This window comes from Salvelinus fontinalis, chromosome 5 (genome assembly GCF_029448725.1).
Source record: "Salvelinus fontinalis isolate EN_2023a chromosome 5, ASM2944872v1, whole genome shotgun sequence".
NCBI lineage: Eukaryota > Metazoa > Chordata > Actinopteri > Salmoniformes > Salmonidae > Salvelinus > Salvelinus fontinalis.
In genome coordinates, this window is record NC_074669.1 from 55421225 (window position 1) to 55493313 (window position 72089).

A 72089-nucleotide genomic window follows, 5' to 3' on the forward strand; every position below is an offset into this window, starting at 1 on the left:
GGCCAGTTTTATTGCTTCTTTAATCAGAATAAAATTATAAACCTGGATTAGCTAGCAACGTGCCAGCAATGTGCCATTGGAAAACAGGAGTGATGGTTGCTGATAATGGGCCTCCGTACGCCTATGTAGATATTCCATTAAAAAGAAATCTGCCGTTTCCAGCTACAATGGTCATTTACAACATTAACAATGTCTACACTGTATTTCTGATCAATTTGATGTTAATTTAAGGGACAAAAAATCATTTTCTTTCAAAAACAAGGGCATTTCTAAGTGACCCCAAACTTTTGAATTGTAGTGTGTATATACACTGCTCAAAAAAATTAAGGGAACACTTAAACAACACAATGTAACTCCAAGTCAATCACACTTCTGTGAAATCAAACTGTCCACTTAGGAAGCAACACTGATTGACAATAAATGTCACATGCTCTTGTGCAAATGGAATAGACAAAAGGTGGAAATTATAGGCAATTAGCAAGACACCCCCAATATAGGAGTGATTCTGCAGGTGGTGACCACAGACCACTTCTCTTCCTATGCTTCCTGGCTGATGTTTTGGTCACTTTTGAATGCTGGCGGTGCTCTCACTCAAGTGGTAGCAGGAGACGGAGTCTACAACCCACACAAGTAGCTCAGGTAGTGCAGCTCATCCAGGATGGCACATCAATGCGAGCTGTGGCAAGAAGGTTTACCAGGAGACAGGCCAGTACATCAGGAGACGTGGAGGAGGCCGTAGGAGGGCAACAACCCAGCAGCAGGACCGCTACCTCCGCCTTTGAGCAGGAGGAGCACTGCCAGAGCCCTGCAAAATGACCTCCAGCAGGCCACAAATGTGCTAAAGATCAGGAATCAAAGTTAAAATGTAAAAGGTACTCACTTCCTTGTCCATGCTGCTGCAGACTGAAAAAGTGTATGGCTAATCTGTGTTTTATACAGGAATATTACAAATTTCCTGTAACAAAAGAGTCACAACATTGCAAAATCGGAACGTGGAAAAATACACAGAATGATAAATGAGGCAATCATGTTCTGATATATTTGGCATGGCATAATTTAGAAGACATGTTTTTATATAAAATGGCACAATGCATGAGCACAGTCCAATTGTAAAAGCATAGAAATGTTTGAGAACATTTTGCTGACACATTTTAGTTACACTTACAATATACAGTGCACTGGCTCAGACAAAATGGTGTAGTATGTAAGTCTACTGAAATATATAAACATTCAACCACTAGATGAGAAAAATACATTACAAGAAAAACTGTTTCCTTGAAAGCAATGCTTGAAATGTAATATGATTAGTCATCATTATTTTCAAATTAGAAATGTACAGCTGCCTGGCATTAAAAGTAACAGGTCAGAATGTCCCAAATACACTTAAACTCAATAAATCAAGAAACACAAACAATTAGTGGTCTCTCCTAGACCCCAGAAGTAGGCTACATTTGGCATTTTGTTAGGATGTTGCAAAAGCAGCAGCTACTCTTCCTGGGGTCTACACATAACATAATACAGAGCATTAGACGAGAACAGCTCAAGGACAGAACTAAAAATAAAAAAAATTAAAAAAGGCACACAGCCTACATGTCAATACATACACAAATCATCTAGGTCAGACATTAAAACCAGAATCTGGAGAAATGATGCCGATCTCACCTCTTGAACGTATCTATAGCTGCAAAGACTGACAGTTCTCACAGGTTGTATTGTTGCAATACATTTTTGGTTTACAAAAACTTAAATGAAAAAAATAAACAATGGAGTAAACTTAAATCATAATGTGGGTTGTGATAAGGTAGGTATACGTTTCAAGTATACAGTTGAAGTCGGAAGTTTACATTCACTTGGAGTCATTAAAACTCCTTTTCAACCACTCCAAATATCTTGTTAACCTGTTTGGGCTGCAGGGGCAGTATTGAGTAGCCAGATAAAAGGTGCCCATTTCAAACGGCCTCGTACTCAATTCTTGCTCGTACAATATGCATATTATTATTACTATTGGATAGAAAACACTCTCTAGTTTCTAAAACCGTTTGAATTATATCTGTGAGTGAAACAGAACTGGACTTAGAGCAATTTTCCCATGTGTATGTGAGAATGCCAAATTTTGCAAGCTGCTCTGAGACCTGTGTATAAATCTGCCTGTCTTCTATTGGTTGAGATGCACTGCATACGCCTTCCCCTGGATGTTAGCGAATAGGGAGACTTGAAATGGAGTCTCTACGTAGATCTCAAAGGTTATAAATCACTTGGCAAAGACGTGTCTGTTCTTTTCCCTCTTCGCTCTGACGCACTGAGGACCTTGGCATATTGTACTAGAACCATCGGTTATAGATCTCAGAAATTTCCGGCTGTGTTTTTATTCGATATAGGCTTTAAAGACATCATAATCTTGTTATTTTAAACCAAATTATATCAGTTTATGTCAGTATATTGCGATTTTCGGGTATTTCATTTCCTGGCGTTCTAGGGGGTTGGGTATCTCTCTCTCACATGCTAATGTTTACTGCTAATTGCAACGTTGAAGAGGACGTTATACAACCTAGCAACGATTCTTTTGGACAAAGGACACAAGATTCAGATGAGAGTTCATCAAAAAGTAAGAACTATTTATGCTGATAATTCATTGTTCTGTTGAAAAATGTGAAATGCATAATCCGCCAATAATTGCAGTGCAGCCTCGCTTTATCGCACGCTGTATTTTGAAGTAAAGTTAATTTTAAAAATGTAACCCAGCAATTGCATTAAGAACTAATTTGTCTTTAAATTGCTGTCCAACCTTTATTTTTTAGTCAAGTTTTGGAATAGTTACTTATTAGAATAGGTGCCTCTCCAAAGATTTCTCTTGACATTTTCTGGGCAGCTTTGCTACTTTTCTCATTGTATAACCACGATTTGTGATGCTAAATATGCAAATTTTCGAACAAACTCTATATGCATTGTGTAATATGATGTTATAGGACTGTCATCTGAAGAATTCTGAGAAGGTTAGTGAAAAAAGTTATATATTTTGGTGGTTTATACGTTATCGCTATTTTGGCTTGAATCAATGCTGTTGTGATGTTTGCTATTGTGGTAAGCTAATATAACGCTATATTGTGTTTTCGCTGTAATACACTTAGAAAATCTGAAATATTGGCTGGATTCACAAGATCTGTGTCTTTCATTTGCTGTACGCTGTGTATTTTTAAGAAATGTTTTATGATGAGTAATTAGCTTATACACGATGGTCTCTGTAGTTATTCTAGTTGCTTTGGTGAGAGTTGTGATGGTGGCTGCAATGGTAAACTATGATTTATACCTGAAATATGCACATTTTTCTAACAAAAGATATTTATTGTATAGCATATGTTATCAGACTGTCATCTGATGAAAGTGTTTCTTGGTTAGTCGCTATTTATATCTTTATTTGGTCGAATTTGTGATAGCTACTGATGCAGTAAGAAAAGAGTGGAGTAAAAAAAAGTGGTGTCTTTTGCTAACGTGGTTAGCTAATAGATTTACATAGTTTCTTCCCTGTAAAACATTTTTAAAATCAGAAATGAAGGCTGGATTCACAAGATGTGTATCTTTCATCTGGTGTCTTGGACTTGTGATTTAATGATATTTAGATGCTACTATTTACTTGTGACGCTATGCTAGCCAGCTTTTTTTACTGATGGGGGTGCTCCCGGACCCGGGTTTGTGAGGAAGTAGAGGTTAACATTAGGAAATATCAAAGATTGTATAACTTTAAATGAAATGAATAGGTAAGACTGCCTTAATATATTGAAGGTCAGTAAAAAAAAAGCTCAGTAACAAATCTATCAGTTTGAATAAGTCATAAGCTTATTTTATAATAGTGAAATGTTAATTATATTATCTTAATATTCAGTCTCGATAACTACTATAAAAATGAAAGCCTCCAGTGCAACAACTCACTATGGTATCAGTAGATTTGTTTTTTTTCAGTTATATACTGTATGTTGGCTAACGTAGGTGGAGCACAAAATGCTCTAGAAGGTGTGCAGGATTGTAACCATCCCCTAACACTGGGCCAATTGTGCACCTCCCCATGGGTCTCGACAGAGACTGGACTCGAACCAGGATCTCTAGTGGGATGCAGTGCCTTAGACCACCTCCCCACTGATTGTATTCTTAAGAGATTAGCTACATACTGTGTAGATAAAGACAAGCAATAAATGGTCCATCATAATAAACTAAACTGTTGATTTTGTACATTCAAACTGCATGAACACACTTGTTGTCAAAGCAAGATCTGAACTACACTTAATCACGTCTGCATTTTTTGAAAAGCAATAAGAGTAAAATGTCACCAAAGATCACTTGAGTCAAAATGCAAATCAAGATCAACCACTTAAAAATGTTTCAATAGAATCTACATGGTAAAAATATAAACTTGTGGACTTTGTTTCCAACGTAGCCTAACACCCTCTTTATATACACCGCTGCTGTCCACTGGCAAGCTAAACAATGACCAGCTATAACAACATACAGGGGAGGCACCTACATGTTAAAAAGAACAGACAATACTGAAAAGAAGCTTTGGCCCAGCAATAGCATAGCAAACACACTAGTGAATTGTATTTAAAAAGGTTCCATTTGTTTTAACCTATATATTGGGACAATGGGCACGTGAATAAAGGGATCATCCTACTAATAACCCTAGGCATAGCTATTGAATTTGTCTTTATAAGTTAATCTCATCGAGGCCCCAATTCAACAAAAGACAGAATGACCAACACAGGAAGTCTGAAATGATGGTTAAATGGGAATTTTCTCCAATAACAACTGTGACTCCATTAGGTTTCCTAAACTAATATTTACTATAATTCTGTCTCAACGTCCACTTTAGGATGTAACGCCTTCTCTTGGATGTGAATGATCATGTCACCCTCTCAGAACCTTCCTGTTTTGCTCCTTCATGCAGTGTCAACATCCTCGCTGACAGCCATGTGATGTAACTGGAATGTATCAAACTTCTGTCAGTTCAGGGTTGTCTCTAAGTGACTCCAGTCCTTGTATACCTGTTCGCTCCTCCTAGACAGGGAGGGAAGAAAGGATTGAGAGGGACAAGGAAAGAGGGGGGTGTAGGAAAGCAACAAAAAGTAAAACTGATCATATGTTACGTTATTAGATACTTTGCACCAGAGGAAGGTAACAAGACAAGTCTGACGCTCTCGTCTACTCTCATTGTTCTGCAGTAAGTAACTCAGTCAACACATATAGAACCATTCCTAAATCTAGTGGGGGGAACCATGAAGCCACGCTTAAGTCTACTGACTTGGCAAATACTGTAAAAGACACGGGCAGATCAAAGGCATTGCTATACAGAACAAAAATATAAATGCTACAACTTCAAAGATTTTACTGAATTACAGTTCATTAAAGGACAGTCAATTTAAATGAATTCATTATACTCTAATCTATGGATTTCACATGACTGGGCAAGGGTGCAGCAATTGGTGGGCAAGGGAGGGCATAGGTCCACCCACGCGGGAGCCAGGCCCAGACAATCAGAATGAATCTCCCACAAATGGGATTTTTTACAGACAGAAAAATCCCCCCCCCCCCCCCCGACAACCCACAGGTGAAGCCGATGTGGAGGTCCTGGTTGGTATGGGTACATGTGGTCTGCAGTTGAGGCCAGTTGAATGGGTAGGTGTCCAAACGTTTGACTGGTACTGTATGTACAATATGAAGTGTGGCTTCTCATTGTGCAAACCAACCATATCATATGGGCAAAACTGGTTGCAGTGACATCAGGTCTGGTATCAAACTCAAGAGGTCTGTGAAACTCAAGACCACATTAACTGGCACAGAGCAAAAGCCTACAGTTGTAGACATGAGGGCTGCAAAACCTGCTGTATTACATCTCTTATGTTTATCAGCCTGTAGCATTATTACTAACCTGGTTATCTGCTGGTTTACCGTGAGTTATCGCTGCATAGTGAATGTCACCTGGCTCTCTTTCAGGTGAATCTATAAAGGCAAATAAAGTAAATGAAACATACAGTGTGGGTGGGAGTAACTGACAGATATGCACAAATGCTCACCCCCAAGACAGGTTCTACAAACACTAAGGACTCATGTTACTATGGGTGCCTGTGTCTGTACTAGCAGTGGTTTTGGCACCAGAGAACATATAAAGTAATGATTGTCAGAGTGTGCTTGTGTGTATGTGCCTTCTACTTTTTTCAACATTTAGAGAAGGGGTCTGAGACAATGCAATTGTCTGACCAAGCAGAGGAAGTGTGGAAGATACACCTCTTCATTTGACCTGCATCCGTTGTTCAGGCAAACATTTCCAAAACACTATCCATGGGAATTAATAAAGGTTGTGCACAAGATGTTTTGACTTTGACAAGGAGAATGACCTCACCCCATTAAAAGATGAATACCTACATTTGAGTGTCCGTTTCTCCTCCTCTTAAGATATATTGCACGTCCAACAAGTCCTGAAGCAACCAAAACGCAGATTACAGCAATAATAAGAGAACCTCGAGTCCTCTCATCACCATCTAAAGAAAAAAGAGAGCAAACAATATTTTAATTTAAACGTTGGGATTCAAAAAATGAGCTCTACCATACTTATTGTTTCATATAGAAGTTGGTATTGTCTGGATATCTGCAATGTAACATTGCAACTGTACATGTATTTACCTGTCACCTTGGAGGGATCACTCTATACAGGGATTTGGAACAACAACTGTCTCCTTGCTGACTGGGTTGGCAGCAACACATCTGTAAGAGTCTCTGTTCTGTACATCCACCTTGAGAGGTAGAGAGAGGGTGATGTTGAGGTCAGGGCTGCTGGTCTGGTTGAGTATCTCCCCTCCTCTGTACCAGGACAGGGTCACCTCTCTCCCGTTCTCCACAGAACACACCACGCTACAGATGTTATCATGGACCGTCACTTGAGGTTTGGACAGAACATCTGGAAGGCAAAATGAAATGTGAATTAGTGAAATGGAATTTCTTTAAAAAGTGGCAAAGAGCAGTTACATCATTTTTGGACTTATAAAGTCTTGATGAACACAACTTAACGCCACAGCTTGATTTACGCCAGTGTTTTTAAACAAAGAAATTGTAAACAATCTATATGGTCTCATAACATGGTTAACACTATACTTGTTATATGGCTGATCAGGCCTTGCATCCATAGCTCTATGAATTTGGGAGTGGTTAAATTTCTCCAGGCCCTCAGCTTTTTAACCAAACCAATAAAGCGACCGCTTTAGTATTGTTTCTACTACTGATTGCAGCCTTAATGATTTTGTAATTTACAGCACACACTTACAGTACACAGTCAGCTGAAATGTATGTGTCATCTTCTCTTCAGCATCTGCATTCTCCACAGTGTAAACCCCAGAATCGTCTATTTGTAGATATGACAAAGTGAAGACTCCAGTAACATTGTTCCAGTGAAGGCGGTTTTTATATCTCTTCTCAAGGTTTGTATTACTTTGTTTACCAGGGTACACCTGTGCAATATTGCCAAGGTCTCCATAAAGTAAATTGCCAGATGTCAACACCCTCTCTGGAAAAGAGAGAAAAGTTCCCACGATGCCTTTCACCTGCCGAGTCTTTGGCTGTTCTGAACGCTGGGCTGAGCAGAGTACTGTGGAGAGAAAGAGACACCCAACATCAAAGCATTGACTTAAATATCATAGTTCGCTAACATACTGTAGCAACTTAGTTTCTCGATTGCTTGAGAATGTCCAAACAGAAGTCACTTTTCCTAAAGAAAATGTACATGCAGCCCCAAGCTGAAACACATTTGTAACGTAGACACAGGGAGTCCGGAAGCAAGTGCAGTTAGTTTAACAAAGCACATGGAACAATACAAAAAGAGAAGCTTAAAAATATGGAAACATGAACAATATTGCCTGGTGAGTGATGACAATGGAGGGCTATATACAGGGGAAGTAGTCAGGGAGGTGATGAAGTCCAGGTGTGCCTAATGAGGCACAGGTGTGCATAATGAGTTGCCAGGAACGGTGATTAGTATTCCAGCGCAGGAGTAGACATGACAACGCTGGCCAAAATGTAATTTGCAATAATGCATTAAGACCAGCGGCAGTATTAGCATGTAAATCTTGGTGGGGCAAAAAATGTGATGAATGCCAGCAAAGACACTACTGTACACAACACATTAATGGCAACAAGTGGTGCCCACAAACTATTAGGGCCTACATAAAGCTGTCCCAACAGCAGAGCTCTCTTTTCAGCACTATGGATTGAATCTTTACCATTGTTACACCTGGCTATCAGCGAAACAATTCAGCCTGGTTTACTGCGTTTTTTTTAAACATAGCTGGTGTGGCTAACTTCCTTAAACAAATGTGGTTTCTATTGACAATTGAGATGTACAAACTACGACATAAGGGAACGATAATGGATAAGAGGCATTCCATAATTTCAATAGACAAAGAGCGAGCGACAACGGACTTTGTCAATATAACTGTTTATCACTTTTGAAATGTACAGCAACAATTCCTAACAATGGGCTGCTCTTACAGTATTTTCCCTGTACACCAAGTAAGAACTGTAGGATAAATAAAGGGGCATATAAAGACAATGAGACATCCTACAATATTAGATTGACATCTCAAAAACAGGTTACAGGCTACATGTGTAACACCACCGGGTCAGAACAGTAACATTAGGCGAAAATAAGAGGTGAAAATAGACCAAATTATTAGGGTGAGGCACATGGGCTACTAACACCTTACTACACTTAGTATTACTTTATGTATACTCTAGCCATCTCCCTTGCATATTACAATTTATGCAGCAGCATACAAGACATTTTTGGACTCCTTGGCTTGTGATGTGCTCACTGAAACATGAATGTGGCACGGTGGTTTCGTCATCAGTCTGGCATTCTCTGGATTTATGGTGGGAACTCAGGAAAAAAAAAAAAACAGCCACTCCATTGAATAGCAGGCTAATGTTACCGGTTGCTTTGCACTGCACCACTGATTCCTTCCAAACGACTCATTGTATAAGAGCACAGTGTGAAACCGATGCAGACACGGGAGGCAGATGGTTCGAGTTTGATATTTACTATAATCCAAGGGGCAGGCCAGAGAATGGTCACGGACAGGCAAAATATCATAACGAGGTACAGAGTGGCAGGCAGGCTCAGAGTCAAGGCAGGCAGGCTCAGAGTCAAGGCAGGCAGGCTCAGAGTCAAGGCAGGCAGGCTCAGAGTCAAGGCAGGCAGGCTCAGAGTCAAGGCAGGCAGGCTCAGAGTCAAGGCAGGCAGGCTCAGAGTCAAGGGTTAAAACCGGGAGGACTAGCAAAAGAGCGATAAGAAAAAAAGCAGGCGCAAAGAAAAACACGCTGGTTGAAAGACAAACTGGCAACAGACAATCAGGGAACATCGGAATAAATACCCAGGGACTAATGGGGAAAATGGGTGACACCTTGAGGTGTAGGAGACAATCACAAAAACAGGTGAACCAGATCAGGGCGTGACACATTGTTGAATTTGCGATTTCCAAGTTGTTGTGTAATCTTTATGTCCAATGGCCGATGAGCACCGATACATTTTATCTATAATTTATCTTCATTATTTTTCTTCATATGACAATATTTAAAAAGGATTTGCCAGTAGATTGTCTACTTGATTTATGATTATGACTGCTAGCTAAGATTTTGAAAGTAAGATGTTGACATGATCAGTCCAATCCAAGCTACTGTAGATATAACTTGATTTGACGTCATTTTATCTGTGACCAATGACCTTGAGCCTTCTGGAAGGGCACTTCTAATCTAAGTCTATGGCAGGACCCAAATGGCTCACATTCTTGATGTCTACCCTTACTAAAGGCGGGTGACGTAGTGTCCCCATGAGTGACAGAACACTGAGCCAATCGCGGTGCAATTCTGAGCCAATCATGGTCAAATGCTCCTATTTTCTGCTGGCCTGCCCCACCACCAAAGAAAGCACTGAACTAGGCTGAAACACATGCATTTTGGAGATTCCTATTTGTACGTGGCTTTATTAACTCAAATATATACATTTTTTACACTGTTTGCAAACTGATGTGACACGTATTAATTAATACAAAACTAATATGCAAAACAGGCAAGCCCCCCCCCCCCAAAAAAAATATAATTTATTTTTAAAATCGGTATATATCTATATTATTTTTTTTTGCAAAAAATATGGGTCTCCCGAATGACGGGTCGCTACTGATTGAGACTCAAAACATGAACTACTTGAAATCAACAACCTCAACATCAAAAGGTATTACTTATCTAATGAAAAGTTTACTCGTTACACAATGGCGCAATACATACTAACTACAACTATCAATATACCCTAACGTGGTTAACCCTCTTTTATATTTCTGTGCCATTTGTTGATACTATAATTATACTATGCACCATAAAATACAACCAAACACATAACAGCATGGGCTGTATTCTTTTTTCCTAAAATAATTTTACCAAAAATGACCAAAGCAGAAAGAATGTCACTCAAGAATATGAATATCCAGACTCAAATACTTTATTTTACTTTTTTCCATGTTGTCCTTTACAAATTCAATGATGCTGTACAGTATATACAGAGAATAAAAATAAAATAAACCAAGCAAACAAATCGCTGCAAAAACAAAGAAATTTAAAAAAAAAAGCAACATAAATAGAGTATATACCACATTCATCTCCATTCGTTCTTGTCGATCAGGTCACATGTTTTCATCAACATCACCCTGGATGTTTTCCCTTGCAATGCAGAGAAGAAAAAAATATCCTTGTATCCTTATACCTCTCCTCTTCCTCTTACTTGGTCCATTCTTGCAAACAGCAATTCAGAGGTGAGTGACCTCTTTAACACATGAATAACTACTGATTGGTGATTGAACAATTGTGCAAAGAAGCTTTGCACGCGTGTAGACGAAGTTCACATTAATTGGAGTAATTTGTATCAGCTGTGACCAAATGTTTTAATTTTGTTTGACCTGATTTACTCAACTGAATTTTGCCCTTTTTTGTTGAGATTTGTGTTTACTGTTTTGCAAAAAATTGCTTAGCATTTGCATTTAGTGAGAAAGCCTTTACAGTTTTGCAAAGAATAATACTGTTTTGCTCATTAGGTTATGATGTAGATAATTGTCATTAAAAGTGTCTTAGCAATCGAGAAAAACTGTAAAGGACTGATGTGATATTGACGGATAGGAAAGAAATGACTCTCATAGGAGAACCATTTTGGGTTCCATGTAGAGCCTCCTGGGGTAAGGGTTCCACATGGAACCCAGAAGGGTTCTACCTGAAACCAAAAACGGTTCTTCTAGACAGCACCTTTTTTTCTAAGAGTGTACACACTGAAATTAAGTTCAAATGGAAATAAAGACTATCTCAGCAGAATCTTCTTCTGCTGTTAATGGCACAATCACTGAAATGCCATCATTGTAAAATAAATCACAATCCTTTATTACTTTCTTTTTTCGTAGCTACATTTTTACAGGGAAATCCCATTGAAACCAAAACCCATTTTGCAAGAGAGCCCTGCATGTACACAAATTATACAAAATGTACAACCTGAAGGCACAAAAGTGCCTTTTCAACCTCAGGAGGCTGAAAGAATTTGGCTTATCACCGAAAACCCTCACTAACTTTTACAGGTTCCCAATTGAGAGCATCCTGTTGCGCTGTATCACCGCCTGGTACGGCAACTGCACCGCCCACAACCGCAGGGCTCTCCAGAGGGTGGTGCGGTCTGCACAACGCATCACTGGGGGCAAACTACTTGCCCTCCAGGACACCTGATGTCACAGGAAGGCAAAATAGATCATCAAGGACAATAACCAACCGAGCCACTGCCTGTTCACCCTGCTTCCATACAGAAGGTGAGGTCAGTACAGGTGCATCAAAGCTGGGACAGACAAACTTGATGATTGAGTTGGAGGTGTGCATGGAGTACAGGAGAGGGCTCAGAACGCACCCTTGTGGAGCCCCAGTGTTGAGGATCAGCGGGATGCAGATGTTGCTACCTACTCTCACCACCTGGGGGTGGCCCGTCAGGAAGTCCAGTACCCAGTTGCACAGGGCGGGGTCGAGACCCAGGGTCTCGAGCTTGATGACGAGTTTGGAGGGTACTATGGTGTTAAATGCTGAGCTGTAGTCGATGAACAGCATTCTCACGTAGGTATTCCTCTTGTCCAGATGGGTTAGGGCAGTGTGCAGTGTGGTTGCAATTGCGTCGTCTGTGGACCTATTGGGGCGGTAAGCTAATTGGAGTGGGTCCAAGGTGTCAGGTAGGGTGGAGTTGATATGGTCCTTGACTAGTCTCTCAAAGCACTTCATGATGACGGAAGTGAGTGCTACAGGGCGGTAGTCGTTTAGCTCAGTTACCTTAGCTTTCCTGGGAACAGGAACAGTGGTGGCCCTCTTGAAGCATGAGGGGACAGCAAACTGGGATAAGGATCAGCCAGCTGGTCTGTGCATGCTCTGAGGACACGGCTGGGGATGCCATCTGGGCCTGCAGCCTTGAGAGGGTTAACACATTTAAATGTTTTACTCACATCGGCTGCAGTGAAGGAGAGTCTGCAGGTTTTGGTAGCGGGCCGTGTCAGTGGCACTGTATTGCCACTTTAATAAATGGAACACTAGTTCCATTACTTTAGATATTACCTGTTAGATACTGCTGCAGTGTCAAATCTAGAAGCATAAGCATTTTGCTACACTCACAATAACATCTGCTAACCATGTGTATGTGACCAACACAATTTGATTTTAATTAAAGGTATACAAAGGCACCAGAGAATCATGGCGCAAATTTATTTTATGCAGATTTACCTAATTCTGTAGTGATCAATGGGACATTAGAATACGTAACGTATAGATAAGGGCAGGAAAGGCTGCTCTCGAGCGGCTAGATGTTCTTCTGCTTCTTGTGATGTATTGTTGTCTCTACCTTCTTGCCCTTTGTGCTGTTGTCTGCGCCCAATAATGTTTGTACCATGTTTTGTGCTGCTACCAAGTTGTGTTGCTATCATGTTGTTGTCATGTTGTGTTGCTACTATGCTATGTGGTTGTCTTAGGTCTCTCTTTATTTAGTGTTGTGGTATCTCTTGTCATGATGTGTGTTTTGTCCTATATTTGTATTTTTGTAAAAAAAAAAAATATCCCAGTCCCAGTCCTGGCAAGAGGCCTTTTGCCTTCTAGTACTGTAGGCCGTCATTGTAAATAAGAATTTCTTCTTAACTGACTTGCCTAGTTAAATAAAGGTTAAATAAAAATTGCATCGAGAGTTAGCCATCCCGGTGATCGGGTCTGGTAACTCGTATGTCTGTAATTGAACAAGGAGGTAAGGTATGACAGAAGTTTGCACAAGAGGGCTTTATAAACAAAAAGAGAGCAGTGTATTGATCTACAAGAGTTAGGAGAGGGTCAGCCTACTTTCTGATATGGAATGCAATGATTTGTAATGAACCCGTCACCCGTAATAAAGCGAAGTGTGCTATTCTAAACTGCATCGAATGGTTTCAGTGTAGTGGTAGATGCATTCATATAAACGTTGTCACCGTAGTCTAGTACTCGCAGGAAAGTTGACTGAATTATCTGCTTTCTGCGGTTCAAGGAGAGGCATGATCTATTACAAAAAAGAAGTCCATTTTTATTCTCAACTTCTTAAAGACAGAGTTAATGAGGACTTGAGGTCACCGAGAAAGTCTGGACATGGCCTGCTCTCCCTTATGTAAGTATTTAGGCACTTTACCATGTTTACTACAGTATGTACAGTAGGCTAGATTTACTTGTCAGACTGCAAAGTAGCCTAATAAACAAATGCAGGGGGCATCTATCTTCAAAATGCTTTATTATCCAAACGTTTAAAGTGCGTGTGGGGGCGACCTCATGCAACCGCAAAATGTCGGATAAAGCTTAAGCTGTACAGTACTGTATTTCTTCATCAGCATCTTTATGCTTTCGTTCATAAAATAATGACGAAAATACTCTTTCAAAATGCAGGTGTTTTTTTCCTTATGGATCCATAACGAATTACTATGGGAATAAATATCACTGAATGCCAGAAATAATGGAACAAAGTAGGCTAATGAAGGTAAACAAATAGTTGCTTACCAGAAGATACTCTTTCAAAATTCATGGAAGAGACAGCATTCAGAGGCCAAGACAGCGCTGCTCTGAGACAAGCATAGGTACTGGTCTTGATACATCAATGCAATTTTTATTTTCACTGAAACTCCGTTTGGTTATTGGTTAGACTACAATTAGGGTGTGGAAATGTTAGGATTTTTTTGCTCTTACTGTAGTACTGTAGACTACTCCCGACCGGTCACGTTGTAAAGTGTCATTATGGGCTATTAATAGGACAGTAGCTTCTTGCCAAGAAGGAGGGTAGGGGGAGAATTGTATCGTCAAATATATTTCTTAGTTAGGTTGGCTGTATCACAAACGGCCGTGATTGGTTGGAATTTCAGTTTTATCCACCAGAAAATACAGAACAAATAATACAACAAATATTGTGGTTAAACTCAAATATACTCATTAATAAAAATACTTTAGCAATTGGAACCTTTAACATGTGGAAGGGGGAAAAGATATTATTATTATTAACCCTGTTTTTCACAAACGTAGCAGACTGTGAATTCTGCAAACAACGTTTCTAGGATGGGCTATTAACAGGACAAACTACACTGCTCAAAAAAATAAAGGGAACACTTAAACAACACAATGTAACTCCAAGTCAATCACACTTCTGTGAAATCAAACTGTCCACTTAGGAAGCAACACTGATTGACAATAAATCTCACATGCTGTTGTGCAAATGGAATAGACAAAATGTGGAAATTATAGGCCATTAGCAAGACAACCCCAATAAAAGAGTGATTCTGCAGGTGGTGACCACACACCACTTCTCAGTTCCTATGCTTCCTGGCTGATGTTTTGGTCACTTTTGAATGCTGGCGGTGCTCTCACTCTAGTGGTAGCATGAGACGGAGTCTACAACCCACACAAGTGGCTCAGGTAGTGCAGCTCATCCAGGATGGCACATCAATGTGAGCTGTGGCAAGAAGGTTTGCTGTGTCTGTCAGCGTAGTGTCCAGAGCATGGATGCGCTACCAGGAGACAGGCCAGTACATCAGGAGACGTGGAGGAGGCCGTAGGAGGGCAACAACCCAGCAGCAGGACCGCTACCTCCGCCTTTGTGCAAGGAGTAGCACTGCCAGATCCCTGCAAAATGACCTCCAGCAGGCCACAAATGTGCATGTGTCTGCTCAAACGGTCAGAAACAGACTCCATGAGGTTGGTATGAGGGCCCGACGTCCACAGGTGGGGGTTGTGCTTACAGCCCAACACCGTGCAGGACGTTTGGCATTTGCCAACAATACATTTGTGGAGAGGTTGAAAAACGAGTTTTAATGACTCCAACCAATGTAAACTTCCAATTTCAATTGTAGTTCTCTAGTTGCCTCTGATCACGTCCTGTACATTTCAGATTTTTCAGATATATACTCAGCCATTTGTAGGTGTTTAGTTCTTTATCTTTCTTGTATTGCCTGAATTGTAAAGTTGTTAAACTTGGGTATTTGAATTGGGTAGCTGGAATTTAACCAGTCACTGATATTGGGTAAATGAGGGACGTCTGTTGAAATCAGAAGAAGGGTTGCATACAAAATGCTGTGCAGGCCTGGCTGGCTGGCTGCCTAAACACTGAGTACACCAAGCATTGCACCCCCCCACCCTTTTTCCCCTAGAACAGCCTCAATTTGTTGGGCATGATCTCTACAAGTTTCAAAAACTTTCCACAGGGATGCTGGCCCATGTTGACTCCAATGCGTCCCACAGTTGTGTCAAGTTGGTTGGATGTACTGTCGGTGGTGGACCATTCTTTATGTGCACGGAAAACTTCCAGGCCCACCCACGGCCCAGCCAATCAGAATGAGTTTTTCCCCACAAAAGAGCTTTATTACAAGACAGAAATGGCGCCGGAGAAAAAGGATAACGTTTTACGTGTCCCAAACCGATTGTGTTTTTTTGTTTGTTTATTTGCGTTGTTTGTAACTTATTTTTTTACCTTATTTTGTACATAATGTTGCCTTCTGGACATCAGGACTGCGATTACTCACCACGGACTGGCAGAATCCTTTTTTTTCTTTAACGAGTCTGACGAGCCTTGATATTCTGCTTTCTCGGGAACAGGCCCAGATCCCCGTGATTTGTGTGAAGAGGAAAGGGGGCCAGAGGGCAGCCTGCTTTCTGAGAATTTGTAGGCGATCAAATAAACCCCCAATTCCTTCCATTTTGCTCACAAACATGCAATCTTTGGAGAATAAAATCAATGACCTACGCAGAAGATGAAACTACCAATGGGACATTCAAAACTGTAATATCTTACGCTTCATGGAGTCATGGCTGAACGACGACACCGTCAACATACAACTGGCTGGTTACACGCCGTACTGGAAAGATAGGACAGCAACGTCTGGTAAGACAAGGGGCGACAGACTATGTATTTTTGTAAATAACAGCTGGTGCTCACCTGAGGTAGAGTATCTCATGATAAGTTGTAGACCACACTATCTACCTAGAGAGTTCATCTGTATTTTTTGCAGCTGTTCACAGACTGAGGCTGGCACTAAGGCAGCAATGAATGAGCTGTATTCCGCCATAAGCAAACAAGAAAACGCTCACCAAGAGGCGGCGCTCCTAATATCCGGGGACTTTAATTCAGGGAAACTTAAATCCGTTTTACAAAATTTCTATCATCATGTTAAATGTGCAACCAGAGGGAAAAAAACTCTGGACCACCTTTACTCCACACACAGAGACACATACAAAGCTCTCTCTCGCCCTCCATTTGGCAAATCTGACATAATTCTATCCTCCTGATTCCTGCTTACAAGCAAAAATTTAAGCAGGAAGCACCAGTGACTAGATCAATAAAAAAGTGGTCAGATGAAGCAGATGCTAAGCTACAGGACTCTTTTGCTAGCACAGACTGGGAATATGTTACAGGATTCCTCCGACAGCATTGAGGAGAACACCACATAAGTCATTGGCTTCATCAAAAAGTGCATTGATGACGTCGTCCCCACAGTAACCGTATGTACATTCCCCAACCATGGATACAGACAACATCCGTACTGAGCTAAAGGAGCTGCCACTTTCAAGGAGCGGGACTCTAACTCGGAAGCTTATAAGATATCCCGCTATGCTCTCCGACAAACCAAAACACAGGCAAAGGGTCAATACAAGACTAAGATCAAATCGTACCACACCGGCTCTGACGCTCGTCGGATGTGGCACGGCTTGCAAAACATTACGGGCTACAAAGGGAAGCACAGCCGAGAGCTGCCCAGTGACACGAGCCTAACAGACGAGCTAAATTACTTCAATGCTCACTTCCAGGTAAATAACACTGAAATATGCATGAGAGCACCAGCTGTTCCGGAAGACTGTGTGATCACGCATTCCGCAGTCGATGTGAGTAAGACCTTTAAAAAGGTCAACATTCACAAGGCCGCAGGGCCAGTCGGATTACCAGGACGTGTACTGTGAGCAAGCGCTGACCAACTGGCAAGTGTCTTCACTGACATGTCCAACCTCTCCCTGTCCGAGTCTGCAATACCAACATAATTTAACCACAGTGCCTGTGCCCAAGAACACTAAGGTAACCTGCCTAAATAACTACCGACCCGTAGCACTCACGTCTGTAGCCATGAAGTGCTTTGAAAGGCTGGTCATTGCTCACATCAACACCATTATCCCAAAAACTCTAGACCCACTCCAATTTGCATACTGCCCCAACATATCCACAGATGATGCAATCTCTATTGCACTCCACACTGCCCTTTCCCGCCTGGACAAAAGGAACACATATGTGAGAATGCTATTCATTGACCACAGCTCAGTGTTCAACGCCATAGTGCCCTCAAAGCTCATTAATAAGCTAAGGACCTTGGGACTAAACACCTCCCTCTGCAACTGGATCCTGGACTTCCTGGCAGGCCACCCCGCAGGTGGTAAGGGTATGTAACAACACATAGCATGCTCAGTCCCCTCCTGTACTCCCTGTTCACTCATGACTGCACGGCCAGGCACGACTCCAACACCATCATTAAGTTTGCAGATGACACAACAGTCACCGACAACAACGAGACAGCCTATAGGAGGAGGTCAGAGACCTGGCCGTGTGGTGCCAGGATATACACCTCTCGCTCAACGTAATCAAGACAAAGGAGATGATTGTGGACTACAGGAAAAAGAGGACTGAGCACGCCCCCATTCTAATTGATGGGCTGCAGTGGAGCAGGTTGAGAGCTTCAAGTTCCTTGGTGTCCACATCATCAACAAACGAACATGGTCCAAGCACACCAAGACAGTCGTGAAGAGGGCATGACAAAACCTATTCCCCCTCAGGAGACTGAAAAGATTTGGCATGGATCCTCAGATCCTCAAAAGGTTCTACAGCTGCACCATCGAGAGCATCCTAACTGGTTGCATCACTGCCTGGTATGGCAACTGCTCGGCCTCCCACCGCAAGGCTGTATATAGCCTCGCTATTGTTATTTTAATATTATTTTTACTTTTATTTCTTTTTTTTAAAAGTATTTTTCTCAAAACTACATTGTTGGTTTGGGGTTTGTAAGTAAGCATTTCACTGTAAGGTCTACACCTGTTGTACTAGGCGCATGTGACAAATAGAATTTGATGTTGTAGAACTATCTCAAAGATGATCAATAGAAACAGGATGCACTTGAGCTCAATTTTGAGTCTCGTAGCAAAGGGTCTGCATACTTATGTAAATCATTGTAAATCAAAGGTAAGATACATTTACTCTAACACAGTTCACTTATCCTGTACGTGTCCTTCAAAAAGAGCTGTTTCTGTCTAACTTATTCTGTGTGCATTCATCCTCTCACTTCATATTCTCCAGAGAATCTTTGAATGTTGATGGAGCAGAGGTCAATGTTAGTGAGAGAAACTAGGTTGGTTGAAATTGAAACCAAATGGGCTTGTAACACAACGCTGCTTGGAAGCCTTTGGAATCTCCCTGATATGAATCTTGTCTGCGGGTGACTGAGCTCATGAATATGTTTGGGAGGAGCAGCCAGATTGTGGGAGGGTTTGGGGCCAGTATGGGGTAACCAGAGATCTGTGTGGGTATGTTGTTCCAGCTAACTCAGCCAGGTGAAACCTTGACGATTATACTTGTTAGGGGTGCGTGGGATAAACAAGCTGTGTGGGTGGATAAAATTTGCCTTGGCAAAGATCTCATCAACTGATTTAACGTTTAAATGAATAATTTACCCTGGCCACAATAAGACATACTGGGGGCCCCAGGACAAAGTTTGGGAAACCCTCCTCTAGATGACAGATTGATATTGATATTGCAGCTTATCTATTGATCATATTTTCAAACCGCGTATGAAATATGATGCAATAGACAGAATGGAAAAATGCCTGAAGGCCAGGGTATCAGGCCGGGGTATTATGTACATACAATGAAGGTTACTGAGTGTTAATGTCCGTTAGAGAGAATGGTAAATGATAGTTCATGTTTCAAGACAAATAAATGCAGTTCAAAAGAAAATGCTATAAAAAGGTGCAGCTGCTACATCTTTTCAATACTGTATTTGAAAGTTGTTACACATGTTGCCTCTTTCATATCAGAGTAGCATGTCTCTTTCTATGAGCATGGTGTGGTCCTGATAGAAATGTGCTGTATAGAACATACTGTACAGACACCTCTTCTGTTCATCACTCTGCAAGAATCTTTGAATAAGGTCCTGATGTTAGTCTCAAAACAACACCCACAAACGGAGAGAGAGTGGGAGCCTTGTGGTTGCTTTAGCTCAAGTAAAACTACACAAATACATGTATCAAAATGAACGTGTCAACATGGATTCCATCAACCCCCACAACACCCCCATAGTGTCTGTTTGTGTGTGTGTGCGTGTGCATGTACGCTTCTCCATCGTCATCTATGTCAGCGTATGGTTCACTTATTTGTTCTCTCTGAGGTCAGTAACCTATATGTGTCAGTCGCTGTCATTCTCACTTGCTTATATAGGAGATGTGGTACCTCCCTCTATCTCAGCAAACTGGATGCAGTCTATTGGAGTGCCATCCGTTTTGTCACCAAGCCCCATATACCACTCACCACTGCGACCTGTATGCTCTAATCGGCTGGACCTCGCTACATATTCGTCACCAGACCCACTGGGTCCAGGTCATCTTTAAGTCTTTGCTAGGTAAAGCTCTGCCTTATCTCAGCTCACTGGTCACGATAACACCCACCCGTAGCACACGCTCCAGCAGGTATATCTCACTGGTCATCCCCAAAGCCAACACCTTCTTTAGCCACCTTTCCTTCCAGTTCTCTGCTGCCAATGACTGGAACAAATTACAAAAATCGCTGACGCTGGAGACTTATAGTTCCCTCACTAACTTTAAAAGTCAGCTATCTGAGCAGCTAACCGATCGCTGCAGCTGTACATAGCCCATATGCCTCATATTGTTTTTATTTACTTTTTTGCATACCAGTATTTCTACTTGCACATCATCATCTGCACATCTATCCCTCCAGTGTTCATTTGCTAAATTGTAATTACTTCGCTACTATGGCCTATTTATTGCCTTACCTCCTAGACTTTCTTTTTTTCTATTGTGTTATTGACTCTACGCTTGTTTATTCCATGTGTAACTCTGTGTTGTTGTTTGTGTCGCACTGCTTTGCTTTATCTTGGCCAGGTTGTAGTTGTAAATGAGAACTTGTTCTCAACTAGCCTACCTTGTTAAATAATGGTTAAATAAAAAATCTCTGCACAGCTTCTCTCAAGCAAGAGAGCTGACACCACAAACCATGCTCTCAGTCCCCTGCACCTACATTTAGCAGACACTCTTACTCACAGTAAGTGCCTACAACTAAAGTACAGTAGGTATGACAACATACAGTATCACAATCATTCCAAAATAACCACCATCAGCAAGTTATGTGCTAGTGAAATCTGTGCTAGTAAGCTAGTCAAATTATGTGCCTAACTTTCAAGCTTAGTTTCCCCTGCTTCGAAAGGAAAATGAACATAACTAAATGGCGGCCAATGTTCTGTGGTCAGAGGCAATAGAACGGCCACCCGCTACATATAACCAGAATTCGCTTGAATCGTGTGGTAATAATGGTTTGCCAGGCTTAGCCCGAAACTGGAAAGTGTGTGGTTGCCATGCACATGCAGTAGGGCAGACGGATGAGGTCTTAGTGTTTGAAATGTGTGAATGCTTCAAACTATCTTCCACTTGCTGTGAAATACATAATGACAAGCTCTCCAATAGCATCTTAATTGAAACCTGTACTGCAAGATCATTCTCTCATAAGCCCATTTAAAAAAAAGGGGTATGATGAGTGATGTTTATAGAGATGTGTAGTGAGGGTCTCTGTCTCTAAGCGAGACAGGATGTGGAGGAGCTACAGAGAGTATAGATGGAGGCATAGAGAAATATACACCATCTCTGACTAATAGCATCAACCACACGACCAAGGTGACAAACACCAAAAACCTGTTCAAACTAGATCCATTGAAAGTGTTAAAATGTGGGGTTCTCAGTAGACCTAGTGCCAAATGAAGTAGTGTTGAATTATATAGAATTTGAACTTTTGAGGAAGTGCTTTATTTGTCTCTTTCCCATGGTGGAGTCTGTGGAGGGGGGGAGGGGATAAACCCTGCGAACGGGGAACAAAATAAGAGGAACAACTGAAAAGTGGAAATAAGAAACCAGGAAAAAGGAATACACATGCAAGGCGCACAAAAGCCCTTTTCACACTGAACTGGAGGAAAGAATGCGGCAGTGTTGAATATTATCGTCTAAGGGGTTGGACTTTTAACGAAATCCACAAAGAAGGAAGTGGTACAGTGATCGTCTGGTGGTCAGTGAGCGTGAGCAAAACAGATGACTAAAAAGTTGTGGGAAGCAGACATTACACGCTACGTGTTGCTGTATAGTGCTCCCAAAAGTCCCTCAGAGCACAGCTCATGCTCTCTCTCGTAGTCCATAAAGTGCTTTAGGCTTACCTTTGATGATATTCATCAGAATGCATTCCCAGGAATCCCAGGTCCACAATACATGCTTGATTTGTTCGATACTGTCCGTTATTTATGTCAAATTAGCTACTTTGGTTAGCGCGTTTGGTAAAAAATTCCAAAGTCACAAAGCGCGTCCACTATAACTTGACGAAATGTCCAAAAGTATTGGAGTGAGGTATTGGAGTGGCCATCACAAAGCCCTGACCTCAATCCCATAGAAAATGTGTGGTCAGAACTGAAAAAGCGTGTGCGAGCAAGGAGGCCTACAAACCTGACTCAGTTACACCAGCTCTGCCAGTAGGAATGGGCCAAAATTCACCCAACGTATTGTGGGAAGCTTGTGGAAGGCTACCCGAAATGTTTGACCGAAGTTAAACAATTTAAAGGAAATGCTACCAAATACATATTGAGTGTATGTTAACTTCTGACCCACTGGGAATGTGATGAAAGAAATCAAAGCTCAAATAAATAATTCGCTCTACTATTACTCTGACATTTCACATTCTTAAAAAAAAGTAGTGATCCTAACTGACCTAAGACAGGGAATTTTTACTATGATTAAATGTCAGGAATTGTGAAAAATAGAGTTTAAATGTATTTGGTTAAGGTGTATGTAAACTTCCGACTTCAACTGTACCTTGCACACAAACCGCCGCCCGTTTGGAAAAAGGAAATAATGAATGTATTTTACGCGTTGAATGCCATTTGTTTGTCGTTTATCTCAGTGAGCCTTTCCCGTGGGCCACTTGTACATGCTTTGACTGTTCACCAGAGTTCACAATGTCCTTCTTCTTAGTTGTCCGGTCTCCAATTGGCTGTTTCCTAAGAACAGCTACTTAGCCGTACCAGTGATATTCTGAGGGGGGAGTTTTCTTCTCCTCTTCCTCGGTAAGATAGTCAAAATTCCAAACCCCTTTACATGCACAGCTGCAGACTGGCAGTGTCCTGGTCTGGTAAGTTAATTTTCTTCACCTTGCGTTGAGAGTTTCAGAGTTTCTAACCATTTGGACATGTGGACCACGGTTTCACGTCTTTCTGGTCTGATATGTTAATTATTAGCCAGTCGATTTCAGCACTCTGGCCAAAGGCGACGGCTCCGTCCGTCTGACATGCTCTTCTGACCTCACTCGGGGTGTTGATACGTAATGTGCAAAGGATATGATTAGAAGGTGTCTTCTGACTCCTAAAATCACATTCCTAACTTAACAAAAATTGTTTAATCCATTTTCATATCACATAGACAACGTATTGGATGGAAACTTGACAGATAAAGAGGGTATCCTTTCTAAGTTATAGTATTTGGTTCATACAGTTTTTAATAAGATCAAAAAATAAAAAGCAATATGACATTAGTTTATACATCAATGCACTGACCATTTCCCACATTCGGATGTTAGAAATATTGTTCCAAAGTTCACTTTTTGGACGTTAAGAGTTTTTGAACAAAGACATTCCTTTGGTTCATACTAGAGTGTCAGAGAGTCCTCTGCTGCATAAAATGTATGACCCCCCACTCTTCTGTGGGTGAGAGAGGCCCTGATTATTTGTCAACCATTGCCAAGCTGATCTGAGCCACTGGATCCTCACGTGTAGTCATGACAATGTAAAGCTTTTTGTTTTCATTAAGATTTTTTTTTAAATTTTTTATTAAAGGTGTTCTTCAGAAAGTTGTTGTGGTGCATCAAATGTGTTTTACAATTGGAACAGGTTATTCCAGCAAATCTCTAATGATAGACTGATTCTGGAGGAGCAGGTGATGGCTTTATCAAACAGCCTATGAAATATGATGCAATACATAAACAGAATGGAAAACTGCCTGAAGGCCCATAATAAAGAATAAGGTCAGGGGATTGTATACATTCAAAATGAAGGTTACTGAATGTTAATATCCATGGAGAGAGAATGGTAAACGGTAGTTGTGTCGAGACGAATGCTGTGAAAACACCAGGCAGGATGGGGCCATGGGCTCACGCTGCTTACGCCAAATCCATACTCTGCCATCAGCATGTCGCAACACGAACTGGGATTCGTCAGACCAGGTGCTGTTTTTCAACTCTTCAGTTATCCAGTGTTGGTGATTGTGTGCCCACTTTAGCCGCTTCTTGTTTTTAGCTGACAGGAGTGGAACCTAGTGTGGTCATCTGCTGCAATAGTCCATCCGTGACCAGGACCGACGAGTTCCGAGATGCCATTCTGCACACCACTGTTGTCCTGCGCTGTTACTTGCCTGTTTGTGGCCCGCCTGTTAGCTTGCACGATTCTTGTTCTTCTCATTTGACCTCTCATCAACGAGCTGTTTTCGCACACAGGACTGCCGCTGATTGATGTTTTTTTGTTTGTCTCACCATTTTTGGTAAAGTCTAGACACTGTCATGCATGAAAAGCCAAGGAGCCAGGCCGTTTCAGAGATACTGGGAGCAGCGAGCTGGCACCGATGATCATACCACACTCAAAGTCGCTATGTCACTCGTGTTGCCCATTCTTCTAATTGTCGATCAAACACTAACTGAGTCCCTCGATGTCTGTCTGCCTGCTTTATATAGCAAGCCATGTGACTGTAGGAGCAAACCATTGTCATGAACAGGATGGTGTACCAAATAAACTGGCCACTGAGTGTACATGTATCTAAATGAACACGTGTCAACATACATGCATTCCATCAACCTCCACAACACCCCCATATTATTGTGCGCATGCGTGTCTGTGTGTACGCACGTGTGCATGTGCGCTTCTCTATCGCCATCTATGACCGCGTGTGGTTATCGCTTCTCTACTCCACTGTGAACAATTCAAAATCAAATCAATTTCAGTATATGTTTTCACTCTTATTCTTATTTGTTTATAGGGGAGATGTGGTACCAACCTCCACATCTCTGTATAGTTATTTTCCCACAAGATAGCTCACCCCACAAACCATGCTCTCCATTACCTGCACCCATATGTAATCTACATTTGACATTTTAGTCATTTAACCAGCGATGTAATACAACCAACCACACAGTATCACAATCATTTTAAAATAACCAAGTTCTGTGTTAGTAAAATATGTGATAGCAAGCTAGTGAAATTAAATACTTGTACGCCTAACCTTTAACCTTAACTTAGTTTAGCCTGTACAGAAAGGGAAATGAACAGAACAAAAACAATGGCCAATGTTCTGCGGTTAGAGGCAATAGGACGGCCACCTGTAGCACACAGCCAGCATTCGCTAACACGGAACCCAAACCGGCTGCGCGCGTGCGCCATCGTGCATAAATGTATTTTGTCCCCCTACACCAAAAGCGATCATGACACGCAAATTAAAATATCAAATCAAACTCTGAACCAATGACATTAATTTGGGGACAGGTCGAAAAGCTTTAAAAATGTATGGCAATTTAGCTAGTTAGCTTGCAATTGCTAGCAAATTTGTCCTATTTAGCTAGCTTGCTGTTGCTAGCTAATTTGTCCTTGGATATAAACATTGAGTTGTTATTTTACCTGAAATGCACAAGGACCTCTACTCTGACAATTAATCCACACATAAAATGGCCAACTGAATCGTTTCTAGTCATCTCTCCTCCTTCCAGGCTTTTTCATCTTTGAACTTATATGGTGATCGCATCTAAACTTTCATAGTATTACCATGACCACCGGCAAAACAATTTGTCTTTCAATCACCCACGTGGGTATAACCAATGAGGAGATAGCACATGGGTACCTGCTTCTATAAACCAATGAGGAGATGGGAGAGGCAGGACTTTCAGCGCGATCTGCGTCAGAAATAGAAAGGAGTTCTATTTTAGCCATTGGCTTCGCAGACGCTCGTTGGGCGCGCGAGCAGTGTGGGTGCAATAATTGAATAACATGGATTTCTACATTTATTTTGTGACGCTCACGCACGTGACGTGTCCGGTCTGGTCAGCATTTTAGATGTCACTGCATTTGACTCACACAGCCTCAGTCACTTAATCACCTTGTCCACTGTGTGTGTGCCTCTCAGTGACATAAGCTAAACATCTAGCTGGCTAGCTCATCATGTCTCAATCTAAACTGTACACTCAAAAATACAGAAAGGAGTGGGAATCAAACCCTGAATTCAAAGGCTGGTTGAAGTCGTTTATTGGAGATGATACACGGGCATACTGCCTGTATTGTAAGGCTGATTTCTACGCCAAACTTAGTGATGTAAAAAAACACATGACAACTCAAAAACATACTCAAAAGGCAAAGCCTCATAACTGTTCCACCCAAAACAAGCTGCCATTTATGGTTAAAAAGAATTTACTCTGCAAAAAATGCTGAGGCCACCATGGCATTAGCTATCGCTGAACACTGTTCCATGCTGGCATGTGATCACAATGGAGAATAATGTAGAGCTGCTTTATCAGACTCCACTACTGCTACCCACTTCAAAATGCACAGGACAAAGTGCAGAGAAATAGTGAACTTCTTCAGGATTGGTGGATCCCCTGTGGAACAGTTGAGCTAACGTAGGCTAATGTGATTAGCATGAGGTTGTAAGTAACAAGAAGATTTCCCAGGACATAGACATATCTGATATTGGCAGAAAGCTTAACTTCTTGTTAATCTAACTGCACTGTCCAATTTGCAGTAGCTAATACAGTAAAATAATACCATGATATTGGTTGAGGAGAGTGCACAGTTTTGAACATAAAGTTATTAATAAACAAATTAGGCACATTTGGGCAGTCTTGACACAGAATTTTGAACAGAAATACAATGGCTCCTTGGATCAGTCTAAAACTTTGCACATACACTGCTGCCTTCTAGTGGCCAATATCTAAATTGCACCTGGGCTGGAATAATAAATTTGGGCCTTTCTCTTGCATTTCAAAGATGATGGTACAAAAAAAGGTTGTCTTTTTCTTTGTACTATCTTTTAACAGATCTAATGTGTTATATTATTGTACATTCCTTTTACATTTTCACAAACTTCAGTGTCTCCTTTCAAATGGTACAAAGAAAATACATACCCTTGCTTCAGGGCCTGAGCTACAGGCAGTTAGATTTGTATATGTCATTGGGGGGCAAAAATTGAAAAAAAGGGTCCGATCCTTAATGCAATGCAATGCGCAATACAGATTATATGAAAGATTCAAACATGATTAAATGTTTCTTTATACACAAATACCCCAGCTTAGTTCATAACATACAGCTCATGAGAAAGTGCAGACATACAACTTTTTCATTCAGCTGCTGTGTTTGTAAGGCAGGGAAAGACACTGATCTTACTTCAGGTCTGTTTGGTGTTTTCTCCTACTAATGGGGAAGATTTATTTTTTTCAGGAATATCAACAGATCATAGAGTGATTTAGTGTTGTTAGATACAATGATTTTGTCAGTGTCTGAGGTTGAACTGCCACATTGGTAAGCAGCTGCTCTTGTGATCTTGTAATGAGGCCACACCTGTCCAACTCGTGTAAGAAGTTCAGAACGAGAAAGTGTAGGCTATATATAAAAAATCATGGCGCTCAAATTGAAAATTATCAAATTAAATAATGAGATTTCTATCAGCCTTATGGAGATGTAGATTACATCTCACATTCTAGCTTTCGAAATTGTAAACACGGTTGCATGGGATTTCTCTTAAAGTATCAATGCAGCCGTTTTTATCCCAATATCAAATCATTGGTTTAAAATTTAAAATGTTAAAAAATTACAAAAATAGATAATTTGAGAGCCTTTCAACAGGCACAACCAACGGACAGAGTGTGTGTGTGGGGGGGGGGGGGGGGGGGGGGGGCAAACTTGACGACGACTTGCGGGCAGTGAGGTCCAAACAACAATGACAAAAAATATAGACAAAAACTTATTTTGGGTGGAAATTATACCACCTACAAGGGCACTTTGAAAACTGGAAGGGCACCTGCCTGTTGGAACTTATCACTCCTCTCATCTCCTGTTGTCTGTTTTTCCCAAGAGGACAAAAGTTCACCAAACCCACATCCTCACACAATGACTGCTGAGTGCTATGTGTTAGTATAAAGCAGGTCACCCATGATACAAATCAGTATTTGAAGTCCATCCATCACTAGGTCTAATTTCCAAGTATAATGACATCCTGTCCAGTCCAGTATGTGGTACAAAATAGAAACACTGCTGTATTAACAAAGCTTTCTCTCAAGCTTTTAGTAGCCAGTTATCAGACTGTGTCAGTAAGATTTTCAGAGGATTGGGGAAACAAATCAACAAGTCCAAACCTGTTCATAAGATGAACAGGTTCAGGCAGTCAGTTGATGGCTGCTGTCTTTTGAAAGTACACGTATTACCGTTTTGTGTACATACTGTAAATTGCAAGGCACATGCAAAACATTTTCAAATATTGGTACAATCAAATGCAGTATGTGCATAATGGGTGGTAGGTATTTTGACTTGAGATCTACAGTGCCTTCAGAAAGTATTGACACCTCTTGCCTTTTTCCCCATTTTGATGTTTTACAGCCTGAATTTATAATGGATTTAATTGAGATTGTGTGTCACTCACCTAAACACAATACCCCATAATGTCATAGTGGCATTATGTTTTTAGAAATATCCCTTTGAGCATGGTGAAGTTATTAATTAGACGTCGAATGGTGTATCAATACACACAGTCACTATAAAGATACAGGCGACCTTCCTAACTCAGTTACCGGAGAGGAAGGAAACCACTCAGGGATTTCACCATGAGGCCAATGGTGACTTTAAAACAGTGACAGTTTAATGGATGTGATAGGAGACAATTGAGGATAGGTCCACAACATTGTAGTTACTCTACAATGCTCATCTAAATGAGCACTAATAGCCTGTACAGAATAAAAAATATTCCAAAACATGCATCCTGTTTTCAATAAGGCATTAAAGACAAACTGCAAAAAATGTGGCAAATAAACTAAATTCATGTCCTGAATGCAAAGTTTTACGATTGGGGCAAATCCAGCACAACACATAACTCAGTACCACTCTTCATATTTTCAAGCATGGTGGTGGCTTCAATATGTTATGGGTATGTTTGTCATCGGCAAGGACTAGATCAATTTTTGGGGGATAAAAATAAATGGAATAGAGCTAAGCACAGGAAAAATCCTAGAGGAAAACCTGGTTGACTCAGGGGTGTGAATACTAATATAAATGAGATATTTCTGCATTTACTTTCAGTACATTTTTTTAGATCTAAAAATATGTTTTCACTTTATCATTATGGGGTTTTGTGTGTAGCTGGATGAGAGGAAAATAAATGTAATCCATTTTGAATTCAGGCTTTAATACAACAAAATGTGGAATAAATCAACGGGTCAAGGGGCGGCATGTAGCCTAGTGTTTAGAGGATTGGGCCAGTAACCGGAAGGTTGCTGGATCGAATCCCTGAGCTGACAAGGTAAACATATGTCATTATGCCCCTGAACAAGGCAGTTAACCCACTGTTCCCCGGGAAGGTCGTCATTGTAAATAAGAATTTATTCTTAACTGACTTGCCTAGTTAAATTTAAAAAAGTATGAACTTACATTTCCATGAAAATCTCTTTTTCATCAATTAATGGTTTACACAAAAGTAAGAGTTCCATGTGCAGATCTCAAGTCAGAACACCGCCATGTGTATAATCCAACAAGCAAGGTCAGGTTTTTAAAGGTAAACTATCTAAGTAAATACTAGACATAGGACAGATTGTAATTAGTGTCTAATTATTAAAAAGTGTCAGATGTGTGCAGTACATTTTAAGCCTAGCGTCACTCCTCTCATCCACAAAAAGGTATAACATTGGGAAATGGCTCATTCTCAGTTGGCCAAAACATTGTTAATACGTTGAATGAGCCTGATTACACGATAACGTGCAAGTCTCTACAAGTTCATTTTGTGGGTGTAGTCTTTGATATCACAGATGAAGGTGATGACATGCCAGCATAAAAAATGCACTGCTTATAATATGGGTGGCCAAACCTAGTCCAGAGAGCAGCATCCGGCAGGCTTTGTTCCAGTGAAGCACTAACAAACTGATTCAAATAATTAACTTATATTGGTCTTCATTCAAAAGAACCATGATTCATTCATTCAGTTGAGCTGGAACAAAAACATGCATGAACTTCAGCCCTAGAAGACCGTGGATTGGCCACCTTTGGTGATGTACTCTCACCATGGGTTCTATAATCAACTTTATTTTCTAAGATGTCAAACACATTCGTGTTCTTTCACTTGCAAGAGTGCATATGTGTAAACTGCAGTACGAGTTAAACAACTATTGTAGAACAACCAATGAAGTTGTGAAATCTAGTTCAGTTGGGAAGAACGTCAACCCAGTAAGCCTGCTTTGCCAACCCACACCACTTGTAAGCTAATACCAGACATTAGAATTCATAATGTGAAGAAGCAGGCCTACACTAACCTCATATAACCATCCTGATCTTACAATGTGTTTTGCTACAAAGATAGTGAAACACATTGTGAAGCTTGCGAGATCAGGATGGTTATACCAGGCTAGGCCTATACCCCAAGCAACTACCGAGTTGTTCTGAAAAGCCGGAAAATTATAAAAATAAATGGAAGCTTACATAATACGGCTTGCAGCTTCAGTTACAGTAATGTAGCAATGTGATTGACTTCTGTCAGTTGCTAAGCATTCAGGACCGTAATGGCCAGTTCTGAGTAATGAAATGGCTTAGACTTAACAAGGCAGTATTATGAACAATGACTATGGTCATCTTCAGTGGATTGTCTAATGCGAACACCCGAGTAAACCGTTTCTTCAACCCTCTCTGAGGCATCTGCACTATCATGTCCTCCCTGCAAAGAATTACAAAGTAGTTCATTACTTTAACACTTAAAGCACAGAGACAGAGAAAAAAACATCTACGTATAATACTAACTGGCACTACACATTTCTGTGAGTGTTCCGTTTTTCCTTGTGTCAGCTGTGGTCTTTTCTGGACAATGTGGTTCCTAATTTTACCAAGCGCGCGCGCGTGTGTGTGTGCGTGTGCGTGTGCGTGTGTGTGTGTGTCTATAGAGTCTGAGAGAAGATAAAAAAGAAGGGACATACTGAACTCCTACAAGCATGCATTCTTCGATTTACTTAGTGTAGGCTACATACACTAAACATAAATACATACAGTTGAAGTCGGAAGTTTACATACACTTATGTTGGAGTCATTAAAACTCGTTTTTCAACCACTCCACAAATTTCTTGTTAACAAACTGTAGTATTGGCAAGTCGGTTAGGACCACAATCTACTTTGTGCATGACACAAGTCATTTTTCCAACAATTGTTTACAGACAGATTATTTCACTAAATCACAATTCCAGTGGGTCAGAAGTTTACATACACTAGTACGCAAGTATTAACACCATGGGACCACGCAGCCGTCATACCGCTCAGGAAGGAGACGTGTTCTGTCTCCTAGAGATGAACGTACTTTGGTGCAAAAAGTGCAAATCAATCCCAGAACAACAGCAAAGGACCTTGTGAAGATGCTGGAGGAAACAGGTACAAACATATCTATATCCACAGTAAAACAAGTCCTATATCGACATAACCTGAAAGGTCGCTCAGCAAGGAAGAAGCCACTGCTCCAAAACCGCCATAAAAAAGCCAGACTATGGTTTGCAACTGCACATGGGGACAAAGGTCGTACTTTTTGGACAAAATGTCCTCTGGTCTGATGAAACAAAAATAGAACGGTTTGGCCATAACGATTATCGTTATGTTTGGAAGAAAAAGGGGGACGCTTGCAAGCTGTAGAACACCATCCCAACCGTGAAGCACGGGGGGTGGCAGCATCATGTTGTGGGGGTGCTTTGCTGCAGGAGGGACTGGTACACTTCACAAAATAGATGGCATCATGAGGTATGAAAATGATTGGTTACAAATGGGTCTTCCAAATGAACAATGACCCCTAGCATACTTCCAAAGTTGTGGCAAAATGGCTTAAGGACAACAAAGTCCAGGTATTGGAGTGGCCATCACAAAGCCTTGCCCTCAATCCTATAGAAAATGTGTGGGCAGAACTGAAAAAGCGTGTGCGAGCAAGGAGGCCTCCAAACCTGACTCAGTTACACCAGCTCTGTCAGGAGGAATGGGCCAAAATTCACCCAACTTATTGTGGGAAGCTTGTGGAAGGCTACCCGAAACATTTGACCCAAGTTAAACAATTTAAAGGCAAAGCTACCAAATACTAATTGAATGTATGTAAACTTCTGACCCACTGGGAATGTGATGAACGAAATAAAAGCTGAAATTAATCATTCTCTCTACTATTATTCTGACCTTTCACATTCTTAAAATAAAGTGGTGATCCTAACTGACCTAAAACAGGGAATTTTTACTAGGATTAAATGTCAGGAATTGTGAAAAAATGAGTTTAAATGTATTTGGCTAAGGTGTATGTAAACTTCCGACTTCAACTGTATACCAAGACCTCGATGTCACCGATTGTGATGTAGGTCTATTCTGTGATAGTTGGACAACACCGGCGTAGATTATATCAGTACCATTTGCATGAGAACATAGAATAAAGACACAATGTTACCCTTCTATCGATAATATTAACAGTTACTTGCATGGAAGCCTGTATTTTCGCATCAACTCAGTCTCAAAAAAATCTTGTGTTACTTAATCATATAAACTCAGAGAAGGCATCATACTAACCTTTGTGTTTTAGTTCTTTTTTTCCATTATATCCAAACTTTTAGCCCGAGTGTCATCAAGCCAACAGCTATCAGGACACCAGACAGTATACATTTCCGTTTAGTGATAGAAGGAGGTACAGTGGGACCTAACAAAACAAAACACACATTAATCTCTGTGTCAGGGTAATTTCATCTCTCACACACTGTGCTCAAACCTTACAATGTTTAACAAAAGGGGTGAAAATGTTTAAAGTAAACATTTTGAAAATATGCAACTAAACTGACACTATTTTTACGGTATTGGAAAACTCCCTTAGGTGGTTCATTTTCTGCATAATGTTTGACAATATTTTATGACGCATTGCAAAGAATGTACAGTGCATTTGGAACCCTTCATTTTTTCCATATTTTGTTACTTTACAGCCTTATAATAAAATGGATGAATACCCCATAATGACAAAGCCAAAAACTGTTTTTTATACATTTTTGCACTTATTAAAAAAAAAAAAAATACAGAAATTCCTTATTTACATAAGTATTCAGACCATTTGCTGAGACACGAAATTGAGCTCAGGTGCATCCTGTTTCTATTGATCATCCTTGAGATGTGTCTACAAATTGATTGGACCCCACCCGTGGTCAATTTAATTGATAGGACATGATTTCGAAAGGCACACACCTGTCTACAGTCGTGGCCAAAAGTTTTGAGAATGACACAAATGTTAAATTTCAAAGTTTGCTGCTTCAGTGTCTTTAGATATTTTTGTCAGATGTTACTATGGAATACTGAACTATAATTACAAGCATTTCATAAGTGTCAAAGGCTTTTATTGACAATTACATGAAGTTGATGCAGAGTCAGTATTTGCAGTGTTGACCCTTCTTTTTCAAGACCGCTGCAATCCGCCCTGGCATGCTGTCAATTAACTTCTGGGCCACATCCTGACTGATGGCAGCCCATCCTTGCATAATCAATGCTTGGAGTTTGTGGGTTTTTCTTTGTCTACCCGCCTCTTGAGGACAAGTTATCAATGGGATTAAGGTCTGAGGAGTTTCCTGGCCATGGACCCAAAATATTAATGTTTTGTTCCCCGAGCCACTTAGTTATCACTTTTTCCTTATGACAAGGTGCTCCATCATGCTGGAAAAGGCATTGTTCGTCACCAAACTGTTGCTGGATGGTTGAATGGTCTCAGGATGAACGGTCTCAGGGTGCTTTACTGTTGGCATGACACAGGACTGATGGTAGCGCTCACCTTGTCTTCTCCGGACAAACTTTTTTCCGGATGCCCCAAACAATCGGAAAGGGGATTCAGAGAAAATGACTTTACCCCAGTCCTCAGCAGTCCAATCCCTGTACCTTTTGCAGAATATCAGTCTGTCCCTGATGTTTTTCCTGGAGAGAAGTGGCTTCTTTGCTGCCCTTCTTGACACCAGGCCATCCTCCAAAAGTATTCGTCTCACTGTGCGTGCAGATGCACTCACACCTGCCTGCTGCCATTCCTGAGCAAGCTCTGTACTGGTGGTGCCCCGATCCCACAGCTGAATCAACTGTAGGAGACGGTCCTGGCGCTTGCTGGACTTTCTTGGGCTCCCTGAAGCCTTTTTCACAACAATTGAACCGCTCTCCTTGAAGTTCTTGATGATCTGATAAATGGTTGATTTAGGTGCAATCTTACTAGCAGCAATATCCTTGCCTGTGAAGCCCTTTTTGTGCAAAGCAATGATGATGGCACGTGTTTCCTTGCAGGGAACCATGATTGACAGAGGAAGAACAATGATTCCAAGCACCACCCTCCCTTTGAAGCTTCCAGTCCGTTATTCAAACTCAATCAGCATGACAGAGGGATCTCCAGCCTTGTCCTCATCAACACTCACACCTGTGTTAACGAGAGAATCACTGACATGATGTCAGCTGGTCCTTTTGGGTCAGGGCTGAAATGCAGTGGAAATGTTTTTGGGGGATTCAGTTCATTTGCATAGCAAAGAGGGACTTTGCAATTAAATTAATATTTGTGTCATTCTCAAAACTTTTCACCATGACTGTATATAAGGTCCCACAGTTGACAATGAATGTCAGAGCAAGAACCAAGCCATGAGGTCGAAGGAATTGTCCGTAGAGCTCCCAGACAGGATTGTCACGAGGCACAGATCTGGGGAACGTTACCAAACAAATTCTGCACCATTGAAGGTCCCCAAGGACACAGTGGCCTCCATCATTCTTAAATGGAGGAAGTTTGGAACCAAGCACCAAGACTCTTCCTAGAGCTGGCTGCCTGGCCAAACTGAGCAATTGGGGGCGAAGGGACTTGCTCAGGGAGGTGACCAAGAGCCTGATGGTCACTCTGACAGAGCTCTGGAGAGACCTGAAAATAGCTGTGCAGTGACGCTCCCCATCCATCCTGACAGAGCTTAAGAGGATCTGCAGAAAAAAATGGGAGAAACTCCCCAAATACAGGTGTGCCAAGCTTGTAGTGTCATACCCAAGAAGACTCGAGGCTGTAATCACTGTCAAAGGTGCTTCAACCGAGTAAAGGGTGTGAATACTTGTTTTAAATAATGTTTTAAATAATAATATTTCAGTTTAAATTTGAGGAGAAAAATTTCAAACCTGTTTTTGCTTTGTCATTACGGGGTGTGTAGATTGACAAGGAACCAAAGAGAATCAAACAGAAGCACACGGAACGAAACGGGAGGGACCTACCTGAATTTCTCCAATAAAAACGGTTGTTTTCATTGCAAAAGGTAACTGTTTGCAACGGTGTGGACTAGTGATTAAGCTTCTGGATGTCTGTGATAGAAATCACTCTTTGGTTAAAAAGCAAAGACGGAAGTCAGCAGTAAATATATCAATTACCACAAAACATTTTCTGATAGTGATTTATTAATACAAATGGTGCGTGCAGGCAGTCAATCACATAACCTCTCACTCCCACTCTGAGCCATTCATTGTTGTTGTTTATGTATGTAGCTAGTGAGCTAAGCTGTTGAATTAGCAATGTCTTTCAAAAGGAGACAACTCACAAATTCAGAAATAAAAATTTCTGACATTGAGTCTGAAAGTCAGGAATCAGATTCTGACAGTGACAGTGAGGAGCTTCCCCCCAGCCATTGAGAACCCTGAATCTGAGGACCCCTTGTCCACTGACAAAGTCCCAGTTCCCTTTGAAGATGCTGGTGGTGATGGAGGCAGACCGACAGTGGATGAAGTACAGGAGTTCTGTGGTAGCTGGAAGGCTGCCAGCCATTTCACCAATCCTGACCCTGCTGTTTGCTTTGACGAGTCCCAGTCTGGAGTGCAACGCCCCTTGCCATTTCCATCTAAGGCAGAGTGCTTCAAGTTGTTTCTGACAGAGGAGCAGGTGGGAGACATAGCAGAGACCAATCGCTATGCCTTGGAGATACAGGAGAAGAGAGAGGGACAACCACAATTTGTGAAATGTATACCTTCCTGGTGACAGTCCTTCTCATGGGGATAGTAAAGAAGAACTCCCTAAGAGAATACTAGAGCACAGATCCTATGTTTGCACCTCCCTTCTTTGCCACCCACTTTTCCCTAGAATGCTTCCTAGTTCTGCTATGCTTCCTAGTTCTGCTATGAGCAAATGTCTGCAGACTTGAACTGCACAAACAATTGGGAAGTGTTCAGGGAATTTTGTCCGGGTCAGAAATGTAAAAAAAAAAAAGTTTATTGGTCCGCAAAAGTAAAAATGACTACTTTTATGTGAATGAATTAGGCCGAACACACCTTAATTCAAACTGTTCTTAGAAAATACGAAGCTTGTTAGAAAATAATTTGAAATTGACAAGTTGAAAACAGCCTATAAATAAAAACAGGCTGCATGCTTTGGTTTGAGGGCAAAGTGGATTAAATGTACTGTTGCGTAACAATCACATTCTGGAATGGAGAGAATATACATACATCACGTGCATAAAAAAAAAACTCACGCTGGGGCAACCGTTAGAGATATTTGGAGCTCACGCATGAAAGGGTTAAAGCAAGGCCCCTGAACTCTCGTGTATTTTCTGCACTATGCAATGATATGGGCAGCGAGCATGTAATGCTTTTACAACATACAGAAGTACACTAGTTATGAAGTGCACCATAATGAGATCCTGAGGCCCATTGTGAGGCCCATTTTTTTAAGGTATCTGTGACCAACAGATGCATATCTGTATTCCTAGTGATGTGAAATCCATAGATTACGGTCAAATACATTTATTTCAATTGACTGATTTCCTTATATGAACTGTAACTAAGTGTCACGCCCTGACCTTAGATATCTCTGTTTTTGGTATATATTTTGGTTAGGTCAGGGTGTGACTAGGGTGGGTATTCCACGCTGCACCTTGGTCTCCTTCATACAATGAACGTGACGGAAGATCCCACAACCAAAGGACCAAGCAGCGTGGTCAGGAGGAATGGACCTGGGAGGAGATTTGATGGAGCAGGACCCTGGATGCAGGCTGGGGAGTATCGCCATCCGAGGGAGGAAATTGAGGCAGCGAAAGAGGAACGGCGACGTTACGAGGAGTATTACCAACGAGGCAAGCACGAGAGTCAGCCCCAAAATATTTTTTGGGGGGGACACACGGGGAGATTGGCAGAGTCTGGGTTTAGACCTGAGCCAACTCCTCGTGCTTACCGTGGGGAGCGTGTGACTGGTCAGGCTCCGTGTTATGCAGTGATGCGCACGGTGTCTCCAGTTCGCATTCATAGCCCGGTGCGCTCTATTCCAGCATCGGCCGGGCTAGAATGGGCATCCAGCCAGGACGGAGGGAGCCGGCTCATCGCTCCTGGTCTCCAGTACACCTCCTTGGACCAGGATATCCTGCGCCGGCTCTGCGCATTGTGTCTCCGGTGCGTCTGCACAGCCCAGTGCGTCCTGTGCCAGCTCCCCGCACTTGTCGGGCTCAAGTGAGCATCCAGCCAGGACGCGTTGTGCCAGCTCTACACTCCAGATCTCCAGTGCACCTCCACAGTCCAGTACGTCCTGTGCCTCTCCCCCGCACTCGCTCTGAGGTGCGTGTCCCCAGCCTGGTACCACCAGTGCCGGCACCACGCATCAGACCTCCAGTGCGCCTCCACAGTCCAGTACGTCCTGTGCCTCCTCCCCGCACTCGCCCTGAGGTGCGTGTAATCAGCCCGGTGCCACCTGTACCAGTCCCACTCACCAGGCCTCCAGTGCACCTCCACAGTCCAATACGTTCTGTTCCTGCTCCTCGCACTCGCCTTGAGGTGCGTGTCATCAGCCCGGTACCACCAGTACCGGTCCCACGCATCAGGCCTCCAGGGCGCCTCCACAGTCCAGAGCTTCCGGCGACGGTTCCCAGTTCGGAACCTCCAACGACGGTTCCCGGTCCGGGGCCTCCAGCAACGAGCTGCAGTCCAGAGCCTCCTGCGATGATCCACGGTCCGGTTCCACAAAAGCAGAGGGATCAGTGTAAGGAGGGGGTGCTGCGTTCAGAACCGGAGCCACCACCGAGGGTAGATGCCCACCCGGACCCTCCCCTATAGGTTCAGGTTTGCGGCCGGGAGTCCGCACCTTTGGGGGGCGGGGGTACTGTCACGCCCTGACCTTAGATATCTGTTTTTTGTATACATTTTGGTTAGGTCAGGGTGTGTCTAGGGGTTTTTCGTATGTCTAGGTTTTTTTTGTATGTCTAGGGTTTTTGTAGGTCTAGGGGTTTTTGTATAGCTATGTTGGCCTGATATGGTTCCCAATCAGAGACAGCTGTTTATCGTTGTCTCTGATTGGGGATCTTATTTAGGTAGCCCTTTTTCCCACTTCTGGTGTGGGATCTTGACTATGTGTAGTTGCCTGTCAGCACTATTGTATAGCTTCACGTTTCGTTTGTTATTTTGTTCGGTGTTCATTCTTTTAATAAAGAGAATGTACGCATACCACGCTGCGCCTTGGTCTCCTTCATACGACGAACGTGACACTAAGTAAAATCTTTGAAAATGTTGCATGTTGCATTTATATTTTTGCTCAGTATATGTTCTCATGCAGATGGCACTGATATGATCTACGCAGATGTCATCCAACTATCTACAGAATACACCTACATCCCAATTGGTGATATCGAAGTGTTGGTATATGTATTTATGTTAAGTGTATGTAGCCTACTGTCACGTCTGCTCCCGCTCTTCCTTTCCCCTGGCGCTTGAGGGCGCCAGATTACCCTACATCACACGCTCCTGCCATCATCACTCACACCTGCCCTCCCTCGTCACTCGCTTCAGCGTTATTGACTCACCTGGACTCACTTATCACCTGTTATTTCCTCCCCTATATTTGTCAGTTCCCTACCTCTGTTCCCTGCTGCTGCATTGTATTGTTCTTGTCTTTTGAATTTGTTTCTGACGCTGTTCCTGTCTCGTCTCTGTCCGTTATAATTAAATGTTTTACTCCCCGTACCTGCTTCGTCTCTCCAGCGTCATTCCGCCTGACAGCCTAGACTAAGTGAGTGGAAGAAGGCATGCTTGTAAGAGTACAGTATGTCCCTCCTTTTAATCTTCTCTCTAACTTTATAGACAGACACACACGCACGAGCTTGGTAAAATTAGGAATCACATTGTCCAGAAAAGACCACAGCTGACAAAGCAAAACAGACCTGGAACTCTCACAGAAATGTGTAGTTTCTGTTAGTATTATACGTAGATGTTTTTGCTCTGTCTCTGTGCTTTAAATGTTAAAGGAATGAACCACTTCATGTCCTTTCTTAAAAAAACAAATACATCTACTATTTCTTTCATTGTTAGCCCAGAAAATCTCAAGTGTTATTACATACAGCCGGGAAGAACTATTGGATATAAAAGCGATGTCAACTTACCATCATTACGACCAAGAATACATCTTTTTGGGTCTGCCTCATTGTTTTGGGTCTGCCTCTGGGATAAGATTGCATATCCAGGGTGGAGGTCCGAACAAAGGATTCGGTTCGGGAAAGATCCTTTGTTCGGACCTCCACCCTGGATATGCAATCTTATCCCAGAGGCAGACCCAAAACAATGAGGCAGACCCAAAACAATGAGGCAGACCCAAAACAATGAGGCAGACCCAAAACAATGAGGCAGACCCAAAACAATGAGGCAGACCCAAAACAATGAGGCAGACCCAAAACAATGAGGCAGACCCAAAACAATGAGGCAGACCCAAAACAACGCGGTCGCCGCGGGAGAGGCAGACGGAGCGGCCCACTGGTCAGACTCAGAAGGTGAGCACACCATCCACATCTCCGGAGCATATTACTCGCCAATGTCCAATCTCTAGATTACAAGGTGGATGAAATTAGGGCACAAGTTTCCTTCCAGAGAGACAAAGATTGTAACATTCTCTGTTTCATGGAAACATGGCTCACTCTCATATGTCGTCAGAGTCGGTACAGCCACCCGGTATCTTCACGCATCGCACCGACAGAAACAAACATCTCTCTGGTAAGAAGAAGGGCGGGTGTATGCCTTACGGTTAACCGTCTCATGGTGTAATCACAACAACATACAGCAACTCAAGTCCTTTTGTTCACCTGACCTAGAATTCCTTACAATCAAATGCCGACTGCATTATCTTCCAAGATAATTATCTTTGATTATAATCACAGCCGTGTATATCCCCCCAAGCAGATACCTCCACTGGACTATATGTAAACTGGAAACCATACATCCTGAGGCTGCATTTATTGTAGCTGGGGATTTTAACAAAGCTAACCTAGGATCAACACTCCCTAAATTCTATCAGCATATTGAATGCGCGACACGAGCTGGCAGAAATCTGGATCAATGCTACTTGAACTTCCGCGATGCATACAAAGCCCTCCCGCACCCTGCCTTCGGCAAATCTGACCATGAACCCATTTTGTTGCCGCCAGCCTATAGACAGAAACTAAAACGGGAAACGCACGTGCTCAGGTCAATACAACGCTGGTCTGACCAATCAGATTCCACGCTTCAAGATTGTTTCGATCATGTGGACTGGGATATGTTCCGGATAGCCTCAGACAACAACATTGAAGTATACGCTGACTCCGTGTACGAGTTTATTAGCAAGTGCATCGGAGATGTCGTACCCGCTGTGACTAGTAAAACCTTCCCTAAACAGAAACTGTGGATTAATAGCAGGATTCGCGCAAAACTGAAAGCGGAAACACGACCAAATACGGAAAATGCAAATATTCCCTTTGCAAGGCAATCAAACAAGCAAAGCGTCAGTATAGAGACAAAGTAGAGTCGCAATTCAATGGCTCAAACACGAGACGTATGTGGTAGGGTCTCCAGTAAATCACGGATTGCAAAAAGAAAACCCCAAAAACGTGTACTATTGTTTGTACAGATGAACGTGGTACCTTCAGGCGTTTGGAAATTGCTCCCAAGCATGAACCAGACTTGTGGAGGTCTATAATTTTTTTCTGAGGTCTTGGCTGATTTTCTTTTGATTTTCCCATGATGTCAAGCAAAGATGCACAAGTTTGTAAGGTAGGCCTTGAAATACATCCACAGGTACACCTCCAATTGACTCAAATTATGTCAATTAGCCTATCAGAAGCTTCTAAAGCCATGATATCATTTTCTGGAATTTCCCAAGCTGTTTAAAGGCACAGTCAACTTAGTGTATGTAAACTTCTGACCCACTGGAAAGGGGATACAGTGAAATATAAGTGAAATAATCTGTCTCTAAACAATTGTTGGAAAAATAACTTGTGTCATACACACAGTAGACGTTCTAACTGACTTGCCAAAAGTATAGTTTGTTAACAAGAAATTTGTGGAGTGTTTGAAAAACAAGTTTTAATGATTCCAACCTAAATGTATGTAAACTTCCGACTTCAACTGTATAATTATATTTAAGGTCCCTCAATCAAGTAGTGAATTTCAACCAATAAAGACCTGGGAGGTTTTACAAAGCCTAGCAAAGAAGGGCAACGATTGATAAATATGTAAATATGTAAATGATAAATATGTAAATAAAAACAGCAGACACTGAATTAATTAGGATGGTGTATCAATACACCCAGTCACTACAAAGATATGTCCTTACTAACTCAGTTTGCTGGTGAGGAAGGAAACTGCTCCAGGATTTCACCATGAGGCCAATGGTTACAGAGTTACAGAGTTGAACGGTTGTGATATGAGAACTGAGGATGGATCAACAAATCAACAACATTGAATTTACTCCACAATACCAACCTAAATGACAGAGTGAAAAGAAGGAAGCCTGTACAGAATATAACTATTCCAAAACCTGAAAAGAGCTAAGCACAGTCAAAATTCTAGAGGAAAACCTGGTTCGGTCTGCTTTCCAACAGACACTGCGAGACAAATTCACCTTTCAGCAGGACAATAACGTAAAAGACAAGTTAAAATCTACACTGGAATTGCTTACCAAGACGACATTGAATGTTCTTGAGTGGCCTAGTTACAGTTTTGACTTAAATCGGCTTAATTAAAACTCAATGGCAAGACATGAAAATGGCTGTCTAGCAATGATCAACATTCAACTTGACAGAGCTTGAAAAAAGTCATTAATGGGCAAATATTGTACAATCCAGGTGTGCAAAGCTCTTAGAGACTTACCCAAAAAGACTCACAGCTGTAATCGCCACCAAAGGTGCTTCTACAAAGTATTGACTCAGGGGTGTGAATACTTATGTAAATTAGATTTTTCTTGTCTTTATAGGGTATTGTGTGTAGATGGCTGAGATTATTATTTTTTAAATACATTTTGAATTCAGGCTGTAACACTACAGAATGTGGAATAAGTCAATAAATAACTGAATACTTTCTGAAGGCAATGTAGACTAGCCTACAACACCACACTGCAACGAATTATTGAGTACAAAATTATACTCTAAGCTGTAGTGAAAATGTCATTTGAATAACGGCGCTAAAGCCCCGTGATTTGAATATTTCATTCGATTTGGATCAGTTCTGGGTCTAGTCTCAACAGTTTATACGATCTAGAATGGCACAGTAGCAGGCCAGTCCAGCTGTATTTGTACTTCTGATACTGAGATGCGCTGTCTGTTGCAGATCATCATTCTCCTAATTCACCTTATACTAATGTGGCCACATATGCTTCCGGCAGGCCCAGTCATTCAGGAAAGCTTAAAGTGTGCTCTGCCTCCTCTCCAATCCAAACAGCTATTCCTTGCACACCTAGAACCGAATGCTTCAACAGTTCCCTGTGTGTATCAAGAATGGCCCACCATCCAAAGGACATCCAGCCAACTTGACAAAACTGTTTGAAGCATTGGAGCCAACATGGGCCAGCACCCCTGTGGAAGCTTTTGACACATTGTAGAGTCCAGAACCCTAATGTGTTCCTAATGTTTGATATACTCAGTGTATGTTTGTCAAACACATCACAACAGATTAACCCCTCTAGTAGTGTAAATATACATTTTACCCAAAGCTACACAATCGACAACAATGACCCCCACTAGCCATGCTAAGCATATAGCTAAGGCTTAACTAGCCCTATGAACTTTATAACCATTGTTCACAACAAAAATATTAATTACTTAAACATCTAACTACAAGAATTCAATAGTGCAATATAGAAGTATCTAAATCTGAGCTTTATTTAAAAAAATAAAGTCATCCGGAGCCTAAATTTGTATATGTGTGGAAAGGTCAGCAACACAATTTTGTTAGGTTCCCCTCCATGTTAAATCCTTTCCACCTTGTGTGACTTCAATACATACAATGGGGAGACTTAGAATTTTCTAGCTTAGACAAAACATTTAAAAACTATAAATGCACATTAAACATAACAACAGCAACCCATGAAATAGTTAGCAAAACATGTTCTTACTACTTCGAGGTATATTTTGTATAGTTACATTACATCTTGACCAGCTTGGCCCGCATCCAACCAGCACTGACCAGCATAGACCAGCTTGAAATGTATCATGGTCTATGCTAGTTTTTTCTGCAGGGGTGCTCTTCCTTCTCTCTAATCCAAGTGGCTATTCCTCACGCACCTAGAACCTAATGCTTCAATATATCCTAATAATACGTCATTTAACTTTCAAAAGTTCTACAGCTGCACCATCGAGAGCATGCTGACCGGTTGTATCACCACCTGGTACGGCTGCTCGGCATCTGACCGTAAGGCGCTACAGAGGGTTGTGCGTACGGCCCAGTACATCACTGGGGCCAAGCTTCTTGCCATCCAGGACATATATACTAGGCGGTTTCAGAGGAAACCCAAACATTTTTCAGACTCCAGTCACAGACTCCAGTCACTCCAGTCATAGACTGTTTTCTCTGCTATCACACGCAAGCGGTACTGGAGCACCAAGTCTGGGAACAAAAGGCTCCTTAACAGCTTCTAACCCCAAGACTGCTGACCATTTAATCAAATATCCACCCGGACTATTTACATTTACATTCTTTACTTAGGGGTTACCAGGTGCACGCAGAATGGCCAGACACAGAGTGTCAGAGAGCTCAGGCCGGCGGGTAGAAGGCATAAGACATTGACATGGGGCTATGGATTGGTTAGGGGGCTAGGTGATGGTCGCCCATCCAACCAGGCCCGTCCTCTGGTATGACTGTGAGTCAGGTTGTGACTCGCTGTGGAAGTCAAAGGGTCACCAGGTGCACAAGTAGGCCTCCATACAAGGCGAGGGGCACTCGGAGTCCGAGCAGGGGCAGCCGGACCCGGGGGCTAGGGGCAGCACTCAGGCCATAGAGGTTGGAGTGGGGACTTAGCCTCTGAGCTGAAAAAAAAGTGGGCGGGTCACCAGGTGCACAGAGCCTGTTTCAGGTTTCTAGGTGCATGTGGTTCCTGACGGAATATAGACATCTTAGTGTCCGGGGAGGGGTGCTTAAGTGTGGGTGCCCCAGTTATCCTGGTGGGCAAGGTTCTGGAGCTGGCTGAGCCCCTCCCGGGACATGGTGATAGATGATGCCCAGTGAGAGGGGTGTTGACCGGGTAGGGAGAATAGCCGTAGAGGTCTAGAGATCTGTAGTTCCAGGGAGTAAGCTATACACTCTCAGGCCCAGGAAGAGGGCCGGCAGGGAGTGTAGTCTTAGAGGCCTGAGTCAGAGGTCACCAGGTCAATGGGGGCCTGCCTGGAGGTCAGGAGGGCTCCAGGGAGAAGGCCCAAGTGAATAGGTGTGTGAGTGACACTGTCTTTCAGCGGGGCAGAGCAGGCAAATTAATGTAAAATCGTGTGAGATGAAAATGTACAAACTAAAGGGTGTGCAATATAGGATAGTCAATGGACATTCCAAACCTTGGTTGAGTCCAGTAGATCACATGAACAAGGAGTTATTGAAATTAGAAAATGTACACAATTCATGTAACAAAGTGTGAGATGAAAATGGACAAACTAAAGGGTGTGCAATGTGTAGGCGCACTGAATGTACATTCTGAACTGTGTTTGAGGTCAGTAGGTCACATGACCAAGGAGCTATTGAAATTAGAATGTAAAAAAAGTTGATACTTTGTTTGCGCTCCCTAACTAATTCAACTCAGAATACGTAATGCTGCTCACATTTCCACATGTTTATTAGCTTTGGAAAGTGAATTAATGTCAAAATCGTGAAAATAAGACCTGTGCAATGTTGTGCACAATTTTTCCAACATCATGACACTTATTTGGTGTCTGTGTCCTAAGTGGTTTGAAAGCTATTGAGGTTTGAAAGCCGAATATCTGGCGAATATCCAAAATGAAACTGTTTTTACCTTGGTCCTAAGTTAGTAGGCTAAATAATGCATACAAAACGAAAGAAAAGAGATGGCTATAGAGTACATGGGGCAAAAGCGCTCTCTGTTAAATTATTATCATTTGACGTAGTCAGTCAGCACAAGATAGTCTACATGTCCATATCCATGTGTCGCGGTTGCTTCGAAATTTAAAAAAAGTCCATAAGGCTTAAGTCATAAGCATAGGCTATATGAATAATGTAGTCTACATTCAATTATTTTTGGAATGCCTTTTACAATTTGCTGATAGCCCATGTTTGGTTAACCTGTTCAGGTATTACATTCCACTCCTCGTACTCCGTGTCATCTGGTATCATAACTGTCGATTTTTCCCTGGCAGTGAGAGCTGTTCGGTGGTGTGTTGTGTGAGAGATGTGACTGTCGTGGTACGGTAAAGATGAGAGACTGAAACAGACTAACAGCAATGTACTCACCCACAACCTCTTTCCGAGGAAATGGCAGGTTTTGAAACCAGAGCTGTATACTTATTGTGCGACTTTATTCGTGGGGAATGGTGTTTAAAAAGGACAAGGACTATAGGCTAAACAATAGATTGACAACGAATTAAATGTATAAATGAATAACAGTAGGTCTAATAGGCTAGCATATACATTATGAGAAGACATGCCTATATATCACAACAGTAACCAACACAAAGTACAACTTCTACAGTAATAGCCTACTTACCGATGATGAAACGTACTGATATTCCCAAATATTGAAGCGTTGTCATTTTCTAGTTCTCTATTGCTGGGACTTTAGAGGTCTCTTCACAGCCGCTGTATTTCCAATAATCTTTTAGGCGGGCTGAGTTATGTACTGTTGTGCTGTGGATGACCCGTTTCAATAGCAGCCGCTACACTACTTCCCCTTCCTTTTCTCGGCGCGTTCCAGGAAGAAATACAGGTGTGCCAAGCTTGTAGCATCATACCCAAGAAGACTCAAGGCTGTAATCGCTGCCAAAGGTACTTCAACAAAGTACCGAGTAAAGGGTCTGAATACTTATGTATATGTGATATTTACTTTTTTTATTTTTAATACACTTGCAAAAATTTCTGAACCTGTTTTTGCTTTGTCATTATGGGGTATGTGTGTAGATTGATTAGGGGGAAAACGATTTAATCCATTTTAGAATTAGGCTGTAATGTAACAAAATGTGGAAAAATGTAAATGGGTCTAAATACTTTATTTGCACTGTATTTCACCGATGTGAATGTAGCCAAAGACATGACTGAAACAGGAACCAATTGCCAATTTATGTGTACAGTGTATATATACACATACATGTGATATTTGAGGCTCTCTCTCAGTAAGTAATGAACACACATGTTATATTATGCTTTTAGCTTGTGGGTATGTGATATGGGTTAGATTTTAAAGAAAACCTTTTATTTTATTATTTAACCTTTATTTAACTAGGCAAGTCAGTTAAGAACAAATTCTTATTTACAATGACGACCTACTCCAGCAAAACCCTCCCCTAAACGGATAACACTGGGACAATTGTACGCCGCCTTAAGGGACTCCCGATCAGTCGGGATCGAACCTGGGTCTGTAGTGACACCTTAGACCGCGGCGCCAGTCGTCCTCCCCCCCCAAAAAGGTATTTATAACCAATGGCAACCTGCCACGTTGAGTTGAGGTTTGTGGTTGGAAAACTACATTAGTGTCTGACTTTCGGCCGTTGCAGATGCACCTCCCCCTACCTCACTCCTTCACAACCCCCTAAAGGCATTAAAAACCTTTTAAAAAATGCGCACCTGGTAAATAGCAGCCGCTGCACTTCTTCCACTTCTTCCTTTTTTTCTGCACGTTCCAGGAAGGGCTCACTTGGTAAGAGCTCAATGTTAGAGTGTATAAGCGCAGAAGTATAGGCTACCAGCATCTATTCAATGGCTTGGAGCAGCAAACAAGCAAGCTAGCCTCCATCAGGGTGCTCTGCTGTCCCCCCGCTAGGTGTCGCTTGTGCCATCGTTTGGGTTGTGTCCTTGTTTTTATTACTTGTGACAGTGTACCAACCTGGGTGCTACCAGTATTGCGGTGCTGAGGATTTGTTGTCCTTGTGACTTGCTTTCGGGTTCGGAGACCAGGAGATCAGGAGACCAGGAGACCAGCAAGATCAGGAGACTGTATGTTTCGGTTGCAGTTCTCCCCTGAGACCTAGGTGTAGCGAGGCGCACCATGTTTAACGACGCTCCTACTAAGGTTCCAACAAAGAATTTAAGATGCCTTTGAGAAACCAGACCCTGGTTGCTGTGGAAATTGACCCACTACTACAGTTCACTTTGTGCGTGTACTTCATCTGGCTGAGTCTACCTTTAAAGTTAACCTAACCTATCCCCTGACCCATCACCTTATGCATTACTGCCCCACAAAGGCAGGAAGTGACATCCCCAAAAACTATACAACACATAAATGCACGTCTTTCTGTCCCTAACACTAAAACTGAAACTAAATAATATACTAACAAAGAAGTGTTTCTATAAAACTTAAACTAAATAAAAACTAGTCAAGTGGATCTGAAAACTAACTGAAAATCAAATAAATATCTAATAGATTATTTTGGGAGCAGTCGGGAGCTGTGAATGCTGAAGTAAATACATTGACACAGAGAGAGAGGCAGTCTGTCACTCTACACACTGGACTAACTGGACTACATGATGATAAGATATTTTGGTTCTTTGGTCCAGTCATTCCAAACACTTCAATAGTTGAGAGTCAGGTCAGAGGAGAGAACATCACAGGATTCAAAGGAAGATTCCCAGACAGACTGCAGCTGGACAGACAAACTGGATCTCTCACCATCAGAAATCTCACCCTCAACAACTCTGGAGTTTATCAGCTAGACATTTTTAATACACACAAAACATCTCAGAGATTCTATCTAACTGTCTATGGTGAGTGTTGGCTTTATATACAGTTCAAGTCCGAAGTTTACATACACTTAGGTTGGAGTCATGAAAACTTGTTTTTATACCACTCCACACATTTCTTGTTAACAAACTATAGTTTTGGGAAATCTACTATGTGCATGACAATACATTTTTCCAATAATTGTTTACAGACAGATTATTTCACTTTTAATTCACTGTATCAAAATTCCAGTGGGTCAGAATTGCAAGCCGAAGAACACCATCCCAACCGTGAAGCACGGTGGTGGCAGCATCATGTTGTGGGGGTGCTTTGCTGCAGGAGGGACTTGTGCACTTCACAAAATATTTGTTAATATAGTTTAAAAAGCATGTCACTAGGTGTAGGCAAAACCATAAGCAAATAGGTAAACTGTGATATGACTAAAGAGTTAATCAAGGTGATTTTTCCACAAATAGACAGGTATTTTCCTTTCCATGGTAGCAAGATCTTATCTATTTTTGCTAACTTTCTAGAATAATTTCTTGGAGTGAGATAATTTCTTTCTTTTGGGATTTGTGTACCGAGTATGTCCACATCTCTGTCAGACCATTTAATTGTTCAACTACACGGTAATGTAAAATTTGCATTTTTTTAGTGATCCAATACGTAATATAGTACACTTAACATAATTTGGTTTTAATCCAGAGAGGATAGCAAAAGTATCTAGAGCCTCTGAGGCCGTGGAGATATTATAATTGTGGTTTTAAAAGAAAGCATGAATCGTCAGCGTACAATGACACCTTAGTTTTTAAGCCACAGATTTCTAATCCCTTAATATTATTGTTTGATCTAATTTTAACAGCTAACATTTTGATGGCAATAATAAATAGATATGCCGATAGTGGACAACCTTGTAAACTCCTCTAGATAGTTGAAAACTTTCTGAGATGTAGCCATTATTTACTATTTTACACCCAGGGTTACTATACATAACTTTAACCCATTTTACAAGAGAGTTTTATCAGTTTATTCAACGTTTATTGGGACTTTTGGAGTTATCCGTTCTTTGCGCCAAGAGAGGATGGGAATGTTAGCAACCTTGGCTACCATTGTGGTGCGAATTCGACAGAAGAAATGGACATTATAAAACCAAACAACGATTTATTCTGGAAATAGGACTCCTTGTACAACATTCTGATGGAAGCTCAGCAAAAGTAAGACAACATTTATGATGTTATTTCGTATTTCTGTGTAATATGTTGATGCCTATTCTCCGCCGTGTTGGTGAGCGCTGTCTCACAATAACCCAAGCTGTATGTTGTGGTAAAGTTATTTTTAAAAATCTAACAGCAGTTGCATTGAGGGCATGGCGCAGCTTTTTCACTTTCGGGAAAAATAGCATGCCAAAATTCAACTGCGTGCTACTCATCCCCAGAATATAAGATATGCATATTATTAGTAGATTAGGATAGAAAACACTCTGAAGTTTCTAACACTGTTTGAATCATGTCTGTGAGAATAACAGAACTTATGTAGCAGGCAAAACCCTGAGGACAAACCATTCAGAATATTTATTTTTTTGATGTCACTGTCTTTTCAATGTGGTTTTTAAGAGACACCAGATTTTTAAAGGACTTGCTTGCAGGTTCTACCGCTTCCACTGGATGTCACCAGTCCTTGGAAATCGGTTGAGGTTATTCCTTTGTGAACTGAAGAAGTAGGGCTATCGTAAATGAGGGTCACATGAAGTAAATGTTTGGAGAGAGTCATGTTATGAAAAAAGTTGCGTCAGTTTGGTTTCGTTTTGTATTGAACACAGATCATCCCGTCTTCAAATTGATAGATTATTAACGTTTAAAAATACCTAACGTTGTTTGACAAAAGTAGTTTGAAATGTTTTGGTAAATTTACATGTAACTTTTGATATATTTTGTAGTGACTTGGCGAAAGTTGGAAGCTGTGTTTTTCTGGATCAAACGGTCCAAATAAATTGACATTTTGGATATATATCGACGGAATTAATCGAACAAAAGGACCATTTGTGATGTTAATGGGACATATTGGAGTGCCAACAAAAGAATTTCGTCAAAGGTAAGGCATGATTTATATTTTATTTCTGCGTTTTGTGTCGTGCTTGCAGTGTTGAAATATGCTACTCTGTTTGTTTACTGATGTGCTGTCATCAGATAATAGCATCTTATGCTTTTGCCGAAAAGCTTTTTTGAAATCTGACATGTTGGCTGGATTCACAACGAGTGTAGCTTTAATTTGGTGTCTTACATGTGTGATTTAATGAAAGTTAGATTTTTATATCATGCTATTTGAATATGGCTCGCTGTATTTTCCCTGGCTATTGGCCGGTGGGACGTTTGAATGAGTAGGTGTGTCCAAACTTTTGACTGGTACTATATATATATATATATATATATACACTGCTCAAAAAAATAAAGGGAACACTTAAACAACACAATGTAACTCCAAGTCAATCACACTTCTGTGAAATCAAACTGTCCACTTAGGAAGCAACACTGATTGACAATAAATTTCACATGCTGTTGTGCAAATGGAATAGACAAAAGGTGGAAATTATAGGCAATTAGCAAGACACCCCCCAAAACAGGAGTGATTCTGCAGGTGGTGACCACAGACCACTTCTCAGTTCCTATGCTTCCTGGCTGATGTTTTGGTCACTTTTGAATGCTGGCGGTGCTCTCACTCTAGTGGTAGCATGAGACGGAGTCTACAACCCACACAAGTGGCTCAGGTAGTGCAGTTCATCCAGGATGGCACATCAATGCGAGCTGTGGCAAAAAGGTTTGCTGTGTCTGTCAGCGTAGTGTCCAGAGCATGGAGGCGCTACCAGGAGACAGGCCAGTACATCAGGAGACGTGGAGGAGGCCGTAGAAGGGCAACAACCCAGCAGCAGGACCGCTACCTCCGCCTTTGTGCAAGGAGGTGCACTGCCAGAGCCCTGCAAAATGACCTCCAGCAGGCCACAAATGTCCTAAAGAGGATATTGTGTTATCTTTGTACTCCCTGACGAAGGCCATGCATTTCCATTGAATATGCTATACAAATAAAGTCATATTAATAAATTATATGAAGGGTGCCTTGGTCCTCCTTTCTTTTTAATGTTGTATGCATGTTTGAAGAAAGACAAGTATATTTAGATATTAGTATTAAGCTTGTGCGATGAGGTGCAATGGATCATGATGAACGGATATCAAAACTGTCAGGCAAATGAATGTTCAATGAGGACAGCACCCATTCCCACATCCAAGATTGTGAGACCAAGAGACAGTGATGGGAAGAACATGAGCTTCAGTAAGGTGGGCTTTGTAGCATTTATAGCCATGGTTGTCAATTATACTGCAGATATGGATCGAAAGTCACAGAAAATAGAGGTTGTGGCAGTGGCAGAGAAGAACTTAGGATTTTTATTGATGAACATATTACCTTTCTATACCGAACATCTGCCTTGGCCGACTCGGGGAGTTATAGGAAAAACAAAAACACTCAAAGATATTGGTTTTGCTACGTATTCCAAACTGTATCAGACATGTGTGTGTCCTGTTCTGGACTATTCAGCAGGAGTGTGGGGTGCTAAGAGGTATTTTAAAAACAAACAAACAGAGCAGTACATTACTTTTTAGGTGTCCTACAAGTTTGCACCTATACTTCCAATAACTGGGGACATGGGCTGCGAACCCTGTGAGGTGAGATGTAAGGTGTGTATTGTGAGACTTTGGAATAGACTGTTCGATATGCCAACTGCCAGAATAGCAAGTAAAGTTTTTCAATGGGATCTATCTATAGGGGGAGCCTGGCCAACTGAAATGTCTGACCTTTTTCAACAGTCTGACTGAACATCTGTACGAAAATCAAATTAAGGGAGACACTGTTGATGTAATATGAAAAAAAAATGGGTGGAGAAGATTAATCATAAACTCAAATTGAGAACCTTATGTTTGATTAAGGGTGAATTCGTGTCTGAGTGATATTATGTATAACCTGCCTAAAAGCAAATAAATACCAGAGGAAAGTGGAAAGCCTAATGGATGATGCTATGGAAGCTATCAAATCATATGGATTTATTTTCGACTTCCTAGAAAAGATAGTTGAAAGTTTGATATGTTCAGCAAGTAAAGCGTCGTAAAACCTCTGCAAGCTCCTTGTAGTTGCCCTTGTTGAAAGAACTTTCCCTCTCGTCCTGTCCTCTATCGATGCAGCTTTTTCCCAGAAGCTTGAATCTGATGTGGGCATTTATATGCTTCCTGTTTTTGTTTTTTCCGTTTAGCTGAATAATCAACGTTCTTCAGGTCACTGTATCCACCTTTCGACCAAAGCTCAGACTTTCCAAAAATCAGGCTTGGCCAGCAATACAGGCAGCTTGATGAAAGTCTTCCTGTTAACCAGCTATACTTGACACCAGTTGGTATTGAACGCCCTCACCTTTCGATCCTTCTTCATGAAACTGATCTCAGGCAGCGATCGACCCTCGCTTTTAATTTGCACATTTTCCATGTACTTCAGAGAATGAAAGGAGTTCTTCAACAACAAACAAATCGAAATTTCCCAAAAATGCTCAACTATCCCTCTTCACTCTTAATCTCTATCCAACAATGTCACCGAGCTTCTCAACACATAGAATCCCCATAACTCTCTGTGACACAATCCCAATACAACACACTAGGTTCATTCTCTGATCCAAATTATATGACTGGATGGATAACATGTCAGTTCATACTGCAAAAGCTTTGATTGGTTGGAGGACGCCCACCAGAAGTGGTCATAATTACCATGTACAGTACCAGTCAAAAGTTTGGATACAAATACTAATTCCAGGGTTTTTGTTTATTTTTACTATTTTCTACATTGTAGAATAATAGTGAAGACATCAAAACTATGAAATAACACATATGGAATCATATAGTAAACAAAAAAGTGTTACACAAATACAAATATATGCCATATTTGAGATTCTTCAAAGTAGCCACCCTTTGACTTGATGACAGCTTTGCACACTCTTGACATTCTCTCAACCAGCTTCATGAGGTAGTCACCTGGGATGCATTTCAATTAACAGGTGTGCCTTGTTAAAAGTTAAGTTGTGTAATGTCTTTCCTTCTTAATGTGTTTGAGCCAATCAGTTGTGTTGTGACATTGTAGGGGTGGTATACAGAAAATAGCCCTATTTGGTAAAAGACCAAGTGCATAATATTGCAAGAACAGCTCAAATAAGCAAAGTGACCATCACTTCCCACGAGGCGGGGTTGTGACAAACTCACTCATTCTTATGTTAAATAAATGTATCGTATAGTTTGTGTGTGGCAGACTTACAATGATGCCAAAAAACAACATTTGCGAGTGCGCTGACCCTGGTGCTAGAGGGGGTACGCAGCTGGAGATTGAATGTTTGAAGGGGTACGGGGCTTTAAAAAGTTTGGTAACCACTGTAGTAGGGTATTGTGTATGCTATGCTTTTATGATTAATTAAAATATGATTTGAGTGCCAACATTTTATATAATGTTATACCTCTGAAAAGGGGGAAATATGAGAAAGGATTCACACTGAAACGTAGCATCAACGGCGTATTACAGTGTTAGAACTGTAATGTTTGAATTTTGATAGCGTTTTAATGTAAACCTATAGGGAAGATAGGCCATGTGGAGATGTACAGATTGAAACATCTTCATTTTTTAAGTTCCTAACTTAGTTCCTACATAGAGCCCCGACCCCAAGTTTGGGAACCAATGTGCTAACTTCTCTCTGCTGACTTCCTCTCTCTCCCTCTGTGTCCTCTGATTCCTCCTGCATGCATTGCAGCCTGCCTTAGAATCACCACTGAGCCCTTCATCAATGTTTGTCTCAGTGTTCTACTCTCTGTTAAGCAAAGTTATTAGGGGAGGGCACCGTTGTTCCTGTTCCCAAGAAAGCTAGGGTAACAGCTAAACGACTACCGCCCCGTAGCACTCACTTCCGTCATCATGAAGTGCTTTGAGAGACTAGTCAAGGACCATATCACCTCCACCCTACCTGACACCCTAGACCCACTCCAATTTGCTTACCGACCCAATAGGTCCACAGACGACACAATCGCAACCATACTGCACACTGCCCTAACCCATCTGGACAAGAGGAATACCTATGTGAGAATGCTGTTCATCGACTACAGCTCAGCATTTAAAAACACCATAGTACCCTCCAAACTCGTCATCAAGCTCGAGACCCTCGACCGCGCCCTGTGCAACTGGGTCCTGGACTTCCTGACGGGCCGCCCCCAGGTGGTGAGGGTAGGTAACAACACCCCGCTGATCCTCAACACTGGGGCCCCACAAGGGTGCGTTCTGAGCCCTCTCCTGTACTCACTGTTCACCCACGACTGCGTGGCCATGCACGCCTCCAACTCATTCATCAAGTTTGCGGACGACACTACAGTGGTAGGCTTGATTACCAACAACGACGAGACGGCCTACAAGGAGGAGGTGAGGGCCCTCGGAGTGTGGTGTCAGGAAAATAACCTCACACTCAACGTCAACAAAACAAAGGAGATGATTGTGGACTTCAGGAAACAGCAGAGGGAGCACCCCTCTATCCACATCGACGGGACAGTAGTGGAGAGGGTAGTAAGTTTTAAGTTCCTCAGCGTACACATCACGGACAAACTGAATTGGTCCACCCACACAGACAGCGTGGTGAAGAAGGCGCAGCAGCGCCTCTTCAACCTCAGGAGGCTGAAGAAATTCGGCTTGTCACCAAAAGCACTCACAAACTTCTACAGATGCACAATCGAGAGCATCCTGTCGGGCTGTATCACCGCCTGGTACGGCAACTGCTCCCCCCACAACCGTAAGGCTCTCCAGAGGGTAGTGAGGTCTGCACAACGCATCACCGGGGGCAAACTACCTGCCCTCCAGGACACCTACACCACCCGATGTCACAGAAAGGCCGTAAAGATCATCAAGGACAACAACCACCCGAGCCACTGCCTGTTCACCCCGCTATCATCCAGAAGGCGAGGTCAGTACAGGTGCATCAAAGCAGGGACCAAGAGACTGAAAAACAGCTTCTATCTCAAGGCCATCAGACTGTTAAACAGCCACCACTAACATTTAGTGGCTGCTGCCAACATACTGACTCAACTCCAGCCACTTTAATAATGGGAATTGATGGAAATGTGTAAAAATGTATCACTAGCCACTACAATGCCACTTAATATAATGTTTACATACGCTACATTACTCATCTCATATGTATATGTATATACTGTACCTTGTCATCTACTGCATCTTGCCATCTTTATGTAATACATGTATCACTAGCCACTTTAAACTATGCCACTTTATGTTTATATACCCTACATTACTCATCTCATATGTATATACTGTACTCTATACCATCTACTGCATCTTGCCTATGCCGTTCTGTACCATCACTCATTCATATATCTTTATGTACATATTCTTTATCCCTTTACACTTGTGTGTATAAGGTAGTAGTTGTGGAATTGTTAGGTTAGATTACTTGTTGGTTATTACTGCATTGTCGGAACTAGAAGCACAAACATTTCGCTACACTCGCATTAACATCTGCTAACCATGTGTGTGACAAATAAAATTTGATTGATTAGAACTTAGTAGGGTAATTTTTGCTCCTGCAGAGGTAGGCTCAGTTTAATGTTAGCTTCTTACTTCATCCTGCTGGCTGGCTAAGTAATACTAGCCAGAGCCCTTCAACATTACTGCAATACAAGTATCTGGAAGCAGCTAGCCACCTGACTGACTGACATATCTATATGCGACTATTTACAAGTTGTGCACTCCAGAGGAGGTTTCGGGAGGAGCTATAGGAGGACGGGCTCATTGTAAAGGCTGGAATGGAATTAGTGGAACGGAGTCCAACACATTGTTTCCATGTGCTTGGTGTGTTTGGTACCATTCCATTTCATGGGCCCCTTCTCCTACAGCTCCTTCCACCAGCCTCCTCTAGTGCATTCATTCTATGAGAGTCTGTTTTAGATTATTTCGGGGATGTCTGTGGACACAGCAGGAGTTGCGGGACAGCTTTAAAATGACCCTTTGTCCTTTTAAGAACACTGCAAAGATTCCTGGGTACACCACAACTGCTGCTGGAATAAGAGTATAGTATCTTCTTCCATGTCTCTCATCTTTGTTGTGTGGTGTTGTGTGTGTGAAAAACAAATACAGTACATTACATACATAGTGTACCTCACATAATACAAGGTAATGCAAACTGAAACAGTTGAAGACGCAGCAGATATTCTTTCTGGGGTCCACAATTTCAAGTATATAATTGTATAAGTTCACAGTGAAATTCTACATTTTCTCCAATAGAAGGTGCTCTTGACACATCTAAGCTCAGGTTCATCACAATACAACAAGTCTACTAAGCCCTCGTCTCAAGAGAGAGATATACAATAGAGTATTGAGCTCAGAGCTGATGGCAATAAAGGATAATGATTTATCTTACCTTGCTCATCTCCCGGGCCTCCATCTTCACAGGGTGTACTGATGTTAATGGTGATGGTCTGTTTAGTGACAGGGATGGCAGCTAACAAGCTGTAAATGGAGTTGTAATGTTCTCTCTCTACCTTCAGAGGGAGTGAGAGGTTAGGTTAGTGGTGAGATCTGGGGCCTCATTTATAAAACTGTGCAGAGGATTCAGTCAAAAGGTGGCGACCAGACGAAACAGAAAGTGCTTACTCACAAAAATATTCTGATTTGTAAGAGTGCGCAAACACGTCCCACACCGGTTTCACTTTAAAAATCACAATCAAATTGAAATTTGGCGCACGTGAAGCCGCCTACAAACATTGTCTCTTTTGTTTTCTTGAGTAAGGCAGCTCCAAAATGCAGTTGTTTCAGCCTAGCTCAGTGCTTTCTGTGGTGGTGGTGGGGCAAGCCAGCAAAAAAATAGGAGCATTAGCTCAGTGTTCTGTCACTCATGGGGACACTACGCCACCACATGCCATAGTTTGTACATCTCAATTGTCAGTAGAAACCACATTTGTTTAAGCAAGTCAGCCTTATCAGCTATGTTGTTTTAAAGGCAGTAAATGAGGCTGAATGAACTGTTTCGCTGCCAGACAAGGCTCCACTGATAGTCAGGTGTAGCAGTGGTAAGGTGTTGGGACTGGAGTCACAACATTGCAAAATCTGAACTTTGTGGAAAAATACATCACATAAATACACAGAATGATAAATGACGCAATCATGTTTTCTGACCAAATGTGATTAAAAATGTCATTGGCATGGCATAATTTACAAGACATGTTTTTATATAAACATAAATTGGCACAATAATGCATGGCCACAGTCCAAATGTAAAAGCATAGAAAGGTTTGAGAACATTTTGCTGACACATGATTTAAGCTACACTTACAATATACAGTACACTGGCTCAGAGTACAAAATAATGTAGTATGTACAGTACAGTCTACAGTGCTGAAATATAAAAACATTCAACCACTAGATGAGGGAAATACATTAGAAGAAAAACATTGTTTCCTTGAAAGCAATGCTTGAAATGTCATAGGATTAGTCATCATTCTTTTCAAATAAGAAATGTACAGCTGCCTGGCATTAAAAGTAACAGGTCAAACGTCCCAAATACAATTTCAGTGGTCTCTCCTAGACCCCAGAAGTAGGCTACATTTGGTAGCATGACATAATACAGAACATTAATAGATGAGAACAGCTCAAGGACAGAACTACATCAATAAAAAAGGCACACAGCCTACAAATCAATACATACACAAATTATCTAGGTCAAACATTAAAACCAGAATCTGCAGGTTGTGTGTCTCTGGAGAAATTATGACAATCTCAAACTCTTGAGTGCAACTTTGGCTGCAAAGACTGACAGTTTTCACAGGTATATTGAGCAATATATTGTTTGTTTACAAAAACTCAAATGACAACAAAAATATAAACAATGGGGTAAACTTAAACCATATTGTGGGTTGTGATAAGGTAAGAATATTTTTCAAGTATACAGTTGAAGTCGGAAGTTTACATACACTTAGGTTGGAGTCATTAAAACTCGTTTTTCAACCACTCCACACATTTCTTGTTAAATTGACGACGTTATTGTCCGGTTGAAATATTATCGATTATTTAGGCTAAAATCATAATTTGACATGTTTCTATGACCTTTACGGATACAATTAGGATTTTTTTGTCTTCCTGTTTTGACTGCGTTTGAGCCTGTGGATTACTGAAGAAAAGGTGCGAACAAAACTGAGGTTTTTGGGTATAAAGAGACTTTATCGAACAAAAGGAACATTTATTGAGTAAATGAATGTCTGCTGAGTGCAACCATATGAAGATCATCAAAGGTAAGGGATTCATTTTATCTCTATTTCTAAATTGTGTAACTGTTCTACCTGGCTGGCTACTGTTTGCAAAGATTTGTCTAGTGGGCTATGTTCTCAAATAATCGTAAGGTATGCTTTCGCCATGAAGCATTTTTTAAATCTGACACTGTGGTTGGATTCACAAGCAGTTAAACTTTAAACCTATGTAAAATATGTTTTGTTTTCTGAATTTTTATAATGAGTATTTCTGTATTTGAATTTGGCGCCTAGCAGTTTCACTGGCTGTTGAAGAGGTGGGACGCTACCGTCTCACGTGCCCAAGAGAGGTTAACGAAGTATCGTTTTGGCAAGTCCAAATCAGTCAGGTTTCAAGACTAGTCATTCAACTGAGACTGCTCTTCTCTGTGTCACGGAGGCGCTCCGCACTGCTAAAGCTAACTCTCTTTCCTCTGCTCTCATCCTTCTAGACCTATCGGCTGCCTTTGATACTGTGAACCATCAGATCCTCCTCTCCACCCTCTCCGAGCTGGGCATCTCCGGCGCGGCCCACGCTTGGATTGCGTCCTACCTGACAGGTCGCTCCTACCAGGTGGCGTGGCGAGAATCTGTCTCCGCACCACGTGCTCTCACCACTGGTGTCCCCCAGGGCTCTGTTCTAGGCCCTCTCCTATTCTCGCTATACACCAAGTCACTTGGCTCTGTCATATCCTCACATGGTCTCTCCTATCATTGCTATGCAGACGACAAACAATTAATCTTCTCCTTTCCCCCCTCTGATAACCAGGTGGTGAATCACATCTCTGCATGTCTGGCAGACATATCAGTGTGGATGACGGATCACCACCTCAAGCTGAACCTCGGCAAGACGGAGCTGCTCTTCCTCCCGGGGAAGGACTGCCCGTTCCATGATCTCGCCATCACGGTTGACAACTCCATTGTGTCCTCCTCCCAGAGTGCTAAGAACCTTGGCGTGATCCTGGACAACACCCTGTCGTTCTCAACTAACATCAAGGCGGTGACCCGTTCCTGTAGGTTCATGCTCTACAACATTCGCAGAGTACGACCCTGCCTCACGCAGGAAGCGGCGCAGGTCCTAATCCAGGCACTTGTCATCTCCCGTCTGGATTACTGCAACTCGCTGTTGGCTGGGCTCCCTGCCTGTGCCATTAAACCCCTACAACTCATCCAGAACGCCGCAGCCCGTCTGGTGTTCAACTTTCCCAAGTTCTCTCACGTCACCCCGCTCCTCCGCTCTCTCCACTGGCTTCCAGTTGAAGCTCGCATCCGCTACAAGACCATGGTGCTTGCCTACGGAGCTGTGAGGGGAACGGCACCTCCGTACCTTCAGGCTCTGATCAGGCCCTACACCCAAACAAGGGCACTGCGTTCATCCACCTCTGGCCTGCTCGCCTCCCTACCTCTGAGGAAGTACAGTTCCCGCTCAGCCCAGTCAAAACTGTTCGCTGCTCTGGCACCCCAATGGTGGAACAAACTCCCTCACGACGCCAGGTCAGCGGAGTCAATCACCACCTTCCGGAGACACCTGAAACCCCACCTCTTTAAGGAATACCTAGGATAGGATAAAGTAATTCTTCTAACCCCCCCCCCCTTAAAAGAGTTAGATGCACTATTGTAAAGTGGTTGTTCCACTGGATATCATAAGGTAAATGCACCAATTTGTAAGTCGCTCTGGATAAGAGCGTCTGCTAAATGACTTAAATGTAAATGTAAATGCAAGTCCGTTAGGACATCTACTTTGTGCATGACACAAGTAATTTTTCCAACAATTGTTTACAGACAGATTATTTAACTTATAATTCACTGTATCACAATTCCAGTGGGTCAGAAGTTTACATACACTAAGTTGACTGTGCCTTTAAACAGCTTGGAAAATTCCAGAAATTGATGTCATGGCTTTAGAAGCTTCTGATAGGCTAATTGTCATCGTTTGAGTCAATTGGAGGTGTGGATGTATTTCAAAGCCTACCTTCAAACTCAGTGCCTCTTTGCTTGACATCATGGGAAAATGAAAAGAAATCAGCCAAGACCTCAGAAGAAAAATTGTAGACCCCCACAAGTCTGGTTCATGCTTGGGAGCAATTTCCAAACGCCTGAAGGTACCACGTTCATCTGTACAAACAATAGAACGCAAGCATAAACACCATGGGACCACGCAGCCATCATACCACTCAGGAAGGAGACACGTTCTGTCTCCTAGAGATGAACGTAATTTGGTGCGAAAAGTGCAAATCAATTCCAGAACAACAGCAAAGGACCTTGTGAAGATGCTGGAGGAAACAGGTACAAAAGTATCTATATCCACAGTAAAACGAGTCCTATATCGACATAACCTGAAAGACCGCTCAGCAAGGAAGAAGCCATTGCTCCAAAACGCCATAAAAAAGACAGACTACGGTTTGCAACTGCACATGGGGACAAAGATCGTACTTTTTGGAGAAATGTCCTCTGGTCTGATGAAACAAAATTAGAACTGTTTGGCCATAATGACCATCATTATGTTTGGAAGAGAAAGGGGAGGCTTGCAAGCCGAAGAACATCATCCCAACCGTGAAGCACGAGGGTGGCAGCATCATGTTGTGGGGGTGCTATGCTGCAGGAGGGACTGGTGCACTTCACAAAATAGATGGAATCATGAGGAAGGGAAATTATGTGGATATGTTGAAGCAACATCTCAAGACATCAGTCAGGAAGTTATAGCTTGGTCATAAATGGGTCTTCCAAATGGACAACAGCCCCAAGCATAATTCCAAAGTTGTGGAAAAGGGCTTAAGGACAACAAAGTCGAGGTATTGGAGTGGCCATCACATAGCCCTGACCTCAAACCTATAGAACATTTGTGGGCAGAATTGAAAAAGCATGTGCGAGCAAGGAGGCCTACAAACCTGACTCAGTTACACCAGCTCTGTCAGGAGGAATGGGCCAAAATTCACCCAATTTATTGGTGGAAGCTTGTGGAAGGCTACCCGAAACGTTTGACAGGCAATGCTACCAAATACTAATTGAGTGTATGTAAACTTCTGACCCACTGGGAATGTGATGAAAGATATAAAAGCTGAAATAAATCATTCTCCACTATTATTCTGACATTTCACATTGTTAGGGCTAGGGTCCTTTTTCCAGAATATCTGCCTGACTGACGTGCTGAAAGTAAACTGCCTGTTACTCAGGCCAGAAGATGCATATAATTGGTAGCATTGGATAGAAAACATTTTGAAGTTTCCAAAATTGTTAAAATAATGTCTGAGACTATAATACAATTGATATGGCAGGCGAAAATCCGAAGAAAAAACGACCAGATATTTTCTTTTTTGGAAGTCCCAGGATCTTATAATGGAAAGCTATGGGTCCTATGTAATTCTAGCTCCCAGATTGCAATTCCTATGGCTTCTACTAGATGTCAACAGTCTTTGTCCAATGTTTCAGTCTTGTTTCTTCAAAAACGAGTAAGAATTTTTTGTTTTTGTATAGAGACCACCGGAACAATATCAGTCTTTCGACGCGCGAGGACGCGCGCTTACTAATTTTACTTTCCTATTGAACATACTACTTTCCATATGAAATTTATAGTTTATTTACATTTTAGGGTACCTGAAGATTAAATAGAAATGTCGTTTGACTTGTTTGGATGAAGTTTAGCGGTAGCTTTTTGGTTTCCTTTGAATGCACGTTGAACGCGTGGATTACTGAAATCGACGGCGCCAACTAAACTTTTTGGGATATAAAGAAGGATTTTATCTAACAAAATGACCATTCATGTTGTAGCTGGGACCCTTGGGACTGCAAACGGAGGAAGATGTTCAAAAGTACGTGATTTATTTAATCGCTATTTGTGATTTTGTGAAGCCCGTGCTGGTTGAAAAATATGTTGATGTGGGGCGCCGTCCTCAGACAATCGCATCGTAGGCTTTCGCTGTAAAGCCTATTGTAAATCGGACAACGCAGTTAGATTAATACGAATTTAGGCTTTTAAATGATAGATTAATACGAATTTAGGCTTTTAAATGATATAAGATACTTGTATGTTCATGAATGTTTTAATATTACGATTATTTATTTGAATTGCGATTTCACCGGATGTAGCCTTAAGAAGTTTTTAAATAAAGTGGTGATCCTAACTGACCTAAAACAGGGATTACTAGGATTAAATGTCAGGAATTGTGAAAAACTGAGTTTAAATGTATTTGGCTAAGGTGTATGTAAACTTACGACTTCAACTGTAACTGGGCGGCAGGTAGCCTAGTGGTTAGAGCATTGGACTAGTAACCGGAAGGTTACTTTGCAAGATAAAAATCTGTCGTTCTGCCCCTGAACATGGCAGTTTACCTACTGTTCCTAGGTCGTCATTGAAAATAAGAATTTGTTTTTTACTGACTTGCCTAGTTATATAAAGGTGAAATAAAAAAATAAAAAATATGGGGGATTGACGACCATTTAACATTAGGAAATTGTTAAGGCTGTCGCTCTCTTCATCCTCGGATGAGGTGAGGAGAGAAGGATCTTCAGACCAAAATGCGGTTTCAGGGAAATAAGCCATCTTTTTATTTTATAACAACGATGAAGCTGATGATGGCAACACGAAAAACAAACACTTTAACAAACTTACAAAATAACAAAACGACGTAGAACGAAACCTGAACATAAACTCACATCACTAAACGTAAACTCACGGACAGGAACGTTACATCAAAACACACGAACAGCCAAACAGTCCCGTATGTGAAAATACATCGACAACGACGAAGACATCACAGGAGACAATCACCCACCAACAAACAGTGAGAACGCCCTACCTAAATATAACTCTTAATTAGAGGAAAACGCAAACCACCTGCCTCTAATCAAGAGCCATACCAGGTAACCCAAAACCAACATAGAAACAGATAACATAGACTGCCCACCCAAAACACATGCCCTGACCATAAACACATAAAAAACAACATAAAACAGGTCAGGACTGTTACAGAACCCCCCCCTCAAGGTGCGAACGCCGGGCGCACCAGCACAAAGTCCAGGGGAGGGTCTGGGTGGGCAGTTGACCACGGTGGTGGCTCCGGCTCAGGACGCTCTCCCCACACCACCATAGTCACTCCCCTCTTCTGTCTACCCCTTCCACTGACCACCCTAAAACTACCTTCCCCTAAATAAACAGCCAGCACCGGGACAAGGGGCAGCACCGGGACAAGGGGTAGCACCGGGACAAGGGGCAGCACCGGGACAAGGGGCAGCACCGGGACAAGGGGCAGCACCGGGACAAGGGGCAGCACCGGGACAAGGGGCAGCACCGGGACAAGGGGCAGCACCGGGACAAGGGGCAGATCCCGGCTGAAGGACTCTGGCAGGTCCTGGCTGGACGGCTCTGGCAGGTCATAGCAGGACGGCTCTGGCAGGTCCTGGCTGGACGGCTCTGGCAGGTCCTGGCTGGACGGCTCTGGCAGGTCCTGGCTGGACAGGTCCTGGCTGGACGGCTCTGGCAGGTCCTGGCTGGACGGCTCTGGCAGGTCCTGGCTGGACGGCTCTGGCAGGTCATAGCAGGACGGCTCTGGCAGGTCCTGGCTGGACGGCTCTGGCTCAGGCAGATCCTGTCTGGTTGGCGGCTCTGGCAGATCCTATCTAGTTGGCGGCTCTGGCAGATCCTGTCTAGTTGGCGGCTCTGGCAGATCCTGTCTAGTTGGCGGCTCTGGCAGATCCTGTCTGGCGGGCGGCTCTAGCGGCTCCTGTCTGGCGGGCGGCTCTAGCGGCTCCTGTCTGGCGGACGGCTCTGTAGGCTCATGGCAGACGGGCGGCTTTGCAGGCTCATGACAGACGGGCGGCTTTGCAGGCTCATGGCAGACGGATGGCTCAGACGGCGCTGGGGAGACGGATGGCTCAGATGGCGCTGGGGAGACGGATGGCTCAGATGGCGATGGGGAGACGGATGGCTCAGATGGCGATGGGGAGACGGATGGCTCTGTAGGAAGGAGAAGGAGAGACAGCCTGGTGCGTGGTCTAGGCACTGGCTGCGCTGGAGAGGAGGAAACAGCAGGAGAGAGAACCCGTTGAGACAGCCTGGTACGGGGGGCTGCCACCGGAGGACTGGTACATGGAGGTGGCACCGGGTCTACCGGACCGTGAAGGAGGACACGTGCTCTTGAGCACCGAGCCTCCCCAACCCTACCAGGTTGAATGATCCCCGTAGCCCTGCCAGTGCAGCGAGGTGGAATAGCCCGCACTGGCCTATGCAGGCGAACCGGGGACACCACCTGTAAGGCTGGTGCCATGTACGCCGGCCCGAGGAGACGTACTGGAGGCCAGATACGTTGGGCCGGCTTCATGACATCCGGCTCGATGCCCAACCTAGCCCTCCCAGTGCGGCAAGGTGGAATAGCCCGCACTGGGCTAAGCACGCGTACTGGGGACACCGTGCGCTTTACCGCATAACACGGTGTCTTACCAGTACGACGCCTACTACCTCCACGGTAAGCACGGGGAGTTGGCTCGGGTATCCTACCCGGCTTTGCCACACTCCTCGTGTGCCCCCCCCCCAAGAAATTTTTTGGTCTGACTCACGGGCTCCCAACCGCGTCGTCGCGCTGCCTCCTCATACCAGCGCCTCTCAGCCTTCGCTGCTTCCAACTCCTCCTTTGGACGGCGATATTCCCCTGGTTGAGCCCAAGGTCCTCTACCGTCCAGGATCTCCTCCCAAGTCCAGAAGTCCTTGTTGCTCCGTAGAGCATTCCCATACCGCTTGGTCTTAGCGTGGTGGGTGATTCTGTTAAGGCTGTCGCTCTCCTCATCCTCGGATGAGGTGAGGAGAGAAGGATCTTCAGACCAAAATGCGGTTTCAGGGAAATAAGCCATCTTTTTATTTTATAACAACGATGAAGCTGATGATGATGGCAACACGAAAAACAAACACTTTAACAAACTTACAAAATAACAAAACGACGTAGAACGAAACCTGAACATAAACTCACATCACTAAACGTAAACTCACGGACAGGAACGTTACATCAAAACACACGAACAGCCAAACAGTCCCGTATGTGAAAATACATCGACAACGACGAAGACATCACAGGAGACAATCACCCACCAACAAACAGTGAGAACGCCCTACCTAAATATAACTCTTAATTAGAGGAAAACGCAAACCACCTGCCTCTAATCAAGAGCCATACCAGGTAACCCAAAACCAACATAGAAACAGATAACATAGACTGCCCACCCAAAACACATGCCCTGACCATAAACACATAAAAAACAACATAAAACAGGTCAGGACTGTTACAGAAATATCAAAGATTGTATAACTTTAAATGAAATGAAAGGTAAGTCTGACTTAATATATTGAAGGTAAGTTAAAAAGCTCAGTAAACAAATCTTTATCAGTTTGAATAAGTCATAAGCTTATTTTATAATAGTGAAATGTGAATTATATTATCTTAATATTCAGTCTCGGTAACTACTATTAAAATGAAAGCCTCTAGTGCAACAACTCACTATGGTATCAGTAGATTTGGTATTTTTTCACAGTTATATACCGTATGTTGGCTAACGTAGGTGGAGCACAAAATGCTCTAATAGACGGAGTGTCTGCAGGAGCGTGCAGGAGGTAGTGATTGTAACCCTCCCCTAAAAACACTGGGCCATTGTGCACCTCCCCATGGGTCTCGACAGAGACTGGACACGAACCAGGATTTCTAGGGTCAAAGCTAGCACAGCGATGCAGTGCCTTAGACCACTTCCCCACTCGGGAGGTCCGAGTGATTGTATTCTTAAGATATGATGACCTACATACTGTGTAGATAAGGACAAGCAGTAAATGGTCCATCATAATAAACTAACCTGTTGATTTCGTACATTAAAACTGCATGAACACAGTTGTAGTCAAAGCGAGATCTGAACTACACTTAAGCACGTCTGCATTTTGTGAAAAGCAATAAGAGAAAAATGTCACCAAAGATCATTTTCTGAGTCAAAATGCAAATCAAGATCGACCACTCAAAAATGTTTCAATAGAATCTACATGGTGAAAATATAATCTTGTGGACTTTTTGTTTCCAACGTTGCCTAACAGCCTTTATCTCACCAAACATCTGCTTTTTATATACACCGCTGCTATTTACTGGCAAGCTAAACAATGACAAGCTACTAAAAGATACAGGAGAGGCACCTACATGTTAAACAACAGAACAGACAATACTGAAAAGAAGCTTTGGCCCAGTAATAGCATAGCAAACACACTAGTGAATTGTATTAAGAGGTTCCATTTGTTTTAACCTATATATTGGGACAATGGGCACTTGAAAAAAGGGATCATCCTACTAATAACCCTTTGCATAGCTATTGAATTTGTCTGCATCAGTGAATCTCATCGAGGCCCCAATTCAACAAAAGACTGTGAGAATGACACAGGAAGTTTGAAATGATAGCGCAATGGTTAAATGGGAATTTTCTCCAATAACAACTGTGACTCCATTAGGTTTCCTAAACTAATATTTACTATAATTCTGTCTCAATGTCCACGTTCTTCTCTTGGATGTGAATTATCATGTCACCCTCTCAGAACCTTCCTGTTTTGCTCCTTCATGCAGTGTCAACATCCTCGCTGACAGCCATGCGATGTAACTGGAGTGTATCATAAACTGTCAGGTTAGGGTTGTCTCTAAGTGACTCCAGTCCTTGTATACCTGTTCGCTCCTCCTAGACAGGGAGAGGGAGGGAGGTAGGGAGGAAAGGATTGAGAGGGACAAGGAAAGAGGGGGGTGTAGGAAAGCAACAACAAAAAATTATAATATGTTACGTTATTAGATACTTTGTACCAGAGGAAGGAAACAAGACACGTCTGATGCTCTCTTGTCTATTCTCATTGTTCTGCAGTAAGTAACTCAACAGTCAACACATCTAGAACCATTCCTAAATCTAGTGGGAGGAACCAAGAAGCCAAGCTTAAAAGTCCACTGACTTGACAAATACTGTTAAAGACACGGGAAAATCAAAGGCATTGCTATACTGAACAAAAATATGAATGCAACAACTTCAAAGATTTTACTGAATTACAGTTCATTAAAGGACAGTCAATTTAAATAAATTAATTACGCTCTAATCTATGGATTTCACATGACTGGGCAAGGGTGCAGCAATTGGTGGGCCAGGGAGGGCATAGGTCCACCCACGCGGGAGCCAGGCCCAGACAATCAGAATGAATTTTCCCCACAAAATGGCTTTTTTACAGACAGAAAAAGACCCCCCCAGACGACCCACAGGTGAAGAAGCCGGATGTGGAGGTCCTGGTTGGTATGGTTACATGTGGTCTGCAGTTGTGAGGCCGGTTGAATGGGTAGGTGTGTCCAAACGTTTGACTGGTACTGTATGTACAATATGCAGTGTGGCTTCTCATTGTGCAACCCAACCATATCATATGGGCAAAACTGGTTGCAGTGACATCAGGCCGGTTATCAAACTCAAGAGGTCTGTGCAACTCAAAACCACATTAACCCACTGGCACAGAGCTAAAGCCTACAGTTGTAGCCATGAGGGCTGCTAAAGCTGCTGTATTACATCTCCTATGTTAATCAGCCAGTAGTATTATTACTAACCTGGTTATCCGCTGGTTTAATGTGAGTTATCTCTGCATAATGAATGTCATCTTGCTCTCTTTCGGGTGAATCTATAAAGGCAAATAAAGGAAATTAAATATATAGTGTGGGTGAGAGTAACTGACAGATATGCACAAATGCTCACCCCCAAGACAGGTTCTACAAACACTAAGGACTCATGGGTGCCTGTGTCTGTACTAGCAGTGATTTTGGCACCAGAGAACCTATAAAGTAAATATTGTCAGAGTGTGCTTGTGTGTATGTGCCTTCTGCATTTTCAACATTTAGAGAAGTGGTCTGAGAAAATGCAGCTGTCTGACCAAGCAGAGGAAGTGTGGAAGATAAGTTCAGGCAAACATTTCCTACGTTTTCCAAATCACTATCCATGATAATTAAGAAAAGGATGTGCACAAGATGTTTTGACTTTAACGTGGAGAATGACCTCACCCCGTTAAAAGATTAATACCTGTATGTGAGTGTCCGTTTCTCCTCTTAAGATATATTGCAAGTCCAACAAGTCCTGAGGCAACCAGAACACAGATTACAGCAATAATAAGACAACCTCGAGTCCTCTCATCACCATCTAAAGTAAAACAAAAGAAAACAATATTTGAATTAAAACAGTGTTTCATAAAATGAGCTCTACCATACTTAATGTTTCATATAGAAGTTGGTATTGTCTGGATATCTGCAATGTAACATTGCTACTGTACATGTTTTTACCTGCCACCTTGGAGGGATCACTCTCTATACAGGGATTTGGAACAACAGCTGTCTCCTTGCTGACTGGGTTGGCAGCCTCACATCTGTAAGAGTCTCTGGTCTGTACATCCACCTTGAGAGGTAGAGAGAGGGTGATGTTGAGGTCAGGGCTGCTGGTCTGGTTGAGTATCTCCCCTCCTCTGTACCAGGACAGGGTCACCTCTCTCCCGTTCTCCACAGAACACACCACGCTACAGGAGATGTTGTCATGGACCGTCACCTGAGGTTTGGACAGAACATCTGGAAGACAAATAATGAAAAAATGTGAATTACTGAAATTGAAATTATCTTTCAAGTGGGAAAGATCAGTTGGTACATCCATTTTTGGACTTATAAATGAATGATATGTACTCATTGATACTTAAAGAATATTTACAATTGCTTCATGACCTTAGTCCCCATCAGAGAACCCATAAGCTTGTTTAACTCTGGTGTTTGTAAACAAAGACATTGTAAACAAACACTATGTAACTATAAACTACAATCTTTATATAATGGCTGATCAGTCCTTGCATCCATCGCTATGTCTATGAGTTTGAGAGTGGTTACATTTCTCCAAAAACATCCCTCAGCTTTTTACCGAACCAATAAAGCGACCGCTTTAGTATTGTTTCTACTGCTCATTGCCACTTTAATGATTTTGTAATTTACTGCACACACACACACTTACAGTACACAGTCAGGTGAAATGTATGTGTTGTCTTCCCTTCATCTGTATTCTCCACAGTATAAACCCCAGAATCATCCATTTGTAGGTCTGACAAAGTGAAGAATCCAGTAACATTGTTCCAGTGAAGGCGGTTTTTAAATATCTTCACAAGGTAGGTAAGAGTTTGTTCACCAGGGTACACGAGTGCAATATTGCCAAGGTCTCCATGAAGTAAATTGCCAGACTTCAACACCTTCTCTGGAAAAGAGAGAGACTTTCCCACGATGCCTTTCACCTGGGAAGTCTCAGGCTGAGCTGAATGCTGGGCTGAGCAGAGTACTGTGGAGAGAAAGAGAGACTCAATATGAAAGCACTGATTTAAATATCATAGTTATTCTCTAATATCAATGTAGCAAATTTCAGTTTCTTGATTGCTTGTTAACTTAAAAAAAATTAACAATCAGCCCCAAACTCGAGCACGTTGGCCAAAATGACACATTTAATTAGCAAAATTCATCAAGACTCTCAAAACATTAAATACATGACTCAAAATCAACTACCTCCATCAAAACATACAACTTGTTATCTAATGAAAAGTAATTTCAATAAATCATTACACAATGGCCCAATAAATGCTAACTACAACTATCAATATACTCTATCATCGTTAACCCTCTTTTATATTTCTGTGCCATTTGTTGATACTATAATTATAATATGCACCATAAAAGACAAGTAAATATATTATCCCAACATGGGCTGTATTCTTTTTTCCTAAATTGATTTTACCAAAGATGACCAACACAGAAAGAATGTCACTGAAGAGCATGAATATCCAGAAACAAAATACTTTATTTGACCTTTTTCCATGTTGTCCTTCACAAATTCAGTGATGCTGTACAGTATATACAGAGAATACAAATAAAATACACCAAGCTAACAAATCACTGCAAAAACAAAGAAATGTAAAAAAAAGGCCACACCAATACAGTATACACTACGTTCAGTCTATTCATCCTTGTCAATCAGGCCACATGTTTTCATCAACATCACACTGAATGTTTTCCCTTGCAATGCAGTGAGGAAAACATCTCCTTGCATGGCACATCCACGCTTGGCAGTCCTCTGCAGTGATTTCCATACAACTGACATTCATTGCGTCTAGGAGGGACATCTGGTCATGTGGACGGTAATCATAAACTTTCCACCTCCACACATCTGAACCCCTCTACCTCTCCTTTGCCCTTGACCTTTGCCTCTTACGCGGTCCATTCTTGCAAACAGCAACTCAGAGGTGAGTGACCTCCCAAACCATGAATAAGGACTGATTGCTGAGTGAACAATTGTGTAAAGAAGTTTTGCATCCGTGCAGAAGAGGTTCACATTCATGGGAGTAATTTGTATCAGTGTCTTTTGTAGAGAGTTGTGTTTACTGTTTTGCAAACATTTGCTTAGTATTTGCACTTACAGTTTTGCAAAATATACTGTTGTGCTCCTTAGGTTATTATGGAGATCAGTTTCATTGAAAGTGTCTTAGCGACCGAGAAACTGTAAAGGCCTGATGTGATGGTGACGGTAAGGAAAGAAAGTATACACTCTTACAGAAAATGGTTCCAAAAGGGTTATTTGGCTCTGCCCATAGGAAAACACTTTTTGGTTCTAGGTAAACCCCTTTTTGGTTCCAGGTCGAACCCTTTTGGGTTCCATGTAGAGCCGCCTGGGATAAAGGTTCTACCTGAAACCAAAAAACCAAGGGATGGGGACAGCTGAAGAACTGTTTTAGGTTCTACACACCGAAATTAAGTAAACATGGAAATAAAGACTATCTCAGCAAATCCTTATTCTGCTGTTAATGGCACAATTTCTGAAATGCCATCATTGTAAAAAAAAAAAAATCTATCCTTTATTACTCAAAAAATAACGTCCTACTTCTATACTCAAGAAAGAGAAAAACATAGTTCGGCTGTTGCATCACTATTTAAATCAATGCTGCTACTGTTTTAATTTCGTAAAGCAGCTTGTGTTTCTTAACCAGGCAAAGAGAGAGTCAACTGCACGAGTCGCCTGCGCGATGTGTAGCCGATAATCAGAGTGGAGTCTGTCTGCCTTTCTGCCCACACTCAAAGCTTCCTCACAAGCTGATGTACAACATCTTTCCTTCTGCTGAACAGAACTGCGCTGCGCAGACACGGAAAAGCTCTCAATCTCTCCAAAAACTATTGTCCAGTCCATTTAGTAGTCAGATTTTAGTAGCAGAGATAATTTAGTCAAGTTTCGTTTTAGTAAACTGAAATGAAAAACATTTGTTCTTGTTCTTGGTCTCTTTAGCCAGTGTTTGACGAATATTTTAGTAATTATTTTTGTTGACGAAATTAATACTGATCCAAACAATGTACCACTTAATAAAATACTTCAAAGTACTATTAAAAGTCATTTTTGGGGGGGTATCTGTAATATAAGGAATTTGAAATGATTTAGACTTTTTCTTTTGATACTAAAATA

General features: G+C 42.0%; 1 protein-coding gene and 1 pseudogene across 1 annotated transcript in view; both read right to left on the minus strand.

Moving 5' to 3' along the window:
- Positions 1 to 6285: 6285 nt before the first annotated feature.
- On the minus strand, positions 6286 to 46275 carry LOC129855883 (SLAM family member 9-like; annotated as a pseudogene).
- Positions 46276 to 66430: 20155 nt separating this feature from the next.
- Positions 66431 to 72089, minus strand: part of LOC129855882 (SLAM family member 9-like) — a 19305-nt gene continuing 13646 nt past the window's right edge. The window contains exons 2-5 of the mRNA XM_055923984.1: positions 69609 to 69926; positions 68900 to 69178; positions 68643 to 68759; positions 66431 to 67280 (exon numbers count right to left, since the gene is read on the minus strand). Coding sequence (XP_055779959.1) covers positions 67243 to 67280; positions 68643 to 68759; positions 68900 to 69178; positions 69609 to 69926 — 752 coding nt within the window. The 3' untranslated portion in view covers positions 66431 to 67242. The remainder of the gene's footprint in view (positions 67281 to 68642; positions 68760 to 68899; positions 69179 to 69608; positions 69927 to 72089) is intronic.